Genomic DNA, 69,930 nt, shown 5'->3' on the forward strand with positions numbered 1-69,930 from the left:
ACTTGATGGACATGAGTTTGAGTAAGGGGAGTTGGTGATGGACAGGGAAGCCTGGCGTGCTGCAGTCCATGGGGTCGCAAAGTCCGACACGACTGAGCGACTGAACTGAACTGAACCCCTCCAATAAGCATCCTCCAGTTCCCTCATGGGAGAGGGGAACGCGGTAGTGGGGGGCGGGGGGGGTGCGGCGCGCAAAGCAGAAACACCGCTGACTGTGTTGCGAAGAGCTCAACCATGTCTACAGTCTGGCCGGCCCCCCAGGCCAAGACAGGGCGGGACCAGAGCAGACCCAACGTGGAGCCAGGACTGGGAGAAAAGCGTGGGGCTACAAACGAAGTTAAGCCAGAGTTGAGGTGAGGCTCGAGTGAGAGGAGGGGCTCAGGACAGCGCCGAGGGGGCGGGGCTAGAGTGGTGGCGGTGTTTAGAGTCAGACTCCGGCGGTGATTTAGCCCAGAGCAGCGGGGGCGGAGCTCAGTGAGGGGCGGAGCTGAGGGCACCTCCTGTGGGCCGGAGTCAGGCTCAAGGCTTTTCGGAGGGGCGGGGTTCAGGGTTGTGGTCGAGACCTAGTTAAGGTCTGCAAGGGTGGGGCTCAGAGAGGGCTGGGTTTAGAGCCCTAGCGTTGACAAAGACTAGACCCTGGATTCCCGGAAGGGCGGACCCAGCGAGGGGCGGGGCTAAGGGCTCAGCGGCGTCCGTCGCCCACGCGTTAGGAAGCTGGACTGTAGGGAAGGCTAGGGGTTTTAGACCCTGCCGCAGCGCCGCCGACGCCATGGGCGGGGCCTAGCGGGAAGGGGCGGGCTCAGTAAGGGCGGGGCTAAAGCTTAGCCGAGAGGATACCAGGGGCGGGGCCCACCGGGAAAAAGCGGGCCAGAGCGGGAGGCGGTCAACCGGGCCCACGGGCAACGCGCGGACGACCACACGGGCTGACAGCGGCAGGGAGACGGGTCGGGTCGGCCGAATGCACGGCGTGCCGCCGCCATGACAGGTGAGCGCGGTCCGGGGTCGTGCCTGCCATGCGGAGACAGGCACGCGGCTACGGTGGCGCGTAGGATCCGAGTGTCCCGATGCCACTCCTCGTTGCGACGGCGAGTGACCTTGCCCGTGATTGCGTGCCCTGTCGACAGGACGACGGCAGAGCGGCGCAAGGCCCAGGGCTGGGTTCTATGGGGGCGAGGCCAGGCCGGGTCTAGGAGGGTTCTTGGGGGCGGGGGCCATGGACAACCTCTGGAGAGTTCTGGTGGGCAAAGTCACGTCATGCCCTGGAGGCTTCTGAGCGGGCCGAGCCTTGGCGTGTTCTGTGCTGTGAGGCCCGGTCAAGCCATGGAAGGCATTAGTGGACGGGGACCAGGTCTTGGGTGATTCCAGGAGGGCAGGGGCCAACGTATGTCTGCAGGTGGGGAAGTGCTGGGGTGAGGATCTGTGGCCTGGCACTGGGAGGTGAAAGTAAAATTGGTGGTAAGGAATAATCTCTGGGGTTCTACTGTGCTTCTATCAGGAGATATAGAAACTCCTGACAGAAGGCTGTGTCTTCTATTAGGAGTCCCCTGAGGAGTCTGCCCAACAGGTGGTGCCTTCCCGGGCAGTGTGTGGTACCTGTGGAACTCTGGTATCTCCCAGGCTGCACCCCTTGTTCAGGGACAGGCCCGAGGGAATCTTGCACTCAGACTCTGTCTCCCAAGGCTTTGTGCCCCATCTGGACTGCCCCAGCCCCTCCAGCTTTTTTTCCCCCCAGAATGCAGTCCCCAGCCCAGCCATCCTCCAAGGGCCTCTCTTGAATGGGGACCGCCCACCACCTTCCTGATCCTGAGCAGAGTGACCCTACTCTGTGGACCTTTCCCTGTAGGAGAAGCTCCATGAGAGTAACAGGCTGATGAGAGTCCATGCCAGTGTAATCAGGGAGTGTGGTGTCTTCCAGAAGCCATACCTTATTTCAGGGAATGCTTCTGAGGTAAAAGTCACCTAGGGTGACCCACAGGGTCTGGGAGGCCCCTGAAGTCCCCATTCTCTCCGTAGCTGTCACTGGAGTCCCAGCCTAAGTCCCACATACAAGTAAGATTTGATGGGCAGGAACCTGGTGATTTCCAGGACACCAGTGTACCAGCCTAAGCCAGAAGAGACCCCAGGTACTACTCACTCCCCTGTCGTCTCTCTGAACTGGTTTTAATCTGTGGCTGCTATTTCTGAGTAAAGTTGATCCTCTGACCTAGGGTGTCAAATGTGATGGTTTCAAATACATGGATTTTTTTCAATGCATACATACTACTACCTGACCTGAGGTTGGCTGAATTCTCAGATGCAAAATTATGGATGCGGAGGACTGACTGTAAAGTAACGTGTGGGTTTCTGACTCCTCAGGGTCTGTTCCCCAACCCCCTACTGTTCAAAGGTCTACTGTACCTACTGTGCATCTGGCCCTGTATCAGGCCCTTGCTACTCAGGCCTGCTGTATGGGGAAGTATGGAATCTCTGTGTGATGAGGAAGCAAAGACTCAGCTTGGGCAGGTGCCCTAGACTGCTGGGGCAGTCAGTGGTGGATCCAGGACTAGACCTTGCCCATGCCCACCAGTCCCCCTTCTCCCTGCTGTCTCTGTGTCCTGGGCCTCTAGAGACCTCTTCCCTCAGAGCCCTTCATTTTGGGGATGGGGACCTAGGGCCCAGAGAGTACAGGCCTGGGAGGGCCAAATGAACAGGCCTGCAAGGCTGTAGGTCCCAAGTTCCTGGCTTACTGTGTCCATGCACCAATAGCAACCTGTCTCGTTCTGGGGCCTTTACAAAGGGTCGCAGAGTGAGCGTGTGGAGGACCAAGTATCACTGTAGCAATTACTGTTGCTGCAGAACCAGCCCCTTTCTTGTGGTGTGCTGGGGAGTGGGCTTCGCAGCTCCATGCCTGGTTGGACACTGGGACAGGAGGGGATTCTGGGAGATTCAGTTTGGGAGGGGAGGTTGAGGCCCAAGCATCTGGACTTTGTTGGGGGTGGTGGTGGGTGGGGAACTCAGGAAAGTCTCTTGAGGGGAGGACGGTGAGTGTGAGTTAGCCAGGTGGAAACCATAGGGAGAGGTGTTCTTGTCCCTGGGAATCCGAGGCAGAATGCTGCAGTTGGGCGTTGCTGTGCAGGCTTGGCTCAGGGGCTGGGAGACCTGGTCAGGGCAAGTGAGGCCAGCTCCCACAGGGCCTCCAGTGCCAGGTCAGGCTAACAGGTTGGCCAGCCTAACCATGCTTGTGGTGCCAGTAGGGCAAGATGATGGGGGAGGAGGACTTCCGTGGTCACACAGTGGATAAGAATCCACCTGCTGATGCAGGGGACACGGGTTTGATCTTTGGTCTGGGAGGATTCAGCATGCCACGGAGCTTCTAAGCCCGTGCACCACAACTACTGAGCCTGTGCTCTGGAGCCCGTTGATCCTCAACTACTGAGCCGTGTGCCGCAGCTGCTGAATCCACCTGCCCTAGAGCCCGCACACTGCAACTGCTGAGCCTGTGTGCCTAGAGCCTGTATTCTGCGACAAGAGAAGCCACTGCAAAGAAGAGTAGCCCCTGCTTGCCGCAACTACAGAAAGCCTGCGTGCAGCAGTGAAGACCCAGCGCAACCAAAGGAAAAAACAACGATGGGGGAGGTAGGGCTTAGCAAAGGCTGCTGGCGAAGGTCTGGTGAGTTTTTCTGCCAGAGCATTCCTCTTCCTCCTTCCTGTAAAACCTATCTGGGACTGTCACTTGGGACCACACTGGTTTCCTTTCTTGTGCTTTGTTATGCCTGTGAATGGCCGCCCGGGTGTGGTTTGTGTGCACAGCTGACAACGGCCAGAGGAAGCACAGGGCACGGCAGAGCCCAGAGCTGTGGTCCCCAGGCTATGCCATCATGCCAAGTGACTCACAGCTCCAGCCAGTGGAGGCACCCCTGGCTAGCAGCCTGCAGGGTGGGAAGAGCCACTGCAGAAGTGCTGGTCACTGTCCACTGACAGCCCTTGCCCTACACCTTGGACCTATGTCCATTCGTTCCCAACCTCTTTAGTGAGTGCTTAGTGTGTGCCAGCCCTATGCACAGGGCACACACTGGCAGCACTGGGCAGGACAGCCCATGGCTTGGTCAGAAGCAGACATGATGCAGCTAAATGGCATGATTAATTAGTAGATTGATCAGAGAGGCAGAAATGGGCCCCAACACTGTGCCTGGGTCGTGAACTCAATCCATCACTCTCCAGCTGATTAAGGTCTTAAGCAGGTACCTTATCTACTTATTGTGCCTCAGTTTCTCCTTCTGAAAATGAGGGTAGTGGTCATGCTTGTGTAGCAGAGCTGATGGAAGAATGGTGATGTACAGAGCTCCCAGAATGCCCAAGCATGGGTCCTAGTCCATGAACTATGGCCAATATTATTAACTCTTTAATCAGAGAGGCTACAGGTGATGAAGCCAAGTGGCCAGGAGGGTCCTGCCACATGCTGGTGACAGATGTCTCTGCATCCCTGTCCATGGCTTCTTTACCATGTTGGAGCTGCTGACAAGTCTGTCTTCAAAATATACTTTCAGAGACTGGGAGAATCAAAAGTTAGAAGTTCTTATTCTAGGGAGAATAGACCATCCAGGAGGAGGTAGCATCAGGAGAGAGAGATGAGAAGGTAAACGGTCTATTGAGTTGGGCCCATGGAAGAAATCGGGAGGAGGCCCCACTTGTTCCAACTCAGTGACCCTGTTTTTTAAAAATCAACTTGATTGAGGTATTGTTTACTTATAAATACACTCATTTTTAGTGAAAAAATTCTCTTAAGTTTTGACAAACGTATATACTCATGGAACAACTGGTCCAGGCCAAATCAAGATAGAATGTTTCTGTCACTCCAGAAAATCCTTCATGCTCCTTTCCAGTGAACACCACCCAATCCAAGAATTCATCTCCTTTCTGTGACTGTTTTTTTCGTCTTTAAAATTCAACAATGGAGGGTTTCCCTGGTTGCTTAGTGGTAAAGAATCTTCCTGTCAATGCAGGAGACATGGGTTTTATCCCAGATTTGGGAAGATCCCACAAACTGCAGAGCAGCTCAGCCCTTGTGCCACAGCTGTTGACCCTGTGCTCTAGAGCCTGGGAGCTGCAACAGCTGAGCCCCATGCACCCTAAAGCCCATGCTCTGCAACAGGAGAAGCTATTGCAGTGAGAAACCTGTGCACCGCAACTGGAGAGTCACCCCTGCTCACCACAACTGGAGGAAAGCCCGCACAGCAATGAAGACCTAGCACAGCCAAAAATAAAATAGATAAAATTTTAAAAGAAAAAAAAATTCAACAATGGAATTTCCAAATAGTATTTCTTATTAATTACTAGAATTTATTTTTGGAGCATTTTTAATTTATAGACAATCAAGCAGATAGCACAGAGGGCTCCCCCGACCCTATTTCCTCTATTATTAATAGCATTTATATGGTTGTTACCTTAATAAGCCAATAGTGATACAATATTATTAATTTCAGTTGTTAATATTATTATTAATATGATGGTTCATTCCTTGTATTGTACACTGTATGAGTTTTTTGAAAAATTCATGATGTCCTGTATCCACTATTACAGTATCATACAAGAAGTTTTACTGGGTTAAACATCTGTGCTCCATCTATTTATCCCTCCCTCTTCCATAACTCTTGGCAACCACTGATCTTTTTACTGTCTCCATTGTTTTGCATTTTCTAAAACATATACTTGGGATCATATAGTATATAGCCTTTTCAGATTGGCTTCTTTAACCTTTAACAAAATGAATTTGTTTTCTCAATGTCTTTTTGTAACTTTGTAGGTCTTTTTTATCACTGGGTTATATTCCATTGTAACTTATTAAACTGAACCACAGTTTCATATATTATCCACTTACCTTGATATGTATTTTATTCAGTCGCTGAGTCATGGCCGACTGCAAGCTTGCTCAGGCTCCTCTGTCCTCAGCTGTCTCTTGGAGTTTGCTCAGATTCATGTCCATTTATATGTATATGTGTGGTAAAATATACAGAACATAAAATTTACCATTTTAACCATTTCATTGGGATTAAATACATCCACAGTGCTGTGAAACTGTGCATTTCAAGAACTTTTTCATCATCCCAAAGAGAAACTGTGTACTCATTAAACAAAAACTCCCCTTTCACCCCTACCTGCAGCTCCTGTTAATCACTATGGTACTTTCTCTGTCTTTAGAATTTGCTCATTCTAGATAGTTCATATAGTGGAATAATACATTTGTCCTTTTGTATGTGCTTCCCTGGTGGCTCAAATGGTAAAGAGTCTGCCTGCAATGCAGGAGCCCCGGGTTTGATCCCTGGGTCAGGAAGATCCCCTGGAGAAGGAAATGGCAACCCACTCTGCTATTCTTGCCTGGAAGTTCCCAGGGACGGAGGAGCTTGTGGGTTACAGTCCATGGGCCGCAAAGAGTCGGACATGACTGAGCAGCTAAGATAACACTTCACTTCATTTGTCCTTTTGCGTCTAATTTATTTCACTTAGCATATTGTTTTCATGGTTCATCCATGTTTTTGAACCCATATATTAGAATTCCGTTCCTTCTTATGATTGTATAGTATTCCGTTGTATGTATACCACATTTTGTCTATCTGTTCATCTGTCTGTGGACACTTGGGTTGTTTTTACCTTTGGGCTTTGGTGAATAAACGCTACTCTGAACGTGACGTGCACATATCTGTTTGAGTCTCTGCTTTGAATTCTTTTGAGTGTATACCCAGGCATGGAATTGCGGATGTATTTAACTTTTTGAGGAATAGCCATACTCTTTTCCATAGTAGCTGCACCGTTTTACCTGCCCACCAGGAGTGCATGAGAGTTCCAGTTTCTCATCCTCATATTCATATCCCCCTCTCCATATATTTATTTTACCCTAATGAGTGTGAAATGATATCTTATTGTATTTTGACTTGCTTTTTGCTAATGACTAGTGATGTTGAGCATCTTTTCATGTACTTAGCAGTCATTTGTCCACCTTTGGAAAAATATCTGTTCAAGTCTTTTGCTCATCGTTGTATTGGTTATTTTGTAGGATTTTTTGTTGTGTTGAGTTGTAGGAGTTCTTTTTATATTCTCTCTCTTTCTATATCTATTAATCCCTAATCAGATACATGCTTTGCAAATATATTCTCCCATTCTATGGATTGTCTTTTCACTCTTTTTTTTTTTTTCCTCAAAATAGGGTTAATTTCTGGACTTTCTAGTCTATTACATTGGTCTATATGTCAGTACCGCAGTTTTGATTCCTGTAGCTTTGTAGTAAATTTTGAAATGAGGAAGTATGAATCATCCACTGTGTTCTTTTTTCAGGATTGTTTTGGCTGCACAAGTCCCTTGAGATCCCATATGAACATTAGGATGAAAAAAAGACAAAAAAAAGATTTACTGCAGTTTGGATAGGGGTTACATTGAATTCCTGGATCACTTTGGGTAATATTGTCATCTTCACAATATTAAGTCTTCCAAACCGTTGACATGGAATGTCTTTCCATTTATTTGTATCTTTTAGCATTTCTTTAAGTAGTGTTTTGTAGATCAGTGTACAAGTCTTCCATCTCCTTGGTTAAATTTATTTCTAAGTGTTTTATTCCTGTTTTAAGTTTTTTTTTAAGAGTTCAGCTTTTTATTGAATGTGTTACTGAAGAGGTTTAGTCAAAAAGACCAACGCCCATGTCATCATTAGACTTTTCAGATTCTTATTTCTTTGCCTCTGCTTTCTTCTCCTCAGCTAGGGCAGCAGTGGTGAAGAGGATTGGACCTACTGCTGGTGCTGCGCCAGCTGCCAGGGGCAGGTCCTCCAGCCTCCCATGTGGCAGATGAGGCTCCCAATGTTGACACTGGCCTGGCCAGAAAGGGTCAACACTTAAAGGGCTGCTTTAAGGAGGGCACTGATTTGTTGTTGTTCGCTGCACTGGATCTTCATGGCTGCATGTGGGCCTTCTCAATATGTTGTTGTTGTTCAGTTGCTAAGTCATGTCCAACTCTTTTCGACCTCATGGACTATAGCACGCCAAGCTCCCCTGTCCTCCATTCTCTCCCAGAGTTTGCTCAAATCCATGTGCATTGAGTCAATGATCCTGTCTAACCATCTCATCCTCTGCCAGCCCCTTCTCCTTTGCCTTCAGTCTTTCCCAGCATCAGTACCTTTTCCAGTGAGTCAGCTCTTTGCGTCAGGTGGGCAAAGTATTGGAGCTTAAGCATCAGTCCTTCCAATGAACTTTCAGGGTTTATTTCCTTTAGGATTGACTGGTTTAATCTCCTCGCAGTCCAAGGAACTCTCAAGAGTCTTCTCCAGTACCAAATTTGAAAGCATCAGATCAACACTTAGTGTTCTTTATGGTCCAATTCTCACATCCATACATGACTGCTGGAAAAACCATAGCTTTGACTAGGCGGACCTTTGTTGGCAAATGATGTCTCTGCTTTTTAATATGCTGTCTAGGTTTCTTATAGGAGAAGGCAATGGCAACCCACTCCAGTACTCTTGCCTGGATGAAGGAGCCTGGTGGACTGCAGTCCATGGGGTCGCTAAGAGTCAGACACGACTGAAGTGACTTAGCAGCAGCAGGTTTCTCATAGCTTTTCTTACAGGGAGTAAGGATTTTTAAATTTCACAGCTACAGTCACCATCCACAGTGATTTTAGAGCCCAAGAAAATTAAATCTGTCATTGCTCCCACTTTTTCCCCCTTCTGTTTGCTGTGAAGTGATGGACCAGGATCCCATGATCTTAGTTTTTTGAATGTTGAGTTTCAAGCCAGCTTTTTCACTCTCCTCTTTCACCCTCATCAAGAGGCTCTTTAGTTCCTCTTCACTGTCTGCCACTAGAGTGGTATTATTTTCATATCTGAGGTTGTTGATATCTCTCCCAGCAATCTTGATTCCAGCTTGTGATTCATCCAGCCCAGTATTTTACATTATGTACTCTGCATTTAAGTTAAATAAGGGTGACAATATACAGCCTTGTCACACTCCTTTCCCAGTTGTGAACCAGTCAGTTGTTCTATGTCCTGTCTTAATTGCTGTTTTTTAACTCACATATACAGGTTTCTCAGGAGACAGGTAAAGTGGTCTGATATTCCCATTTCTTTTAAGAATTTTCCACAGTGTGTTGTGATCCACACAGTCAAAGGCTTTAGCATAGTCAATGAAGCAGAAGTAGATGTTTTTCTGGAATTCCCTTGCTTTCTCTGTGAACCAGTGAATGTTGACAATTTGATCTCTGATTGCTCTGCTTTTTTCTAAACCCAGCTTGTACATCTGAAAGTTCTCAGTTCACATACTGCTGAAGCCTAGCTTCAAGGATTTTGAGCATAACCGTGCTAGCATGTGAAATGAGCACAATAGTACAGTAGATTACATGTTCTTTGGCCTTGCTCTTCTTTCGGATTGAATTGAAATCTGACCTTTTCCAGTCCCGTGGTCACTGCTGAGTTTTCCAAATTTGCTGACATATTGAATGCAGCACTTTAAAATCCTTTAGGATTTGAAATAACTCAGCTGGACGTCTGTCACCTCCACTAGCTTTGTTTGTAGTAATGCTTCTTCTTTTTTTTTTCTTTTACAATGTTTCCTCTGACAGGTTACAAGACAAACACCCAGTTTGCCCGAGTTTTAAAAAAGGTTATTTCCTTTGCCCCACTTGAATGACCAATAAAGACATAAATCCAATTGGCACAGTGAAAGGAGGTGTGTAGTAATGCTTCTTAAGGCCCACTTGACTTCACACTCCACAATGTCTGGCTCTAGATGAGTGACCATACCATCGTGATTATCTGGGTCATTAAAACCTTTTTTGTATAGTTCTTCTGTGTATTCTTGCCATTTCTTCTTAATTTCTTCTGCTTCTGTTAGGTCCTTGTACCGTTTCTGTCCCTTATCGTGTCCATCTTTGCATGAAATGCTCCCTTGATATATCCAATTTTCTTGAAGAAATCGCTAGTCTTCCCATTCTATTTGTTTTCCTCTGTTACTTTGCACTGTTCATTTAAGAAGGCCTTCTTATCTCTTCTTGCTATTCTCTGGCACCCTGCATTTCGCTTCTCTTCTTTTCTCAGCTATTTGTAAGGTCTCCTCAGACAACCACTTTGCCTTCTTGCATTTCTTTTCTCGATGCATATTTCTCAACACTTTTATTTCTGACACTTTGGGCTGCCAAATGTATGGGGGGTTTCCTCTGTCAAGCAACTTTCCAGTTCTTTGGTGGGCACCAACTGGGTGTCCTATAAATTTAACTCAACTCTTACACCATCCATCTGGAGAGTGTCAGACCCCATAGGTTCACTTTAGACTCAGTCCCACAAGATTGCCCCCACTTGAAATGCCAGTCACCAATCCAGGCTGCCACCTGTGCTTCTAACTGACTGGCTATAAATCAGAGTTCCCCTGACTGTCATTTGCTAGAGCAGTTCACAGAACTCAAGAAAACACTTACTATTCATAGTTTGTTACAAAGGATATTTCAAGAATACAAGTGAACATCCAGGTGGAAGAGATGCATAGGGCAAAACAAGTGAGAAGGGGCATGGAGCTTCCATGCTCCTCCCAGGCACCTCCATGCATTTAGTAACTGGGAGGTGCTCCAAACCCCGCTTTGATGAGGGGGAAGGTTATGGAGGCTTCCTTAGGTAGGCATGAGCTTCCCTGGTGGCTCAGCTGGTAAAGAATCTGCCTGCAATGCGGGAGACCTGGGTTTGATCCCTGGGTTGGGAGAAGGGAAAGGCTACCCACTCCAGTATCCTGGTCTGGAGAATTCCATGGACTGCATAGTCCATGGGTTGCAAAGAGTCAGACACGACTGAGTGAATATATCTTACTGTAAATCACAGTATCACAAATCTATTCTGTCAATCTGTGTCTTTTGATTAGAGAGTTTAATCCATTTACATTTAATTACTGATAAGGGACAACTTGTTTCTACCTTTTTGCTGTTTGTTTTCTGTATGTCTTGTAGCTTCTTTGTCCTTCATTTATTCCATTACTTCCTTTTGTGTTGATTTTCTCTAGTAACACATTTTGATGTTCTTTTGTGTATATTCCATGGACATTTTCTTTGTGGTTACCAGGGGGGTTATGTTTAATATTGTAAAGTTACAGCTATCTAATTTGGATTGATACCAGCTTAACTTCAGTCACATACAGAAACTCCTCCTATACAGCTCTGCCTGCCTGCACACCAACCCCCCCATCCCCTGGGTCCACCAGGAAAGAGGACAAGCTGCCTCACATAGATAAGCTGGTGCACTTTTTCAGGTAGCTAGGACTGCAGGGACTTGGGACCCTCCCTCAGAGATTCTTTGCCATCTGCCCACCAACTTCTCCCCATCCACTCCCTGCCTTTAAAGGCTTGTCATTCTAAGGGACATTCTTAATGGGAAAGATAGTGTAACAGTGATGTTTTAATGATGATTCTGAAAGAAAAAACAAAAGGAAAAGCATTTCCCAGCTTCCTGGGTAGCAGGCATGTTGGTCTGCTGTTTGCGGCAGCTTCCCAAGGCCTTGCAGATACTATGTCCGGTGGCCATGCCAGCTAAAAGTGACCAGGCCCCTCTAAACCCTGTGCTTCTGTCTGTGTGTCTCCTGTCCCCATGACAACAGTGGCTGTAGGAGCTTTGGAGTTGGGCCTTCTCTGTGCTGCTGTGTCCTTCCTCAGGCTGCTATTTCCAGAGAGCACTGGGGGACCCCACAGACAGCAGACTCTTCACCCTCCTGAGTTTTTTGGTGATAAGCTCTCAGGCATAGAAGAGAGGAGGAGCCGGAGGCTCTGCTCTGCTTTTGAGCTCTGTACCTTTATCACTGCACCCACCCACCCCACTGTTTTGCAAGGGGATTGGCATGACATGGGGGAATCCTGGGCTGTGCATGAGTTGGGATGTCAGCAGTTGTCCAGATGCTTACAGCTGGTACACCTCTTGGTGGGCACGGGACCTGACTGTGAGGAGTCCCTGCCATGGCTGTGTCATGGTGTGTGGGACTCGACAACCCCTCCTTGGGCTGTGCTGGCTCATGTCCTTCTGTGTTCTCTGCTTCTGTTTCAGAGCAAACCTACTGTGATCGCCTAGTCCAGGACACTCCTTTCCTCACCAGCCTCGGACGCCTGAGTGAGCAGCAGGTGGACAGGATCATCCTCCAGCTAAACCGCTACTATCCCCAGATCCTCAGCAACAAGGATGCGGAAAAGGTGCCAATGAACTTGAGGCTGCTTTCCCATCCCTTCCTCTCTGGGCTGGGAGAAGCTGGGGGCAGGATAGCTTGGAGGTGAAAACCTATCTCCTTGGGGTGACCTTGGGCCTAGAACATCATTTTTCTGAGCTTTAGTCTCTTTAGATGCCATCAGAACTTCTAGCCCCTTTCAGAAATGCTGGAGGCTCACAGGAGATGTGTGACAACATGAGACAGACCCGGGAGGGGAATGGGGGAGTACCAGGGTGGGAGGGGAGCAGGGACACCAGATTCACTCTACCTAGTGCTGCAGAACTCTTCACTCAGCATCTCCTAAAAGTTCCAAATGGGCAGTCATTTTGAGTGTGATCTGGCCCGTCCTGTTCAGGGACACTGGATGAGAGTGGGTGCTCCTTGCGCACCCCACCCACTTCTCTGGCTCCCTTGTGGCACTGGGGGTGGGTGCCAGAGACTAGCTGGGGCTCTGGGGCACATGGCCTGCCTCCCAGCTGGGTGACAGAGCGAGGCCTTCTCCTCTTGGGGCCACGGGCAGGGCTCTCTGGAGGGTTGAGGCCTCTCCAGGGGACAGATGATATTGATCCTCAACAGAGCTAGAATCCACCCACACCCTGCTACTGGCTCAGATGCTTGTTGTGTTATAAAAGTAGTCCAGTAAGTTAAAAATTAGGGGCTCAATTTTCTGTCTTGTAATTAAAAGTCAAATATGCATTCGCTATTTAAAAAAAAATTTTGAAAAGCTTCAGATGTTCACATGAGAAAAAGGAAACTCCACACACACACATACCCCCACGGTTCCATTCCTCATAGATACCCATGGTTTCTGCTGCACACCTGCCTTTGCTTTGCAGTTTCTGTCCTTTTGTGGGTCAACTCTAGTTTCTTGTAGAATGGTCCACCACCACCAGGTGGCAGCACCGGGCCATAGTCCCATGTTCTGGGAGTCAGTGCAGGTACCCTGTCCATTGACCTTTACAACCACATATTTCTCAATCAGCCACATCGAAAAAGCCACCTGTTTTTTCTCCTTAACCCTTGATATATTTTTTAAAACTCGAATCACATTCCTGTAGACTATGAACTACTAGAAGTTATCATTTATGCCATTACCTTGAAGGGTCCCTTTAATGATCGTATTGTGTGGGTTTATTATTATTTCCTTTTTTACACGTGGGAAGACCAAGTTAGCAAGCCGCTAAGTTTCCACACTTCGAATAATGTCACCACCATCTTTCTTGGTGACCTGTCTAGGCCTCAGTGGGAGTGCAAGGATTAGTGGCCGTATGGCACCCCACTCCAGTACTCTTGCATGGAAAATCCCATGGACAGAGGAGCCTGGTGGGCTGCAGTCCATGGGGTCTCTAGGAGTTGGACATGACTGAGCGACTTCACTTTCACTTTTCACTTTCATGCATTGGAGAAGGAAATGGCAACCCACTCCAGTGTTCTTGCCTGGAGAATCCCAGGGACAGGAGAGCCTGGTGGGCTGCCGTCTATGGGGTCACACAGAGTCGGATACAACTGAAGCGACTTAGCAGCAGGAGCAGCAGCAGCACAGTCTTGGGCACTGCATGGGAGTGGTTGAGTCTTTGGTAGCAATTGCTACCTCCCCATGGGTGTTCCAGCCACGAAGGTGGCATCACAGCCACTGAGAAGGCTGGGGCAGGGGGGTGAATCCAGAGTCCTCCAGCCTGATCTCTCTGTGCCCCTTCCTCCTCCAGTTCCGGAACCCCAAGGTGTCTCTACGAGTGCGTCTCTGCGACCTCTTGGGCCACCTGCAGCGGAGCGGTGAGCGGGATTGCCAGGAGTTCTACCGGGCCCTGTACATCCACGCCCAGCCCCTGCACAGCTGCTTGCCTAGCCGGCACGCCCTGCGTAAGTACATGTCCCAGCCCCCTAGCCTTGGCATCTCCTTGTTCAGCCCTTTGCCAGAGACCACCCTCTGGTTGTGTCTTGCGTGTCCCTCAGAGAGTGGAGAGAGTATTTCAGACAACACAGATATCTGTCTCCAAGGCTCCCTGTCTCTGTCTCTCCACGTCACTGTGTCTGTCTACTTCTCTCTGTCTCCCTTTTTCTTGTGCTGTTTATTTCTTACACGAAAGTATCTTGTGCGTGTAGTCCTGCCCTTTCCTCTATAATCTAATGAACCTGGGAATCCTTACCCTTCTGATCAGAACTAGCGCCCAGCTGTAGGCCATACCAGCCTTGAGTGAACTGCCTCCCACGACAGAGATTGTATCTACTTTCACCCAGGTAGATCCTCACGGTGTGGATGTTTCTGTACAACAGTCTCTGGCACAGATGGCTGGTCCAGGACAATGTGTTTGGGTTTAGAAGTGCCAGCCTGTGGCCCAGGAGGCTTAAGAGGGATCCTCTGAGCTGCCAGGATGGGTACAGGGAAGGCTCAGGTAGGGATGGCAGCTCAGTCTTGAGGCCTCTGTACCCAGGTCCCCAGGGGGAGTGGCTACTGTCCCTCAATCCTCACATGAAAGGCTGGAGGCTGTGAGGGAAGAGGTGGCTCACCTCAGGCCACTCAGCTGGACCGGGGGCCCCAAGGACAGGCTGGCAGGCCTGGGCCCTGAGCTGCAGCATGGAACGGTCCTGTCACCCCAGCTGTCAGGACCACACAGCCCTGCCTGGGGTCAGGGACCTTCCAGGGTGCCCTCAGGGTTATCAAGGAGCTGGTTGATTGGGGAGCCCCAGGGGGATCTGGGAAAAGAGAAGGGGTGCCCTGCCCTCACTCAGCACCATCAGACTTGGGACAGAAAGGTGTTTGCACTGTTGGGTGCCTTGTGGTTGCCAGGGAACAATGAAATCCCCATCCCATGGTCCTCAAGTTCCCATGAAGTGGACAAAAGGAGAAGACCCCAGACTGTGCAGGGGTCCTTGCCTGGTGCTGACTGCTCCCCTCCCCGCACCGCGCCAGACACAGCCTGGAGGGCTCAGCACTCACACAACCCAAGGGGCCTGGGTGGTCTGCGGGGAGGGGCCTTGGCGGCCCCCTTGGTTTCTCGATGGCAGGCGACCACCTTACTCTCCAGTTCCCCCGTGACTAACCACGCCCTGTGATTTTGTTTCCAGAGAACTCAGATTGCACAGAGCTAGACTCGGGCACCGCAAGCTGTGAGCTCAGTGACAGGGGTAACCGCCTACCACATCCCTTTTCTCTGTCCCCTGACCCAGGGCTCCACCTCTGTCTCGGGGGCTTCTCATTCCAAGTTGGGTTCCGGTCCTGGCTGCCCATTGGACAGACCCACTTAGGGTGCTCGCTAGGGGTATCCCTGCCTGGCTGACCCTAGCACAGGGTGTGAGCCTGTCCTCAAGGCCTCCGGACCCCTCCCTGCCCTTCAGGGCTCGGGGAGCTGCTCATGCGCATTTCTCCCCAGGACCTGTGGCCTTCCTGACCTGCCTCGGCCTGGCCGCAGGCCTGGCGCTTCTCATCTACTGCTGCCCTCCAGGTGGGTGCTGCCGGGCCAGGCCTTGGCCAGTCCTCCCTACGCCCTGGGGCTGAGCCCTGCCAGATGGACAGAGGCCTGCACCTGAGGCCCCCTCATGGCCCAGCGTGGCATGCCTGCCGTCGCTTTCCTGCCATGCTGACCTTGTCCAGGTCCTGGGTGGGAGCAGGGCGTGGGGACCCACATCACTTAGGTGTGGGCTGTGATGCTGCGAGGATGAGAGAAGGTACCTTTCTGAGGAGTTCTGAGACCCCCTTGTCTTCCAGACCCCAAGGTGCTTCCAGGGGCCCGGCGTGTCCTGGGCTTCTCCCCGGTCATCATTGACAGGCACGTCAGCCGCTTCCTGCTGGCCTTTCTCACAGATGACCTGGGGGGCCTCTGACCAACCCCAGCCCTGCCCGCCTGCGTGTTTGCTCTCCAGGGGCTTGCTTCTTTCCTAAGTGTTTATTTCTTGCTATTTATAATTTGTGTAATAAGCACTTTGCTTTCATTGTACAGAGGTGTTTAACAATATTAAATGTTTGAGTCTCATCCCTTCTCTCAGGAGTGTTTTCTAGATGATTGCAATTCAAGACATGACAGCGTCTCTAGCTAAGCTTGATCCTGTGGGTTCTTCACTTCCTGAGTCCAACCCAAGACCCAGGTCCTGCTCAGGCTGCCTTCCCAGACTCCTCTGAGCCTGGGTCTCACCCCTGCATGTGGACTACCCACCCCAAATGTCCCCGGCTGTCCCCCAGTGCCCACTTCCAGATGTAACCCTGCTGTGTGTCCTGTCCCTTCCTTCTGGGGCCTCCTTCCACTGCTTCTCTCCAGAACTCCCTACTTTGAGCCCTTCTTGCCATCCCCCACCTGGAGCACTGTTGGTCCCGATACCTGCCCCTGCCCATCTGCTCTCTGTCCCAGTCCTCAGCCGCGGGCCTGGAGGATGGATAGGCAGGCCCTCTGGACTCTTCTGTTACCCTCCCTCGGCTCACAGGGCCGCCAGGGCCAAAGGCGGAGCACCGAGCCCTCTTGGATGTGTACAGTCGCCCTTCTGTGTTCTCAGGGACGTTTCCATGACAAGATCCGGGGCCTGAGGCCAGGAGGTGAGACAAATGGGTACAAGCTCCCTGGCTGAGGGGACAGGCCCTTGCCCCCAAGGCAGTTCCAGGGCTCGGCTCAGAACAAGGGGCTTGCATGTGGCCAGACCCCAGGCCGTTGGTGGAGGGCCGCGGAGGGGCACCAGCCAAATGCCTTGTGACGCTCTACACTTGCATGTGTTGCCTTGACTCCTCCCAGCAGCCCCAGAAGGTGGGGGTTGCTGCCCTTGCTCTCCTGATGAAGAAGCTGAGACTGAAAGGAGAGGTCACTGAGCCAAGAAAGGACAACACGGCACATGAGGGGCTCGACCACCAATTTCGTTCCCTTCCTATGACATGTCCCAGGGAGATACCCCCCATCAGCCCTCTTGTCTCTGTCTAGTCACCAGAGCCAACACCTAGTTCCTGGGCTCTGTGCGGCTCCTCAGACCCCACTGTCTGGGAGATGGAGCCCCTCCCTTCTGGGGAAGCAATGACCTTGGCTTTGGGGGTCAGGGACGCATATATGGTCAGAGCCTAGAAATGAACATAAAATCTTATCCCTGAGCCCAGGTGGAGGGGAGGCTGAGACAGAAAGAGTCCACAGAACCCTCTAGGACTTTTAGAGATGAAAAGTGTAATTGTGCCATTTGAAGTCTTGGGCTCTGGCTCCTCATGCCCTCCCCTAACGGCCCGGGGGAGCCCCTTGTTGGCCCCACACAGCCCCTTGTTCTCAGAGCCGAGCCCTGTAATTGCCCTGGGGAGATGGGCCTGTCTCCTCAGCCAGGGAGTTTGTACCCATCTGTCTCACCTCCTGGCCTCAGGCTTAGGATCTTGTCATAGAAAAGTCCCTGTGGACACAGAAGGGTGAGTGTACACATCCAAGAGGGCTTGGTGCTCTACCTTTGGCCCTGGGGGCCCCATGAGCCGAGTCCCCACTGCTGGCCCATGGGTGCCCGCTGCCCTCCAGGCTATGGCTACATGGCCCCTGTCCTCTGTGGAGCCCTGTCACCACCCTCATTACCAGTGAGGGAGCCGAAGCTCAGCGCCCAGGACCACACAGCACCCGAGAGTGCCCTCCCCACATGTGTGAACACACACACATGCACACAGATGTGAGAAGTGTGCACAGTGCTCAGATTCACGTGTGTGCACGCACAAGGCATGGGCCGCTGGGGCCTGGGCCGGGCCCTGATGGATCCCTCTCCCCGTTGCCTCCCTCTGTCATCTCCTTCCCCTCCAGCCTCTTTCTGGGGGAACAGAAGTATGCCAACCCGAGAATCGTCATGTGCTTGCATTTTCCATAGGGGGTTTCCAGAGGCACCGCAGGCTGACACTAGGAATGATGCTGCCATTGGGCCGGCCCTCAGGGGGGCTCCACTCCCGTGTCTCTCAGTCTCTCGAAGCATGTGGGAGGGAAACAAGATGGGAAGCAGAGGGATTAGCTCCACGATGTGGTCTCTGGCCCTCATTCAGTCAGCCTGCGGGTTCATTCACTCATTTGCATGCCCAGTCATTAAAGTGAGGGCCAGGGCATGGGAGAGCCAGGCAGAGGAGCCCTCCCGCCCGCCCTGAAGCCCAGGACAGCACGGCTTACCATTAGCTCTGCCATCCCTGCCCTGCCGGTCCTGGGGGGCTGTCTCCAGACTCTGAGCCTTGGTTGACCCATCTATTCAAAGAGACAGGACCCTTCCTTGAGCATGGATATCTTGAGTGCTGTTTTTTGGAAACGGCTTCCTGAATTTACTGCTAAAGCTGTGCTAACGGTGCAGCCAGTGCATGTTTCTCTGGAACAGACCCTCATTGGGGGAAGTGAGTACCCTGAGCCATGTGAGCTGAACAGAACCCTCAAGGCTGGGCCCCACGGGAAGGTTCCTGACTCAGGGTCTAGGGGGAGCGATGCTGTGAACATATCCACTCCCCTCCCTCCCCAGAGCTGTAAACAGGCACTGCACTCCAGGTCTCTTGCAGACAGTGCCCCATGTAAACTGCTCTTACTGCTAGCAGAGAGTGGCCGCCGTACTGGCTAGCCATACAGACCAAGGAACTAGTTTCTGGATTCTGAGCTCAGAAGGTAGGAGGTCAGCAGAACCCTGGGGCCAGCCCAGCACATGCTGTCCAGTCTGCAGCCCTTCCACCTGCTAATCAGGTAAGATCCCGATTCCCAGGGGAAGTTGCTTCCTGGGCAGATGCCGAAGTATTACTGATGTTTGTCCTGCTCTCTGACAGACATGCTTGGGTGAAAGTGACACATGCCCAGTGGAAGTGACAGAACTAGGTAAAGGGCACTGCCGGGTACAGGCGCCAGATGCCTGGCTGCAGGTGACAGAGACATCTGGGTAAACGAGGCTGCTGTGTGTAGGGTGCAGGCAAAGCAGACACCAAGCCAGTGCCTTGTCCTCAGTCTTCCAGTCTCCTGAAATAAATGTGACTTACATACCCCCCGAAATACAGTCCTTTGCTATTAGCAATCCTGAACTATTAAGTAGAAGTGCCTTTGAGGGGACATCCCAGAAACAGGCTGTGGCAGGGAAGGTCCTCGTATTTACCTGTGAGGCCCTGTGGCAGGGTCCATCCTCGGAGCGAGGAGCAGCCAGTGCCGGTCCCAGGTCTCGGGAGCTGGTGAGCTGTGGTAGTCCAGGGCACCTATTCCCTTGGCTCCAACTGGGCTGCTTCTGGTGACTACTGACTTTCTCCTTCCAGCAATGACCCACCCAAGGCTTGCTCTTGTCCAAAGCAGCCCCTGAGTTCAGGCTGTTCTTGGACCCCCTCCGTGGATCCCAGCCTCAATGGCCTCTTCTCCAACTGTGCCTGGACCTAGTGCCCACAGCTGAAGTCTGTGGCAACAGCCCAGACCACCAGCCAGGCCCCTCTCCCATCTGCTTGCCCCTGGCTTGTGCCAGCCATACAATGACCACACTCCTAGGCTGGGACTGGGTGAGGTGGAACAATGGGGCATCCACGTCTAGGCACAGCCCCTCTCCCCACGAGGGCCCCCTGCCAACTACTTGCTCAGTCGGTAACCATGACCTGTAATGAATTAAGTCCATCCAGGTGTGAAAGATGCCAAGGGCCACAGTCTTACTTGCTGGCCCCCTGGGACAGGCCCTTCTGTCCCCTGTCCCTACCTCCATAGCTCAACTGGAACTGCTCATGATCCATACCCCCCACCTTTGCACATGCTATTCCCTCATCTGGAAGACTGCTAACCACTCCCCCCATCTACTGAACCTTCAGATCTTTGGTAAAATGCCACCTCAACTGGGAAAGTCCCCCCACCAAACTCTAGTAGGAATAGTTCCTCATCTATCACAGTACCTCAGCTTCCACAGTGCTGGGATGGCTGTCGTGTCTCCAGTCTGCCTGGGTGGGGAAGAGCACCCAGGCGTCGGGAGGGGAGTGAGGGGGGACGTGAGGAGGGTGGGAGGGACGGAAGTGATGGGGGCGTTCAGGAGAAGTGTGTCTGTGAAGGAGGTGTGTATGTGAAGAGCAGAGGTCCTGTGTTGGAGGCAGCCCTGGATGCTCTCAGGGATGTGGTTTCAGGCCCAGTGAAGTAACAGGCTGCTGCTTGTGGAGCCGGAAATGCAACTGCAGTTTGCACAAGGCAGGGTTCCCCTCTGGGAGAAGGCACAAGGTCTGGGTGGGGGTGCTGACACTGCTGGAATCTGGAGTTGTTATTTTCAACCCACCAGGTCAGTGCTCTGAGAGCTATCTCAGAGTGCCCTCCCCACACCCAGGAACCTCTGCACAAACCCCAGGCCTGACCAAGTTGCATGTCAGGTCCTTGCTGGATGGGCCGTGGGGCCCCAGTCTTGTAGACTGTGGGGCGGGGTGGGGGTGGGAGTGTGGAGCCGCTGCCCTTCCTCAGTGCTGGCTTGGTGGCAGCTGGCACCTCAATTCTTATCCCACTTGGAGGCAGGGCTGGAGCTCCATATCCCCTCAGAGGGCATTGAGGCCTAGGGTAGGGTCTGGTGGTCACTGCTGCCATGAGGCATCTTCCCTGGGCCACACGCAGATCCAGCAGCTTAGTTAGCTTAGTTTCCCCTTACTTGAGAGAGAGAAAAAAAATGTTAGAACATTCTGCTCGTGGATTCTTAAAAGTAATGTAGTGAGAAAAGAGGAATTAAATTCCATTAAAGGAAGGTGGGAGAAAAGGTGCCTGAGAGAGAGGGAAGTGGGTGGGTGGGTGTGGCAGGTGTGGAAGGAAGGAACCACTCAATCCTGCAGCGGAAGTCCACCTCGCTCCACGGGCCCCATCCCAGCCCATCTCATCCTGGCCTACCTTTCTCAGAGCTCCCTGCCTCACCCTGTCCTTCCCTCTCTCAGATCAAGTGGGCCTGGGCCTTGAAGGGTGGACACTGGGGATGGAGAGTCAGGGGAGGAGAACCCCAGGGTGACCTGGGATGACTCATCTATCCCTACCCCTATCTGTCATCTATCTATACGTCTTTCATCCATCTGTCCATCAATCTATAATCTTTTTGTCCTCCATCCGTCATCATCTCTCTATATCGTAAAACAAGGAAGTTAAGCGCAAAATCCTCCCGCTCCCTCAGTCGCCCCAATTCCTAGTTCTTTGTGACTTCCCCCTCTCCAACACTGACCATCCTACACTCCTTTAAGGCCAGCCCCAGCTCATGTGGCCTCAGGGCTCGTGCACCACAGGCTTGTCCTTCCACAGGGCTCCCTCCTGGTCCTGGGTCCCGGAGCATCGGCCTTGAGAGCTCCCTCAGTCTTCACTTCCCTGTGTGTATCCCTCTGTGGAGCACATACATTTCCTTGCTTCTTACTCCTCGAGCCCCTTGCTTACTCTCAGGGTCTCTGCCGTCCCCCGGGATGGCAGAGTAGGCTCCCCAGATGGGGCAGCTACACAGCAGGGCTTGGCCCTGACTGACTCTCTGGGCCCCAATTTTTTTTTTTTTTTTCTGTCCATCCTTTGGCCACTGTAACACATGTGCAGAGCTTGGAACTTGAGGAGTAGATCTATTGTAGACATTTACTAAGTACCTAGACTAAGTATGCCAGACACAGTGTTGAGCACAGGCTTTGAGTGGTTGCATCAAGTGGAAGGGCCAGGGCAGATCAAATAGAACTACAAGTATGATTAAAGGTCCACCTCCTTCCCCAGCTCAGGCAGAGCTCCCGTAGCCTTCAGGGAGATGGTGAGCAGGAGCCTCCTTCTCAGGCAACAGCCCTCATCATGGGCCAGATGACATGGGGGTAGTCAGAGCTCAGATGAGGGCCCCAGGGGGACACTGTGGGCAGTGACATGACCAATGACATCAAAGGCAGAGCAAACCCAAGTGGCCCACCGTGACAGTGACCAGAAGTAGGGGTCAGGAGGGCCAGCGGGGAAGACCTCCGGGCACAGCCCTGACCCTAGAGAGCTGCAGCTCAAGCCAAGGCCCTGACACAGGGGTACATCCAGAGTGAGGGTCAGGGGGCCAGGTCTGTTGACATGATCCTGGGTGCTGGTGGGTGGGGAGATCAGGGGCTGTCAGGTGTACCTGTAGGGGAGCAGCTGGGGCAGAGGCTGTCAGGGGCTGAATGCACACACCCACCCTCTGTCGTGCCCTGTTCCCAATGCCCCTAGTGCCTATAGAGGCCAGCCTGATTTGGTGACCTAGGACCCATCCAGCCATCTGGGGTTTACCCTGTCTGGTCAGGTCTGGGCAAACTTCCTGTCCTGGCCAAAGGAGGAACTCAGCCATCTGCTGGCCATGGCCATGGTCCACACAGGCTGGCATCGCCCCTGGTGTGGCTGTCAGCCCACACCACAGGCCACAGCTTCAGGCTACCCCAGGGCTATGGTGCTGGGCAGCCTCCACTTGTGCAGAGCCCTGAGTGGGGCTGGACCTGGGAGCATGGGCCCAGATACTACCTTGGATCCACCACGAGGGCCAGGTAGTTGGGCAGGTTCACAGCCAGGAGACTGACCCCTGCTGCTTCCTGGCAATGAGACAGCCAAGGTGCTTGCGGTGACCAGCCGCAGAGACTGGCCTCTCTACTGCTTGCTCCCAGGGCCCAGCCCCCTGACAGCTGTACATCTGCCCGCCTCTGACCAGGTTGGCCCCAGGCTCATCGGCTCCTCTGGGAACACGTGTCCACCCACTGCCCACCCGTTGGTCTTGCTTCTTCAGGGATCTCATCCCACGTGTGAATCACCTTTAGCAGCCTTCTTTATGGGACATTCAGACACTCAGAAGAGCAGAGAGCTGGCTCTGGGGCCCCAGCTCTGCAGCCCCCAGCACTTCCAATCTTGCTTCATCCATTTCCCTGTACCTTTTTCCTGAGTTATTCATTTTAAAGCAAAGCTCAGATTAGATCATCTCACCCATAAGCACTCTTGTTTATCAATCACTCTGTGCTTATCTTTCAGGCCCACAGAAGACTCTGTGGGGTCATCTGAATGTCTGTTGGAGCTGCCCCAGGCTGAGTGGGGAGGGCGAGAGAAGTGATGGGGGAGGGGCCTTGGGAGCTCCTGGGGGCTGCATCACCTCCCTGGGCTCCTTGCTTGGAGGGAGTTCTCAGGTATCCTACCTGGAGAGGCCCAGGTGAGGGCATTGCTGACCTGAGATGAAGGAATGGGGCCAGCAAGGGTCAGAAAGGAGATGACAAGGGGGCTGAGAGTGAGGGTTCAGGCCCTACTGGTCACAGGATGGACTGAGGGAGCTGGGGGTCCCAGCCAGGTGAGAGGTGGCTCCGTGAGCCCCCCGAGACAGCACCTGGCTCTCACTGGTGTCTCTGCAGGGTCGAGGCTGGCTTGGCATCAGCCCCACTCTCCTTGATCCAGTACTGTGGGTATAGAAGGGAGCTAGTTGGGCATGTAAACTGCAGGAAATGTGGGAGTGCTGGAACTTTTCACGAGGGTCTGCTCAGGGGTCATTGAGCTGACTGCCCCGAGGACATGCATGTGGGGGTGATGTCTGGAGATGCCAACAAAGGCTGCTTCTCCCATAGACCACAGGCTTAGAGGGAGGGACAGAGGAGGGCTGTATAGCCTGGGGACTCTGAGGGGCACAGTGCAGCACCCAGGCCTGGGTGGCAGGGAGGGTGGTGCTGGGAGCCGCACGAAGAGAAGAATCAGCTTTATTGCTTACTGACATATAGAAAAGTGGGGGCTCGGATCCCCAAGGAGGGGCTAAAGCCCTGCCCAGTCACTGCTGGTGGAAGGTGTGAGGTCTGAGTCAGTGGCCACGGTGGGGGGCCCACAGTGTCACTGATGATCTATAGTCCTGGGTCAGGAAGTGCAGAGGTCACAGGTCACCCAGGGTGGGCAGCGCACAAGGCCAGGATGCTGCTGCACTGGCATCGCCTTGTCTCTCTGGAAGTGTCCCTAGATGGGGCCAGCCCCTTGACCCCCATCCTTGGGCCTGCTGCATGTCCATGGCAGCGATAACCCTTGTTGAAGGCTCACCAGTTCCATCTTCTGGGCCCGGCTACTCCATGCTCCAGGAGGAGGAGCAGCGGAGGACGGGGCAGGCCCTGTGTGGCCAGAGTGGCCTGAGCACGTGTGGCTTATTTGGATGCAGTCTGGTGGGGCCAGCCTGGGCTCCGGCGGTTTAGGGGAATCTCGTGCACAGGAGGATGGGCCTCAAGGGCGAGGCGCCTTCTGCGTCTAGGCAGCTGCGGCCAGGCACGATCCAGGGGCACCTGCAGAGAAGAAGAGGAGAGGCATGGAGTCACCAATGCCGGAGGAGCCTCCAGCTCTGTTCTGGTGACCCTGCCTCAGCGTGGTGTCTGCTAACCAGCCCATAAATGTCGGGGCCACTCTGACTCCAGAGTCAGCCCAATTCTGACCTGGGAGAGCCACGGTGTCCCCCCGTGGGACACTGTCAGGGTCTAAAAGCCCGGCCCAGCACACTCGGGCAGGGGCTGGTGGGTGGGCAAGTGCCGTGGGGACCTTGAAGTCTCCTCACTAGGCTGATGCTTGGGGAACTCAAGACTGGGGCACATAGCAGGTGATTAATAAATGGCCCAGTTGTCATGCGATGAGGGAGGGAGCAGGCTGGCATCCAGAGGATTCCATGGGGGACAGACTGAACAACAATCTGGGGCCAGCAGCTGGGCAGTGAATTGATGTCAGGTGGGGCCAACAGTGATGGCGGGGGCAAGTAAAAGCCAGATGCTCACAATGGGGCCACACAAAGGCCCTGCTCCCAGCATCTTGCTTCATTGTCCACTTGGTCAATCTGGAAGGTTTCCTCCTGTGTCCCTGACACACAGGTGGGGGTAGATCGGGTCAGCAGATGAGGCTTGAAAGGGATGTGCTGGTTAACAGAACAATAGGCCCAGAGAAGAGACTGTACAGCCCTGCAATAGCACCCACCTTGCCTCTGTGGCAGGCCTGAGGACTGCTGGGTCCAGGGCCCCGTGGACCTGCGTTGTGTGACCCTGGCCAGGACACATGCCAGACCTGCCAGCTTTCTGTATCTGCCCTCATGACAATCCAGGTTGCCTACATCTGAGCCCCCACAACCTCCCTATAGGAGGGGATTGTTGAGTGTGTTACGAGGCTCACTTGACTTCCTTGTGGCTTCTGCTCCCAAGTAGGGTCACCTTGAGCAGGCACTGGGTCTCTCTGAGCAAGGACAATGGGCTGAGTATGGTGTAGGGGGTGCACATGCCCAGGGGCGCCCACCCTGCAAGGCCCAGGCAAGGACAGATGCAGTCACAGGAGGTCTGCACAAAAGACCCTGAGTTTCCCACGCTGAGTCAGCAGCCCAGTGGGGTGAGCGGGTGGGTTCGTGGAGGAATAGACCCTGCTGGGGACGGCCCTGCCAGCTCACCTGAGCCCCTACTGCCGGGGTGCCGTGTCCATGGTAGGCTTCTGGACGCCAAAGGCAGTGATGAAGATGTTGACCACGACGATGATGAAGACCAGACCAGTGGCCAGGTTGTTGAGGAAGTCCAGCTTCGCATGCTTGGCAGGGTTGTTGAGATCATACCTAACTGTGAGATGGAGCAGGCACTGTGAGATATCATGGGGCCTTCTTCTGCACCCCCCGAGAGAGACATGCCTGCTTTAAAACACTGCCGAAAATGGGGCCTGGCCCAGGCAGGCTGCTATCTCTGGCTTGACTGCTGCAGCCCCGCTTGCTCTGTGAAAAGAAACTCAGAGGGGCCTGGCACCTCATTACGAAGTGGAAGGCGTGGAGGCCCAAGGCCCAGGCTTGCATTCTAAGGCACAAGGGACTGCACACATAGGCAAGCACCATTCTGAGCGCTGGCACATGATAAGCCATTCCCACACGTACCCAAGGCTGTCCTTACGCCCACTTTCTAGGCAAGGAAACAGGCCCACCTGCCTGAGGTCACACAGCCAGGTGGAGGGGAACCCACCAAACTCTTGCTGCTTCTACACCTGACCCTCACCTGGGGGTGCAGGACCATCACCTGGTCCCTATAGACCACCTAAGGACTAGCGGGTACATAGTAGGTGCCCAATACACGTCAACTCTTTGGGTGGTTTTGATGTTTTCCTGTGTCCTCAGCTTGGGTGAGTGGAAGGATAGAGACGTGAGGGGCCCTCTGGGGGCCACAGTGGGAGCTGTTAATACACTTTGGACCACCTGGCCTAGCGAGGCGGGCTGGGCTCCCATGCAGCTCATGAGGGCCTGCAAAACATTGTGACCCATCCCAGAGTGTGTGCGGGCAGAATCAGCTGGCTGTAGGGCAGGGGTACCCCAGGGCCCTCCCACTGCTGCAGCCCCCTGCCCAGGCACGCACCGAGGAAGATGAGCAGCACGCCCACACCAATCTGCAGCACGAGGGAGATGGAGATGAGGACCACCAGGGGGATGAAGAAGGCGAAGCCAGTGCCCTGCTCAATGACAGCCTTCAGCTGGGAGGCGTTGGCCATCAGCAGTGCAATGTCCAGCATGCTCTCAGCTGCGCTCTTCTTGTTGGCATAATGGTTCATGTTGATGGGCTGGTTCCTGCCCCAGCGGCTAGGCTGCAGGGAGCGGGGTGGTCAGGCCAGGCTCTGCAGCAGGGGACTGTAGGCCCGGGCCCACCCTGGTGTCCCCTACTTTGAGCCTGGTCTCCTTCCTAGGTACTGGCAAGAAGGTGGGGGTAGATCGGGTCAGCAGATGAGGCTTGAAAGGGATGTGCTGGTTAACAGAACAATAGGCCCAGAGAAGAGACTGTACAGCCCTGCAAGACCCACCCTAGGAATCAAGTCCTGGAAGAGAAAGGAGACAAAACACAGCCTCAGCGCACACTCTGGTTTTAGACGGGAAAATGCTGCCAGCCATCTGCCTGCCATGGGTGGGGCCATCTGGCAGCCTCCCCTGCGTGCCCCTGCCCGCCCTTCCCTTCAGGAGGTGACTGGTGCCAGGGAGGTGACGTGACAGCAGCTGGATCCCAGATTTCCACACACTTGCCCACCTGTGAAATAAGCCTTCCTGGGACAGCTGATCCACCCAGGCCATCTCCCAGCTGTGCGGGCACACAGCAGGTGCTCAAGAGATGCCTCAGTATTCTAATCTACAGCTAAACTTAGCTTCTTCCTTACTTTTTTATTAAAAACAATTTTAAACCACTTTACTGAGTGAGATGTGATCGACACACAAAAAGCTGTACATAATAGACATGAGCAACCTGAGGAGTGTGGAGCTGTGTGCACTGTGACACCATCACCACACCCAGGCCACCACACGTCTGCGCCTCCAGAATCTCCTGACCCGTCATTACTAGTATTTGTGATAGGAAGCACGAGGTCACCCTTAGAGTGCCCTACTGGTCCTGACGTGTGGCGCTCGAGCTTATCCTGCTTCATGTTTGTGTTGATAAAATGCAACACAAGTTCGACTACCTCCTCCCTCACTTCTGCCTGAGAACGTCTCCAGTCCTCAAGGCCAGGCCCCTGTCACTCCCAAGCGCCCTCCGTGCCTCAAGGCCCCACCCAGAGCCGACCTTCTCTGCAGGCTAGGTTCTCTGCAGGGGCAGGAGCAGGGAGGGGAGTTAGGCGGAAGAAGGCTGGCCTCAGAAGCTGGAGTCCAGGCCACAAAGGCTCCTCCCGAGAGGCACTGGAATTTGCCTCTTGCAACGGCTGTTTCACTTGAAGGCAACTCGAGGCCACCTGGCCTCCTCTTGGTAGCCAGCCCATCCGCCTTCTTCAAGCTGCCCCAGCCAGGCCCCTCCCCAACCTCCCAGAACTAACCTGTACCCCTCAGCCCTGGCCACTTGTCCACAGGCCTCCCTGAGCCTAGGCCTCCTGGGGCCACTGGGGAGATCTTATTTCTAGACTCATGAAAGATGCAGGGATGGGAGGTGGGGGTTCTGGGGAGGGCAAACTTCTACTTTCTGCAGTTGGAGAAAACATGGAGATTACAGAACTATACAATGGAAATTACAGAAATACAGAAGTTTTACAGAAGTAAAACTACTTTTACATTATATCTTCTTTTTTAAATTGGAGTATAACTGCTTTACAATTTTGTGTTAGCTTTTGTGGTCCAACAAAGTGAACAGCTGTGTGTATACACACATCCCCTTCCTCTTGAACCTTCCTCCCAACCTCCCCACCCACCCCTCTAGGTCATCACTACATTGTATCTTTTAGAGTTTAAATTGAATCTAGAATAACAGGCACAGGAGGGTGAGCATGGGAACAGAGACTCCTGTGTCCTGTGTTCCTTCAGTGTCAGTTGTTCTTAAGCAGCAAATCCTCTTGGTTTAAAATTCTAGACCCAAGAGCTCGCTGGGAAAGCCTTCTCTGTCCAACCCAGCGCCCTGGCCCTGCTCTCCGGGAAATTTCATGTGCAGCCTCTTTCTTTCTTCAAGTGTTGTCTCTCCTTTGACTCTCCATGCCAGGCCTACAACTGCACTCACAGCTGGGTGGGCCACCCACCTAGGCCAAGAATACCCAGGGCACACCACTCCTCCCCAGGGTCTGTGCCCTGCCTCAAAAGCACCCAGGCTGTCTCCCAGCTCTGCTCCTGCAAAGTGGCCCAGCTGGCCATGCTCCATCATGTACGTGCTCCACTGGGTGCTGGCATCCTCGAGGCCCTGGCCTGCTGGCCATGTGCCCCTAAGTTTCATAAACCAGAAGTATCAAAACGTCCTCCCTTGAGGCCACCCCAGGGCTCATCCCAATCCCCAATCCCAGAGAAAAAGCCAGGCGCAGGTCTTCCAAGGAGCTTCCACCTTCTGGGGGCAGGGGAGCTATACACACACAAATACACACATTCATGAGCATATACACATATACGTGCCATACACACACATCTATACACACACAGAAGCACAATACATGTACGTAAGCACACACTAACATGTATACATGGTACACATGCACAAACATGTAGATACATGTACACATACATGTACACACATACATACAATGTATATGTATGTATGCATTAACAAACACACACATGGCTAACTGCGGAGGCTTCTGGGCAGGAGGGAGAATTCCTCTTTTACTTTGAACTCTCTTGAGCTGTATAAATATTTCACGCCTCTGCAACCACACACGCATTCAAATCCACAATGCCAGCAGCAGCAGCAGTGCCCCAGCACAGGGACCCCGTGCCCCACTGTCCTCCACCTTGGGTGCCCAGGGCACAGCCCATCATCCTATTCACCCTTCAGCTCAGTGCTTTCCTCCAGGGAGTCCCTGTTTTCACAACCATTTACCAGGGGTAAACTGAGGCTGTACGTGGAGGAAATGTCCAAAGTCAACAGGAATTGAGGGCTGCACTGGGATTTGAACCCAGGTCCCAGGGCTCAGAAGCTCTGAGAGCTGACACCACAGTCTCCTCTGGCCCTGCAGAGCGGCGCTGGGGTCACGGTCACCTGTGAGGCTGAGTGCTTGAAGTCCCCAGCCCCTTCTGCGGTTGAGCGCCTAGGTGTGCAACAGGGCCAGGGAGCAAACATGCCAGGAGGTTCTAGGGGGTCTGGTCACTGTCTCAGGGCCCCGGGTAGCAAGCAAGGGCCTCAGCCCATATATCCCTCCTAGCCAGGTCATTTCCTGTCCACAGAGCCATCTGCTTCCTATTCAACCCATGCAGTGATAAGAAGCACTGGCCAGAGGGTGCAGGCCAGACGGCTGGTGGGGAGGGGACTCTGGTCAAGCCCTAGCTGACTACAGGCTTGCAGTGTAGCCTTGACAACATGTTCCCTTCCCTGGGCTTCAGTTTTCCCATCTGTACACCTCAGGCCACAGTCTGGGAAGTTCTACCACCCACCAAGTACCCTAACAGTGAGAAAGAGCACTGTTCTCCCATTCTACAGAGTGGAAGACTAAAGCTCAAGGGGGCTTACTCAGGGCCACTGTGAGGGAGAGGCAGATCAGAATTTGAACCCAGCTTGTCCATCTTGAAGCTAAGGGCCACCCAGGACATGGCACAGCCTCATGTCTACACTGGGGAGGAGGCCCAGGAAGTTTTATGTGGTAGGGCCTTGGGTGGCGGGTGGATTTCAGGGTTGATTTATTTCCCTCATGCCTGACTTTGGTACCCCAGGCCTTCTGGGGAGGGGCTTTGAGCTGTGAGGAGAGCTCTGGGCCTGAGAGGTGACCCCTGTACAGGTGAATCCCAGGGAAGGCGCTATCCTGAGGAGGTCACCCAAGTTGTGGGGAAGTCAGAGCCCATCTTGCACAGGTGTGGAGCTTCACCTCCCCACCCAGCTGCCAGGAGCCATGCTTGGGACCCTCCCACTGAGACCTCTGCCCATGACTTGGGCAGTGCAGGGAACAAACGGCCAGTTTAATATGTCCCTGGGGCCAAAAGGAATTCACTGAAACCCCAGTGGCATCTCAGAAGCTGAGTGAGCTGAGGGCTGCCCTTTTTTTTTTTCTAAAAGCCAAGAAGGAGCCTGTAGAGGAGGAGCTGGTTTTGGCAGGGGTGCCCACAAGGCTGGCTCCTTGAGCTTACGTTCTGTGGACAGAGTGCGTCATCCCAGTCATTTGTACATAGGCAGCTCGCAGGGACCCAGGCCACCTGGCCCAGGGTCACACTGCACTGAGCAACCTCAGCTTGGACAGGGAGGCAAGTTGGAACAGAAGCGAGATTCAAAACAGGTCTGCGGTACTCAGAGTACCCAGTTTCAACACAGCGCATCCTCCAGTTCACCCTGGGCTTGGAGAGGCTGCCTATGGCCTCCAGCTGGGCCCACGAGGTCTGGCCCATCCTCAGCCTCTTGCCGGTAAACCCTCTGCTTCCTTGGGAGATGAGGGCAGGCCAGGGCCGTGGCTGACTGAATCTCCGCAGGACCTCAAGGTTTGGGTTATGGACTTCCTCCAATCCTGCCTGCCCACAATTCTGCCACTGACTCAAAATCCCAGGTACAAGCATGGAACAAGATGCCTACATGGGAATTCCTGCCCCCCTTCCCAGAGCCCAATTTCACATCTAAAGAATGAGAGTCCAAGGCCCTCATAGACCCAAAATCTATGAGGCTCATCAGCTGCTCTGGGAAGAGGTGGGATGTGGATGTGGGCCTTCCCTTTACCATCTCCACATCCTGCCACACCACAGACCAGCAGAGTGACTGGTCTGTGCTCAGTTTCCTCAGCTATAAAATGGGCAGGCGGGCATATGATGGGGAGTGAATGAAGCGCTCAGTGGCTGGTTAGAGCCCAGCTGGGGCAGGGCAGGACTGGATATTCCTCTTCCTCACCACCCAGCCTCATGGCTTTGAAAGGCTGCCTCCCAAATGAACTGTAACAATTTGTAACTAATTCTATTGTAGAAGTCCATAACAAGGAAGAGAGGACTAGCCCGAGAAACTGCATTAGCTGAGTGAAGCCCAGCTCCAGATGGGCCCTTCTGCCTAGGGCCCCTCCCCTCGGGCTCAGTGGGCAACAGTGGATGTGGGGGTTCTGGAGTCCTCACTTCTGGGCTGGGACCTGAGAACCGACCAAGTAGGATCTGCTGGGGCTGAGTAGGCTCTGTCTGGTCAATCAGTGTGAGGCATAAGCTGCTACTATGTCCACTGCCTGGGCTCAGCGTGAAGGCACCCACCCCAGGTCACACTAGCTCACTCCTGCACTGTCCCCACACAGTCTGTGCCCAGCCAGCCTCGGGAGGTCTCTTGCTCCACGTCTGAGTTCCTGGCAGGAAGTTTCCCGGGGTGGGGGTGGGAGGTCCTCGCAGCAGCTGAGCGGGGTTGGGCAGTCCTGCTTCCTGTGAGCTCACCACTGACCAGGAGTAACCGCGCGGCCACATCAGGGTTGCCTTTTGGAACATGGCCAAGACCCTGCCAGCCTCTGGATTTGCCAGGAGAGCAGAAATGAGAAAAAGAGCAAACTTGGAACTTCCCTGGTGATCCCATGATTAAGACTCCACAATTCCAAGGCAGGGGACACAGGCTCAATCCCTGATCAGGGAACTAAAATTCCACATGCCAGCTCAGCAAGGCCAAAAAGAGTTTAAGAGAAAAAGAGCAAACCTCTCCCAGCAGCTGAGGCTATGCAAGCAACTCTCCCTCCCAGGACTTGGTTTCCAAGCCCAAATGTTGCCGTACGAGCCTCACTGCACCCTGTCCTGCCAGAGCCCTGCTGTGTCCTCAGCTGGCTATAGCCCCAGAGTCTGCTGCAGTGTCCAAGGCAGCGGCCCCCTCAGATAAACCCTGGGCATGGCCACATTTATGTTCACAATATAACTAATGCTTCTTATTTCTTCTGCTGCCATCCAAAAGTGAGTGGACTAAAGACACCAACTCACTCCAGCAGGGGCCCTAAGCAGACTGGCCTTGCATGGAGGCCACAGGGGTAGGCAGCACGTGGAGGGGGACATCTGTGGAGGTGGACCTCTGTGGAGCTCCCTCACTGCCCTGGCCTGACAGATCATCTGCCCTTGGATTGCACATATAACTCTTCTCTGAGCCCAGTCACTTTGGGAGGTGAGTGATTCTTCCCCACTCTACAGAAGAGGAAATAGGTTCACAGAGAGAGTCCGTCCTTGCCCAAGGCCATGCAGCAGGGCATCTTGAGACCGATGGGGCTCTGGGCTTGGGCTCCCAGTCAGTCCTCCCCTTAGCCAGGGGCACATTGATGACATCGTGGTGACTCAGCCCACACATCCTGCTGTCTGGGGGCTCTTGCTCAAGTGGGGACATATCTGAAGATCCTGGGATTTTCCCCTCCTCCCAGCAAGCCTTTCTACCCCTCAAGCAGGACCTTGGGACTAGGATTCAGGCAGGGGCCACTGGGAGGGAAGGCTGTGGAAGAGCCAGGTGAGGTGCAGGGGGAGGGCTGTGCCTATGGTGGGGCAGGGGGAGAGCGGACTGCACCTGGGGAAAGGTGCTGCCCTTCCTAAACCCTGCCGGGATGTCATCTTTGAAAGAGGATCTAGTTTGGCAGGCAGGAATGTTAATACTATGTGTCCAGTTTACCCCAGCACCTCACACACATTAGCCCTTTTAGTCCTCACAAGCCTCTGAGGGCTTCCCTGGCGGTTCAGACAGTAAAGGATCTGCCTGCAGTGCAAGAGGTATGGGTTCAGTCCTTGGGTCGGGAAGATCCCCTGGAGAAGGGAATGGCCACTCGCTCCATTCTTGCCTGGAGAATCCCATGGACAGAGCAGCCTGGCGGAGGGGAGCCTGGCGGCCCACAGTCCAAGGGTCGCAAAGAGTCAGACACGACTGAGCGACTAGCACTTTTACTTTCTTTCATAACCCTCTGTTGGAGGTGCTGCTCTTACCCCATTTCACAAATAAGACACTGAGACACAGAGTGATGTGCTTAAGAGCACAGTGAGGCAGGTCCTGAGGGTGGGAAGCGGAAGGCAGAGGCTGGAGAGAGAGCAGTGTTGGGTGGGCCTGGACCCCAGGCTGGATGAGCAGAGCAGCTGTCAGTCCTGACTTTCTCTCCCAGAGCCTCCTTGCCTGTGACTGGAGCCCCCTGGGAGAATGTGTCCACTCTCACATGAGCGTCCAGAGCCTCCATGGCCTCTGCAGCTGGCAAGGTCTGACCTCCTATCCCCAGCCCCGATGTACTTGGTGGTCCAGCCCCTGGGCCCTTCTCCCACTGTTCTTCCTGCCTAGGATGCCCTTCCACACATACTCACACCCCAGGGTTCAGTGCCAAGGTCCCCACTGGTCAGGAAGTCTTCCTACCCACCTTTGTGTTCAGCACTCTGCCCATGGTTTCTCCGTGAGGACTGGTCTAGGCTCTCAGACTGAGTGGAACAGGGCTGTAGCACCTGCAACTGGTCCTAAAGCCAATGGCAGTGACCCCTGAGCACAGGGATCCCTGCCTGCTGAGGGACTGTTCCCCAGGCCAGGGCCTTGCTTGCCCCACATGTTTGCCTTCCACCCCCTAAATATGGCCTGTTACTACAGCATCACCTAAGACTGGTCACCCACACCTGAGCAGGGTCGGTCTCGGCCTTAGTCTGATGTACATGTCTGAGAGGCCACTGTCCTGTCCCTGCCCCCACCCCCAGGGGGTCAGAAACTGAAAGAATGTCCAATGTCAACAAGTTACCAAAGGGTGGTGCTCAGGCCTGCGCCACAAACAGAGGCCCAGGGGAAGTGCTGGTCCTGGGCAAGGCCGGTTACGAACCGCTACTCTGGCCCTGCTCCAACAGTGGGACAGGACCCCAGGGTGGAGGGTACTGGATCTAAATGGGACCACTGCCAGGGCCTGCCGCCATGCTCACAGCGCTCCAAGGCCAGCAAGGCGGGCTGAGGCGCAAGAACCCGAGGGTGGAGAGAGGGGAGGAGGCCACAGCGGCCCCGAGTTCTCCATCAGGGCATGCACAAGACTGTGCGGTCGCTGTGGACACCGTAAGTGACGTAACTGTCTGCCCGCTGCTGGCCTGGAGCCCAGAGGCCGGGATCCGTTCCGCGCCTACTCCCGGCGCGCAGCGAACCGGAGCAGAGGCAGAGCTGGAGCGCTGTGAGAGAGCCAGGAAGGCAGGGACCGCGGAAAGCGGAGTGAAGGTGGTGCCCAGGCCCCACGGCTGCGCAGCTCCGTGTGGGCGCTACCTGCCCCGGGCCACTTACGGCAGCCTGCCAACCGCCCGCGCCCCAGCCCAACCTTCCAGAGTGGCTTGAGCCCCGGGTCATCCCTGGGCTCCCCGCGACCACGCTGGCAAGGGGGCGGGACGCAGGGGGCATGGCGACCACCCCGACCCTCACTGCGGACGCGGCGCGCGGCGGGTCGGCGCCCGTAGGTGCCTGGGAGCCGTGGGAGCAGGGCTCAGAGAGGGCGGGCGTCGGACAAGGTCGCACAGCGGCACGGATGGAGGGGGTGCTTACCGAGGCGTCCGGGGATCCGGGCGAGCTCGGGCGCAGGTCGCCGTTGAGCTCGTACTCTTCGGGGCGCGAGTCCATGGTGAGGCACTGGGTCAGCTTTGCTCCGGGTCTCAGCGTGGCCCGCGCCCCAGCCGCGCACACAGACCCCGCGGCGGGCCCGCCCACTGCCCGCCTTCCTCCGGCCCGGCGCACGCAACCGCCCTCAGACTCCGCCCCCAACTCACTGGCGGAGGCCGGGGGCGGGGCTTAGGCTACCCGGGGCTGGCCCCGCGTGGACCGCTGTGGTAGGGGGAGCCAGCGCTGAATTTGGGTTCTGTTAGGTCCCCGCCCTCTAGTGTTCGTGGTAACGCACGTCGCCTTCTGTGTTCCTGTCGTGGACGCTTTTAATCCATAAAACGAGGGCAAGAACCGGCCTTTCCCTTGCCGCTTCGCTAACTGCCATGCTAGCGGGTACTGCAGCGGGTGTGGTTTTGTGTTTTCCCGGATGACGCTCACCCCTGGGGCCCCGGTGCAGCTCTCGCCAACACATCGCTCGCCCCGCACGCGAAACCTGAGAGTCGCCTGGGTCTCACACCCTCTGAACTTTGGCCTCCTCTAGGAAAAGGGGACATGAATGCCTCCCACTCACCCAGGAGGGGGCAGACAGCAGATCACCGCAGCTTGGGCCCTCTTTGTGCCTGCCGCCCATCATGGAGCAGCCTCTGTGTCTCCAGGCAGGGCCCCTTGTTTGGGGTGGCACCCCTTGTCTGTGCCGGTGCCAGCCGCTAGCGGTGGCAAAAGAATGTTGGTTCCTCCAGCCCTTGGCTCTTTCAGCCCTTGTTTCCCGGGACGCAGGCCTCTCCCAGAAGCCAGGCGGGTGCAGAGGCCAAGCATTATCTCCCCAGCCTGGTAGGCGAAGGTCTGAGTCTTTGTGTTCTGCCCTGACCCTGACCTGGCTCCCAGGACCAACAGCTTTTTACTCCTCCCAGTTGCGCTGTCCACTTCCACCCCCATTCCCGCCCCACCTTCTGCCTTCTCTCACAGTGTCTGCTAAATTCTGTTAGCACAAGGCATTTGACCTAGGCCATGTGGGCGAGACCTTACCCCTCCTGTTAAACCAGAGATCAGAGAGAGTAAGCAGCAGTGCCCAAGGTCGGGAGATAGTTACATTGGCCTAGAGCTCATTCATTCATCCTGTAACCAGCTGCTACTGCTGCTAAGTTGCTTCAGTCTGTCCGACTCTGTGCGACTCCATAGACGGCAGCCCACCAGGCTCCCCTGTCCCTGGGATTCTCCAGGCAGGAACACTGGAGTGGGTTGCCATTTCCTTCTCCAATGCATGAAAGTGAAAAGTGAAAGTGAAGTCGCTCAGTCATGTCCGACTCTTTGCGACCCCATGGACTGCAGCCCACCAGGCTCCTCCATCCATGGGATTTTCCAGGCAAGAGTACTGGAGTGGAGTGCCATTGCCTTCTCCTGTAACCAGAGTGCCTGCTTTATGCTAGGCCCTGTTCTGGGTGCTGTGGCCTGGAACAGGGCTATGGGTCAGGTGGGAGGTGATATGGGATAGCCTTGTGAAGCAGGGGTTACCCTCTCACTTGCCATGGGAGGAAACTGAGGCATAGATGGGAAGAGACCTGGGAGGGCCATGCTCACAACTGGGGGGATTGCGTGGATCTGCAAGTAGTGGACTTGTTGCTCTCTTGGCTGGTCTGCTGCTGCTGCTGCTGCTAAGTCGCTTCAGTCGTGTCCAACTCTGTGGGACCCCAGAGACGGCAGCCCACCAGGCTCCCCTGTCCCTGGGATTCTCCAGGCAAGAACACTGGAGTGGGTTGCCATTTCCTTTTCCAATGCAGGAAAGTGAAAAGTGAAAGTGAAGTCGCTCAGTCATGTCCGACTCTTCTCGACCCCATGGACTGCAGCCTACCAGGTTCCTCCATCCATGGGATTTTCCAGGCAAGAGTACTGGAGTGGGGTGCCATTGCCTTCTCCGCTTGACTGGTCTAGCCAGTGAGAAATGAAATAGTTCCTGCTGTGTCCATAAACAAGGATGCCACAGTCATCAGTGATTGCAGCCCTCCAATGTGAGCTAGTGAGCCCTAAGGGAATTCAGGAAGGCAAAGAATACCTGCTTATCTAGCAGCCAGCAGACTACAGCCATTTTCTATGGTGAGCCCGGAGGAAAGGAAGTTCAAGATGTGAAAACACGGGGTACTGGCCCCAGATAGCTGAGGTGCATGTGAAAGGAATGATTTCCGTGAGCGCAGACTCTTGCGTCTTCCTATAAATAGAAAAATGCTGATTTCCTTAACTAGGGATGTCTCATTTTCTTTAAATAGCAATAATCTTCTGATGATCAGACTACCTGCCCTTTGTTGCAAAACTTGGCTCCGCCCCTCGCCTCCTCGGGCCACTTCTCTCAGGGTTACTTGAGAAGCTGTCTCCCGGACTAGAAGTGGTAAAAGTTTCCACGGAATAAATTTAACTCTCAACTTTTAGGCTGTATTTTTTCAGTCAACACCAGCCAGCAGGTGGGCATCCATGAGCACTGTAACCTAGTGCCTGCCCCACCTGTGATTGCCCTCCACACCAAGACCTCCTTGTTTCCCCCTGCCTAATACCTTACCCTTCAGAGAAGGCAATGACAACCCACTCCAGTACTCTTGCCTGGAAAATCCCATGGACGGGGGAGCCTGGTGGGCTGCCATCTATGGGGTCCCACAGAGTTGGACACGACTGAAGCGACTTAGCAGCAGCAGCAGCAATGCCTTACCCTTACTGCTAGAAGTAGCTTTTTTTAAAAAACAATCTTATCTTTTAAAAAATTGATTGATTGATTTAATTATTTTTGGCTGTGCTGGGTCTTAGTTGTTTCATGAGGGGTTTCTCTAGTTGCGCCACGTGAGGGCTACTCTAGTTGTGGTGCGCAGGTTTCTCATTGCAATAGCTTTGTTACTGAGTCCAAGCTCGCTCTGCCCAATGCATGTTAGGCCAATGAGTCCAAAAGTCAAGGTGTTGTTGAGGCAAGGAATACGACTTTATTCTTATTCAGAAAGCTGGCAGACAGAGAAGATGGCAGACTAACGCCTCAAAATAATCATCTTGTTAGGGTCTGGATGCCAGGTTCTTTTATGAACCAGAGATGGGGGGAGGTGAGGAAACAAAGTAAAAAGGCCACTTAATCTTGCAAATATCTCCTAGATGGCAAGCCTCAAGCAGACTGATGTGTTAATTTCTTCCTTCTTGCCATCTAAACAAGGACAGGGTTCTGAACAAAGGCACTTTAGTTTAATAGTCAGGCAGAGGGGTAGGATTCTCTGAGGCAGGCCATTATGTGTAATTATAATAATAAAAGCAACGGAAAGCAAGTCAAAGAAACCATTTCAACGTGGAGTCAGAATTGACTTCTCCCTGCAACAGCTCCTTAGTTGTGGTGTGTGGGCTTAGCTGTCCCATGGCATGTGCAATCCTCCCAGGGAAGAATGGAATCCTTGTCCCCTGCATTGGCAGTCAGGCTTCCAACCACTGGACCACCAGGGAAATCCCTAGAAGGAGTTTTGAAAGTGAAGCTGAAACCATGGAAAATGTAAGTCACTTTGGAGATTTATCAGAAAAGGGAAACTTCCTCTAAATCCTCCTGACATGCTGGCACGTCTGCACCATTTGTGGTGGTGGACAGGCTGGGGGCCTTGGGGTTCCCACAGCCCTGGCTAAACCCAGCTGAGTATTTACCGACCGTATGATGTGACTGTATGATTTCCTCCTCTGTTCAGCAAGCTGTTTGGGCTTGATTCCTCAGGGCTGTGGCCGTGGTGGGACGCTAGGGTCTTGTATGGGCTAGGCTGCCTGGGAACTTGTCTTGACCACAGCCTTAAAGTCCTGCAGCCACAGCTCAGACCAACAGGCCTCCATTTTGTGCAGGTGTGGGCAGTCCCTGCCCACTTGCACCACTGCTAAGGACCCAGTGCATCTTAACGGGGCCTCAGTTCTGCCCACTCACAGCCCTCTGGTGAAGGAGGAACTGCTGTTGTCCCACTACTTCATAGCTGAGAAAACTGAGGTTCACAGAGATGGCTATTGCCTCAGTCCTAGTTGACAAGGCCAACATGAGTGGGGACACAGCAGTGCCTGGGGGTCTGGTCAGACCCAGGCGTGGTGACTGTTACAAGTAGCAATTACTGTTATTCTCACAAAACCCAAATGTAACTAAACACAAGCAGCTGGAAATCTCTGCTGCAGCAGCAGCCTGGCCCCTGGAGAGGCTTGGGAAAGGGCAGCCGGGAGAGAGGGCCCTGAGGGTGCAGGGGAGGCTCCAGGTGCAGGGGTGGGGCAGGTGGGGGGAGGTGGGAGGAGAGTGCTTGAGAGGGCTCTGTTCCTGCCTGTTTATTGGATGAGAGAGTTTCGGTGGGTGTCACCAGGGTCTATCACGTGGGCCCCATGGCAGCTCTGTGCTGAGGTTCATTATTCCCTCTGTCCAAAAGGAGGAAGCTAGGAGAGATCATGGTTGACTAAGTAATTGGCCGTTTAGACTTGGGTTTGTACCCATGCTCTGTACTGACCACCAGGGACCCAGGCAGGCACTTCACCTTCCTTGAGTAGAGCTGATGGGGGCATGGTCAGTCCTTGGCAGGGTCTCATCCTCCAGATGTGCTTGTCCTCAGGGAGGGACTTTCCCAGTCTGCTTTGTCATCCTCATTTGCCTGTGCTGTCTGTTTACCAGACTGTTCCCAGGACAGACTGAAAGGGGCAGTCCATACTTGGATGTCCTCACATCTACTTGGTTTCAGATTCTCCTGCTGGAGAGATCAGCATGGGTGTCTGAGGTTGGTTCCCAGATTCTGACTGTGAGGCTTCGGTCTATGGGGAAGTGACCACTGGGGAATGTCCCAGGAGAGAAGGTGGGCCGGGGAGGGACAGGGCCAGGCACTGTTCTACAGCAAAGAGACACACACGAGAGGGGCTCATGTGCAGTCAATACACACGTTCAGACACACACATGTAGCGTGATGTATAGTTCACCTGCCCATTCTGATCTGTGTCACTGGAAGTGCATTTCCTGTCTGTAAAATGGGGATGCTCTGAAGATGAAGTGACCCAGCCCGGGTGAAGCCCAGACCAGCTCCCAGTAATGGGGATGATGACAGTCTTGACCTCACTCCCTCCCCATGCTGCCACCTTGAGCAGGTGCCGAAATCCTGCTGGCCAATGATAGTCAAGAACCACATCACCCAGAATAGGCCTCAGAGTCAGGTGGCTGTTAGGGCGGTGGCTTCACGCTCTGGGTGAGACAGAGACCAGATGCCTGAGTGGCTTCACTCCTCATCAGGAGGGATAGGGGTCTCATGGCTGGAGGGGCCTGGGCCCCGCTCCACCCAACACAGCACCAGGAGGAGGATGAATATCGCCTGTGCCCCTGAATTACTGTGGGGAGAGCATGGCCGTGTCAGCTGGGATCTGGGGAGATGTGTATTCAGCTAGATCACGTGAAAGGGAACCTTCACAAATGGCTGAATCCCTGGCCCTTTTCCATCTCTGAAAGGCAAGGGGACAGGGAGGCCATTTCCATTTACAGAGAGAGAGAGGAGACCAAGTTTGGAAAGGTGCTGTGACATGCATGGGTGCCCCAGGCTCAGTGAGGCAGGCCTGTGCTCAATCCTGCTCTGGGAGGCAGGCTTTGCAACTGAAGCTCCTGCCTCTGCCAGGGCCCAGACCAGCCCACACATGCCCACTACCGGGGAGAGCGAGAGGAGGGCAACCAACTGGCAGTCAGCCTGGGGCAACTGGTGCTCCCTGGGAGCTGGCAGCCTGACTGCCTGCTACCCACTCAAGGGGAACCTTGTCATGGCTCTGGAGTGGGCCTAGGATTCTGCATTCCTATCAAGCACTTCCAGGCAGTACACTTCCCACCAGTTCAGTGCTCAGAGCCAGGCGGCAGGGCAGGGCTGCCACCCCATTTCCAGGACAGAGGAGGGAGGCCAGGCATGTGAAGAGGTTCTGTGTTATCACCCTCATTTTAAGGATGGGGTGGCACTGGCCAAGGGCATGCACGGTAATGGACTAGGTAGCATGAAATGGGCACCCAGCTAGGCATAGGCATCACCTCACTCAGTCCTCCTGCAAGACGTGACATGCCTAAGGCCACACTGTTAGGCCCTCACCCCCCAAACAAAGTGGGTTTCTCCCCCGAGGGTGTCGCTGAGTTACGCTCATCTTATTCTGGAATATCACCAACATGACAGTGTCTGGATGTTCTGTAGCCATCAACAGAGTGTGAGAGGCAGGTTGGGTGACTTGGAGGCACCCACCCAGTACTGTGGAGAGAGAGCAGTGAGATGCAGCTTCCTCCAAGGAGACTTGATCTGCCCATTTGTCCTGCCATCTTTGTATCGGTCTCTCTCCCCAGTCCCTACTGGGCCCAGCCAAGTCCTTGTTCCCACAGCATGTCAAAGGGCCAGGGATAACGGCCATCCCTGCTATTGCTTCGTCACTTCTCCTTCAGTCACAGGCTCCTGAATTTTAGCTCAGCCAATGGTTTCCCAGAAGAGGGGTCTCTCCTGCAATTCTGAACTTCTTTTGCACTGAAGTGTGGCTGTGTGGCTACAGTCTGGCAATGGAAGAGGTGTGCAACATTAGGAAAGGGACTGAGGAATACAATTTCTTCTTCTTCTTTTTTTTTATTTCTACCTTCCTATTGGCTGAAGCATGAATGTAATGACTGGAGCTCCACTAGCTATATTGGACCACGAGACTGGGCATTGGAGTCTCACACAGCAGAGCCAAAGATAGAAGGAGACTATGTCCCTTTGGAGCCCAGGCCTTCCCTAGCCTGCCCACTTCAATACTCCTTAAGTGTAAACAAACAAACAAACAAACAAAAAACTATCTTGTTTTAGGATATTGGAATTTTGTTTTATTTTTTTCCTGACCCAGCTGATCTTAATCCTAGTTTTTATATATGTTTATATTTTTCATTGATAAATAGGTTTTCCCCCACTTTAAACACAGGACATAAAACAGATTAAAACACTCACCCCTCCCCACAGTCCTCGTTTGAAAAAGTAAATCAGGTTATATCCCTAACCAGATTAAGTCCCTCTGAATTCTTATGAAAATCCTCACTCCTGGGACTTATAAATCTGACACCCCAGCCTCCTCCCCTCTCCTCACCTTCCTCATTGCCCCTCTGTTTGTGCCTTGGACTCATCGCTGTGTCTGGACTTTGCATTCCCCATATTCCCCACCTGAAGATCCTGTTCCCAGGTCTCCACGTGTCCAGCTTCTTCATGACATCTGATTGTACCCCATCTGTTTGTTTACCATCTGTCTGCAATAGCCCTTGGCCTCCCTCAGCTTGTGCCCTGGATCAGCCCCTGAAAACCCCATGCTTGTTGTTTGTGTGTTAACTGCCTCCTCCCCCGACTGGACACAAAGCCCCAGGTACTGTTGACCCTCAGCCCACGCATAGCGGCTGCCTCGGGCATGCCCTGGCCATGCCTACTTCATCCAGGCTTCGGGAGTCCCTCAGCCCAGCCAGCTCAGCCCAGCCTGTGCTTTGCAAACCACTAATGAGGGGCTCCATATTCTTGGCTCTGACAGTGAACCACTGACTCAAACTATGAAGCTACTGGGCCACAGGTGACTGTGGGAGTGAGAACAGGCGTCTGGAGCGCTGGTGGGGTAGGTGGCTTGTGGTTTGGCAAAGAGGTGTCCTCTGGGAACACATCAAGTCTAGTCTAGGTACCCCACTTCCTGTTCCGAAGGTTGATTGCTAGCCTGGCCCTGTTCAGGGAACCAGCTAAGCAGAAAGCCCAAACCCAGGCTATGACGAGGTCCTATGGACTGATGATGGCTCCTCCATAGTAAACTGGATCTCAAAGCTGCACACCGGGTGCTGAGAGACAAGTTGCTAAGGGACTGGTGGGGCCTGTGCACCTCCAGCCTGAAGACCACCCTGCCACTTCCTGCCTCCCCCTGCCAGGGTCAGTGTCCTCTTTATCCAAGCCTGGGGGCTGCCTCCTCTGGGAAACCCCAAGATGCCCCTGAGGGCATGCTTTCACACCCTCAGGTCTCTCCCACCGCCTTCCAAGACTCCTACCCACATTGAGGGTCTCAAGGCTCAGGCTGGGGGCTTGCTCCTGTCCCACAGGTTGTGGACAAGTGGAGACACCGCCACCAAGAGGTCAAGGATAGAACTAGCAAGTGTTGCTGAGGGACGCTGGTCTGGGGCTTTGGTGTGAACTCTCTCACTATGTGCCCATTCGGCTTGCTTGGAAACTAAGGCTCCCAGAGCTGAGGTTTGAACCCAGGTCTCCTGAGCCCACCCCACCTGCCCCAGATGGGGACTGGGAGCTACCACAAAACAGGTGAGTCTCACAGGCGCACTCAGCTGTCCCAGGCCCTTTCCGCTCTTCCCTGGGCTTCCCTCAGCTGTGGGCTGATCCACGGCTTCACTTTCCTTAGGGACCACAGCAGGGTGGGGAATTTGAGCCTCCCGCTCGGAGGTGGGGAGGGGACAGTGGCCGCTGTGTCTGTGGACATCATGCGGTGCCATCCACGTCGGTGTCCTTGTTCTGACCCTGGTTGGGCCAGCATCAGAACTGCCGAGGGACACTGCTCGCTACCCACTCCCTGCATTTCTACCCAGGTCCTGGGGAAGCTGGTGTGGCTGCTCTGGGGACCCCACTCTGAGCCCCAGCTTGGGAATTTGAATCAAGTGAATTTGACTGAGGGGTGCGGAGGGGAGGAGACCCCACTGCTGAGCACCAGCCTTGGCCCTGGTGCCTTTGTGCAGATGCTGTCATCAATGACCCCTCAGTACAGGGCACATGTATCCTGCTTTGGAAAAGCTAAGACTCCTCAGGGTAACATGTTAGAAATGCCTGTACTGCAAAGGCACCATTTTATTTCACTTGCATAAATCCATGAAGGAAAGAGTCCTAAGGAGGGATCCTGTTCAGATTTCAGGGTCTGCCGGCACAGTCTTCATGTTGGCTGGGTTCTTGATGACCTGTCATCGGTCATTTCTCATAGTTGATGGGCAAATTCGGTCCAACAGATAGCAAGGTTGCCTATGCCTATGCCGTCAAAAAGCAAGGGTGTCACAGGACTTTGTTTGCTAAGAATAACTGTGGGGCAGCCAGGTGAGGGAGCAAGATGGTTTCACTTTAACTTGCCCTTTGCCCTCTGGCTGCTGCCTGCCTGCTGTAACCCCTGGGCTGTGCTTCTCAGTCTGACAATGTTGGTCTCCACAGCCTCTTCTTTCAAGCTGCTCATGAATTCCATTTGCTTGGCTGGCCTCTGGTTCTTTCCTTGCTTCCAGCCTAGGCTAATTGGAAGAACTTGGAAGTTGAGATATGCCATTCAATTCCACAGCTGCTACCTCCCATCTAAGGGAGAGGGTATGAAGGTTTGGGGGGTGAATTGGCCTGCCCAGGAAAGGACCCTTGTCCCTTCAGGAGCAGGTTGGAGGCAGGTGTATCCTCCTGGTCCAACATGGAGTGGGATGGGGGCTGGGTAAACCCAGAGGCTGGTTCTGGGGTTACCACTGCTTGGGAGTCCAAACCACCAGACCATTGAGGCCTCCAGCTCCATATTCAAGGCATGTATAAGAGCTAGGCCCTGCATGGACCGTTTGTGGTCACTGGCCTTTTTGTGGGGCTAGCTGTGCATCTAGCCCATGGATGTTGCCTGCGCTGTGCAGAGGCTGAAATTTCCAGGGTGTCTCCCTCAAATGCCCTTCTGCTGTTGCTGGCTCTTCTGGTGTCCCAGCTGGCAGGACTTTTGCTGGGCAGAGGCCAGGGCAGGGTGCAACGAGCTCTCACTAAAGACATCTCGTAAGTTGATGGAAACCCATCTAGCACAAAGGGGCATTTACTGGACTGGATGGTATGTCTCCATCTGAATGCAGGGAGGACAGAAATAGCCTTTCACAGAGTGCCAGCAGGGCTGGGCTCTCCTGCTCTGAGGGTGTCAGTTTTCCAGCTCTTTCTCCAAGCTATGCAACTTGTCCCTTTTTCATGTGAGTTACTCACCCTGTCCTGGACAGAGGACTCACTGATCCCTCTCTTGCTAAAACTGAGAGAGAGGGGGGGAAAGGGGGAGAGAGAGGAGGGGGAGAAAGAGACTGCAAACATGAAAACACAGGTTGAGTTTCTGTTGAGATGCTGTGTCTCGGTGGTTCTCCATGATGGGAGTGACATGCATTAATGTCTTACCTGACACCCTCTCAGTAAGATGAGATTGGATGATGTCATGCTCCAGGAAGTGACTCTTGTGTTTCTGAAAATGGCTAGCATTTCCATGATAGCTTTGCTTGTGCTCCTCCTTCTGCCTATAATGTTCCTCCAAAAATGCCCAATTAAGCAGCAGTTAAGTCTTCTTTGACACCTATACATAATTTTTAAAAATTCAGTGTGCTAATGCCAATGCTCGTAATGTTTTGGAGAGGTTAAGAAGTAGCTTGGCTGCTACTTTATTGCTAAAAAAATGCTAACTATCATCTGATGCAGGGTTGCCACAAACCTTCAATTTGTGAAAAATGCAGTATCTACAAAGCGCAATAAAGCAAAGCACAATAGGAGAAGTTATGACTGTAACTTAAATTTCCAGCAGGGAAAACACATGATCATGCTATGTTATATTCACTTGGTGGGATATTCAGTCACCATAAATGTTACTCATGAAGGACATATAGTAACAAAAAGAGTTTTTACAATGTAACTTCAGAGAAAAGTCAGGATATCAAAATGTGCATTGCAGTTATTACTAGTTACTCTGCACCTGCAGAAGGCTGGGAACAGAAACACCGAGTGGCCTTAACGAAAGGTTTTCTTTGTAAACATCCCAAAAGCTTGTTTTATACATACATACACATTTCTTTATATAAAAAACTTATATAAATAATAACACATATAAACAATTAAAATGTATACAGTAAAATGTTATGCTTAATAAAATATAATATATAAATAATAAATAAAATGGAATAAATATATATATAATATATGGAATAAAAATATATACTTAGATTAATGTAATATTATGTTCATATCAGAAAATTTAGAAAATGAGGGTAAGGGGAAAAAAAGAAATTGATACTGTTATGCAGGAATAACAGTTTTTCCAACTTGGTATTGTGTAATCAGTCAGGAGGGATTGGGGGCAGAAGGAGAAGGGGACAACAGAGGATGAGATGGCTGGATGGCATCACCGACTCGATGGACGTGAGTCTGAGTGAACTCTGGGAGTTGGTGATGGGCAGGGAGGCCTGGCGTGCTGCGATTCATGGGGTCGTAAAGAGTCAGACACAACTGAGCGACTGAACTGAACTGAACTGAATCAGTCACAGCCATTGTGAACACTAGGAGGTGCTGGAGGGGAAGGGCAGGTCTTACTCTTGTACCTATGATTTGGCTAGGGCTCAGCTTCAGCTTCCAGTTTGGTCCAGGTCTGCTCCACAATTCTCCCATTCTCCTGGGACTGCCTGCTACTTGGATGCTCCTCTCCTGCTGAGAGTCTGGAATTCCCAGATTGGCAAGGAGAGCATGCAAGTCCTCTGAAGGTTTGGAACTGGAATCGGCTACTGATGCTGCTGCCAGAACAAACCACTGGGCCAAGCCCAAGATCAACGTGATGGGAAAGTGTCCTCAGCTTACAATTGAAGGGGAGGTGTGTGGATACATGCCCATCTATAATCCCAAATTACCCAGATGCTTTATTTAAAGACATGTTCTTTAGGGGGCTTCCCAGGTGGCACTGCTGGCCAATGTAGGGAACATAAAAGATGAGGGTTCTAACCCTGGGTTGGGAAGATCCCCTGGAGAAGGTCATGGCAACCTACTCCAGTATTCTTGCCTGGAGAATCCCATGGACAGAGGAGTCTGATTCATAGGCTGTCCTTAGGGCCACAAAGAATCGGACACAGCTGAAGCGACTTAGCACACACGCATGTACTTTAGGACTTTCCTCGTGGCACAGCGAATGGGAATCTGCCTGCCAGTGCAGGGAACACGGGTGTGATCCCTGGTCCAGGAAGATTCCACGTGTCGCATAGCAGCTAGGCCTGTGTGCCGCAGCTACTGAGCCTGTGTTCCACAACAAGAGAAGCCACTGCAATCAAAAGCCTGTGCACCGCAAGGAAGAGGAACCTCTCCTTGCCACAACTAGAGAGAGCCCACATGTAGCAATGAAAACCCAGTGCAATAAACAATAAAAGGCACATTCTTTACACAGCAGAATCATTCGACCTATGTTTTGTCACTTAATTATAAGTACATCTTTCTATGTCAGAAAATCATTCTGCAACATATGACTGCATACAATTCTATTTTAATGTCACACTATGCCTTATTCAACTTAATGGGCATTATATCCCTTCCCTTTTTTTCTGCTTCTAAAAGCAATACTTCAGTGACTATCCTCTCCTGGTACCTAAGTCTTTGTGTATATCCATGATTTTAAAATATTATTATTTTTTTACTTGTGTTTTTGGCTATGCTGGGTCTTTGTCACTGCGGGGGCTTTTCCCTAGTTGGGGGAGCAGGGGCTACTCTCTAGTGGTGTATGAGTGTTGCGGTGGCTTCTCCTGTCGTGAAGCATGGGCTCTAGGGTGCACGGGCTTCGGTAGTTGCGGCATGAGGGCTCAGTTGTGGCTCCCGGGCTCTAGAGCACAGGCGCAACAGTTGTGGCTCTAGGGTATGCTCCGAGGCATGTGACGTCTTCCTGGATCAGGGATCGAATCCGTGTCTCCTGGCAGGTTCTTTACCACTGAGCCACCAGGGAAGCACTATCTATGACATTTTTAAAGGATAAATTTCTAAAGTAGGTTTAGGGAGGGAGATAGTTGACCTCGAGATGGTCGCAATAATCTTTGCTTTCTTATTCACATCCTTCTATAGTGTCTTCTTATAGTAACTCAAGGCCAGACTCTACGGCCAATCAATTACAGCAGAGGTGATGGTGTGTGACTTCTGTGGCTGAGTCACAGAGGGCGCTGCGGCTTCTGACTTTCTCTTCTGGCTCAGAGCCACTCTGCAGAGTCACTCCTGAATTCTTGACCAACAGAAACCACTGGAGACATTAACTGATTATTTTTTAAAGCCACTTATTTGTTTTAAAGTGATAGATACGTAATAGTGTGAATATTTTGATCGAGAAGCCCAGTTCCACTTTGTTATCAGATAAACCCCAGCATCTTGGTGGCTAACAGAGTATGGTTTATTTCTCTCCCACACACCTAATGTGGGTAAGGGAGCTCCTCTGCTTTTCAACCAAGTGGTGCCCAGGGACCCAGCATATTTCATTCTAGTAGCAGATCACTGCCTCTCACATCCAGGTGGTGAGAATTAGGCAGGTGATCACACCCAGAGGTATGGGACCCAGAAAATAATTTGACTAACTCTTGATGTTGAAGCTGAAACTCCAATACTTTGGCCACCTGATGCGAAGAGCTGACTCATTTGAAAAAACCCTGATGCTGGGAAAGATTGAGGGCATGAGGAGAAGGGGACAACAAAGGATAAGATGGCATCACAAACTCAATGAACATGAGTCTGGGTAAACTCTGGGAGTTGGTGATGGACAGGGAGGCCTGGCGTGCTGTGGTTCATGGGGTTGCAAAGAGTCGGACACGACTGAGTGACTGAACTGAACTGAACTGAGCATTATCTCTGCTAATGAATCAAAAGAAACTATAAATGGTTACTATGTATTTTTAAAAGGTAGACTCAGAACTAAACATCTATATATTGAAATCATGATTCACAATGAACAACAAATCCTGAGGGTGCTCAAATTTCCAGAGTTGCTACGTGACAAACATGTACAAATACAGTGACTCTTCCATATATATAACAATCTGACAATCTATACCAAGGGCCTTTAGAATATTTATATCCTCCAACCCAAATAGGGGCTTCCCCGGTAACTCAGCTGGTAAAGAATCTGCCTAGAATATAGGAGACCCCAGTTCGATTCCTGGGTTGGAAGGATCCCCTGGAGAAGGAAATGGTTACCCATTCCAGTATTCTGGCCTGAAGAATTCCACGGACTGTATAGTCCATGGATCATAAAGAGTTAAACATGACTGAACAACTTTCACGCTGACCCAAATAATTGTGCTGCTGGAACTCTATTTTAAAAAGATGTTTAATATGACAAAATCATTATGAATAATTCACCATAACATTATAAGAAGTAATGAAAAATTGTAGGCAACTGAAATGTATGCCAGGGAAAGGGTAATTTGTCACCCCCTCCATGATAAAATATTACATAATCATTACAAGAGATGCCTGCTATGCAACCTGTCATAGCTGACACTATACTGTTATGGGGAGACATCGCAAAATTAAATTATTTCCATGATACAAACACAGGGAGAAAACACTACATTCTTTATAACCTACCTCATTTTATAACCAGAAAAAAGTTGGTAGAAGCAACTTAAAAAGCGTTGCTGGTCTTTCTGATCCCTAGTCAAAGTCACATCTATTGGCTTCACTGTCCCCTCCAGGTGACAGCTTCTCTAAGCTTCCCCAGGAATGGATGCAGGAGAGGGTGCAGGCCAGGTAGGAGCAGGGACGCTTCAAAGCGTATCAGAGTGCTGGTCCTGCATCCCCAGGGATGGGGCTGGGATAACCCACCTGGGCACCACCTTCTTAGGCTGAAGTGAGAGCCCAGCCTAAGGCTGGGGACATCTCCCACCTCACTGGCTCCAGAAGTTGGTGGCCTCCATGATGCTGATAGCCCCCCAAGAGGTCCATGTCCTCCCATTACGTCCATGATGTCCATGATGCCCCTGGCCCCCCTGCTGCCTATGGCTCCCATGGTATCTATGGTGTCTATAGCTCCATAGTACCTCTGACCCCCATGATGTCCATGACCCCCTGTAATGTACAAGGCCCCAGTGACGCTCATGGCCCCTGTGATGCTCATGACCTTCATGATATCCAAGGCCCTAGGAGACCCATAGACCCTCAGGGATACCAAGGGATCCCCCTCAAATGTGGCCTCTGCTCCCAGCCCACCACCTGCTGAGTGTACTGTCCTTCACAGACACCACAGGGTGTGGGCTGGGTGGACAGAGGAGTGGGTGCAGAAGTTAGTCACCAGGGTTTGGGCTGGGGAGGGCAGAGGGAACCCAGGGGACCCACTCATTTCAAGGCTGGCCTCAGGCCTCGGTCTTACTTCTCTGAACTGTGCTAGAGCTGTCTCTGCAGGCCTGCATGCTGAGGAACATCAACCTTTGATCCTGGTGAATGGTGTCCTGGAGGGAGGGGGACTGGCTTGCACACATTGCTCACAAGCCAAACTGTGGATACTATTATTCCATTTTATAGATGAGGAAACTGAGGCCCAGAGATGGCAGAGCTAATGAGGGGAGGAGAGGACTTGAAAGCCTGGAGGTCCAGCCAGAGCTCTCTCACATGATTGCTGTGAGGGGGCAGCTCCACCCTGGTGCAGGCCAGGTTCAAGCGGACAGGGACACAGAATGGGTCACAAGGCTCAGGACTTGGTCACAATAGGGGCCATCACCAAAACTCAGGCTGCAGAGTTGCTGTGTCAGGCCCAGGGGCTGCCTCCTAAGGAGGAACCTGAAAGCTGAAAGGGAGGAGAGCAGGAAGATGGCCAGTTTGTGGAGCGCCCCAAATCCCTTGAGGCTCTTGGCCTTGGCTCAGGGCCTACACGAGAGCAAGGCAAACCAGGCAGCTGGAGGATTAAAAGTGCCAGGGAGGACATGAGTCCAACGCTGTGATGTGATTATCACGAGCAGACTAAAGCCCAGACCTGTGGGCGCTTCGCAAAGTTCCGCATGTGACTGTCCATTTAGTTCTGTCTCACAAGCAGAACCTGAGGCAGAGGGGATGCTTGACTTAAGGTCACACGGCTGGTACAGCATGAGGATGGGAGACCCGCCTAATGTGGAACTCAGCTCTCAATCCGTCAATGTGAAGGAAGGGCACACAGTCACTGCCTTACCTCACCGCCTGCATTTATTGTCAAGGATGCTGAGAAAATGGAGATTTGAAAGTGCAGAGATGGACAGAAGCAAGAGGGAGCAGTGAGAAAGAGAGAAATATGGGAGTAGGAAGAGAGAGAGAACCTGGGAGAAAGGAAGGGAGGAAGGAAAAGGCAGGGAGTGGGGAAGGTGAGTCTGCCTCTTGCCCCCACCGGCTCCTGTTCTTGGTTTCGCAGCCCCTTGAAGTCACTGCCCACCTCCCTCTGACTTTGCTCAGGTGCGTGGTGGCTCTGATCTCCAGAGAGAGAGCCAGCCGCTTAGTGACTGACTGGGAAGGGGTGCGTAATGCAGTGAGGGCCTGAGTGACTCTTGCAGGTGGCCCTGTGACATTCCTTGGTCTGGGGTCTGCTCTCTTCCCCGTGTCCTCGGATCCTGGTGCCCAGCTCCCCACTGGGGTGGCAGTTCCTCTTCCAATACAGCACATACCATCACTAAGGCCAGCAATGGTGGCGTCACCCTGGGTCATCCCCTGATGGGTATGCCTCTGGCATGAGGCCCAACTTCACAGCAGTCAGTAGTGGGTCCTAACAGCTGCCCTCCCTCTCTGGGGCTCTGGTTCAGCTGGCAGCTCACCCCTGAGCTGTGGTGAGGGGCAGGAAGCAATTACTGCTGCTAGGCTACCTGTGGTGTCCACCCTTGGCCCTGTGTATCTAAAAGACAATTGGACTGAGAATTTCAGAAGCTCTTTTCCTGTTTAAAAGCATCAGCCATAATGGCAAATGACCGCGTTAATTTTTCTGCCTTTTTTCTTATGTTGCCCAGAAATTGCTTTTAAAACACATGCTGATTAGAGTGGGTTCAGGTAAGTGTTTCCTCCCCTCCACACTGGGCTCCTGACAGCCCAGCCAGGGATGGAAAGAGGCAGCAGACTGATCGGAGGTGGGTTCCAGGAACCACACAGGCCTGTGGTCATGGAAACACCAAAGTGGGTGCGGTGCTCACTCTTCACCTCGAAATTGGGGCATCAGGAGAAACGATTAAGGCAGTGTGAGTTAGTTTTTAGGCAGCTTCGCAAACTGTGCCACTAAATATGGGTCTTCCCTTCTGGTCTGCAGTCTGACCTGGGTGATAGCAGCTAGAGAACTCCTAGCACTCACCACATCCTCAGAACTCATCCCTGGGAGCAGCTGTCATGGCTGGCTTATAAGCTAAGCTTTGTCTATCCATTAGGGGTTTATGGGGTATCAATAATAGACATAGTTTTATCCCACCCCCACCTCCCAACACTAGATCAGACCCAAACAGCTGTTGCCTTGCTCAGAAGCTTGACGTTTTCTGGACAGTAACTGCAATGATCTTGGCCTTCTCCTTGGAGTTGTACCCTCATGGTCATAACTTAACTCCCACAGCTTCAGGTATCACGTCTGTGTGCAGACCAGGGAGAAGACCAACAGCCACATCTGTTCCCCTTCATGAGCAGAAGTTCTGCCTTTCTCCAGCAGACGGCCCTTTAAATCTTAGGGCCACCCCTCACTGCAAGGGAGGCTCGGAAATATGGAACAGAAATGGCCCAGTCACCTGTCACCTGGGCTGAAGATGCTGTCCCTGGGGCAGAGATTGCCATGCAGAATTCATTCTTTCCTTCTTGATTTTTAGTAACTGAACCCCCAAATTTTAATTGGATTAGCCCCAAATAGATACCACCTCCTCCTGTCTTCTTAACAGCCAGATGCGCCTGAGTTCCAAACCGTCATCTCAACTCACTGGAGTTTTGTTCACAAGAAAGAAGGGAACAGTGGCTGTTTGGGAGGTGTCAGTACAGTAAGCCCACTGCCCTGGTGTTTGCTCGGTGGAGTGAAATATCATTTCATAGCTTGATCCTTGGCTGATTCATCACGTGGAGCTGCTTCTCCTCTTCAGACAGAAACTTCTCACCATCTTCAGCCTTTCTCTTCTGCATGGTTGGGTCTCCCTCTAAGAAGGGGCCCACTGGGATATGGCATCCTGTGGGATGGACAGAGCTAGACAGGGTGAGACATGTTTTAGATTTCAGCAATGGATTATTACTCACATTGGAGAAGGAAATGGCAACCCACTCCAGTACTCTTGCCTGGAAAATCTCGTGAACGGGAAGAGCCTGGTGGGCTACAGTCCATGGGGTTGCAAAGAGTTGGACACGACTGTGTGACTCAACTTTCACTTTCACTCTCTTACTCACATATACCAAGAAAGCACCCATCTTGGAGGTCCAGAGTGATGTGTTTTGAGAACCATACAGGCTGACCATCATGAATATCAAGTCTAGAACACTGCTACCCCCGAGAAAGCTTCCCCAGGCCCCTGTGCAGTCAAGCCCTCTTACCCTGCTACAGTGGCTACCCCTGTTCTCATCCGCTTTGCCTGTTCTGAATCAACAAATAAATGGATTAATTTATTACATGTCTGGCTTCTTTCACTCACAACATGCTTCTGAGATTCATCAGGGCTGTTCGTGTATCGGCAGCCCATCCCTCTTCCCTCTTGAGCCCATCCCAATGCGGGGGCACCCAGCATGTTTTCACAGTCACCTGTAGACAGTCATCAAGGTGGCCTTTGTTTGCGGCTGTTATGAATGAAACTACTCTTAGTGCAGTGTGTAAGGACTTGTGCAAGCATGTTTTCACTTCTCTTGGCCCACCAGAGAGGAATCTCTTGTGTATATTTATAAGAAACCACCAGACCATTTTCAAAGTGGCTGTACTATTTCTTACCAGCAAAACATGAGTCCCAGTTGCTCCGTGCCTCCCTAACACTGGTTATTTTCTATCTTTTAAATTTTTAGATGTTAAAATGATTGGTGGAGGTACTTCATTGATGACACTTAGCACACTTTCAGGGGCCCAGCCATTCATATATCATCTTTTGTGAAGTGTCTGTTAAAGTCTTCGGCACATTTAAAATGTTAGGTTATTCATCTTTTTAGCCTTGATTTTTAAAGGAGTTCTTTACACACTATGGCCACATGTGTTTTTTTCAAATACAGGTATTTTTTTCCAAATCTGTGTCTTGTCTATTATTTCTTAGTCGTGTCATTTGATAAGCAGAAGTTTTCAATTTTATAAAGTCCAATCTACCAGATTTTATTCAGATAAGTAAATTCAGATAAAACAATTTTATATTTTTTGATTAGGTATTTTTTTTAGCATCCTGTCCTGGAGGCCCCTTTACCCGCAAGGCCAGCATACCGGTTCATTGCCTCTGAGCTCTGAATACTCTTGGACATTTCTCCTTCCTGGTGAGCAAAATGTCAGGCTCCCCCAGTTCAGAGAACTGGAAGGGTGGAAAGAGGATGGAGCTCTGATACCTGGGGGTCTGAAGTGTGAGATTCAGGCTGTTTGGTGCCCATGCACCCCAAATGACATTCTTGTGACCTTGCAGCCCTGTCCTGGTGGTTACCTTCAAAAGGCCTCTAGATTCAGATTCCCCATTCTTGGCCTCCAGCTCCTTCTTGATGCCCCGAATTTGCTAGCACCCAGGCCAGTAGGCACAGCGCCTGGGCTGTGGTGGTTGCAGACCAGCCTGGCCCACACAGGCTAGCAGATTTCCCTGCCAACTAGCGGGTTCAGGCATGCTTTCTCCATTGAGGCCCAGCTCTCTCCAAGCTGACCTCCTCAAGTTCCCTCCCTCATCCCTGGGGTTTCCTAGGGCTTTCTTTTAGGTCTCATCAGTGCTTACTAATTGGGCCTATTAGACATCCTGTTCAGGTCACTGTGTGGTCCCTACCATCTGATTGGACACAGATTAATACAGTGATAGAGATACTCTCCAAGGTCTGTGATCAATGAGACATGAGATCCATCAATATAGATACAGGTAATTGTTTTTTAACCACTAAATCATTTTTAAATTTGCAGTTCAGCAGTGTTAAATGATTTCACCTTGTTGTACAAAAGATCTAGAACTTTTTCATCATTCTAAACAGAAACCGTCCCCATTAAACACTAATTCTCCATTCTCTTTCCCCCGGTCCCTGGCACCTCCCATCGTACTTTTTGTTTTTATAATTTGATAACTGTAGGTGCTTTATACACGTAGAATCGTACAGTATCTGTCCTTTTATGACCAGCTTATTTCAGTTAGCACAATGTCCTCAAGGTTCAACTATGTGTCACGTGTCAAAATTTCCTTCTTTTGAACTGAATTATGTTACCAGTGTCCAGAGCAGGAAGGACTCTGGACCCAGGCTCAGATTCAGAGCTGGCAGTCCCTGAGTGCGGCGTGGCTGTGGGGGCCTCCCTGGGAGCCCGCCATCAGTCCCTCTGCTCCTGGGGTGTTCCTGGAGCACGTTCAATCTGGGCTGCTTCTCCTTTGGCACTCAGAGGACTTTCCTGCCACCCAAACAGCAGATGGTCAGGAAATGAAGGCTCACTCCAAAATCAACCAGGGGAAAATCTAATTCAATTGGCAAAACATAGAGTCAGAAAAGCATGTGGCTTAACACATGTCATCTTGTTAGGTGGCGTTGGCTTTCAGAGACTAAGGACCAACAGCTGGGCCAGGGCTGGGACAGGGCAGCGGAGTTTCGTGGTTTCCTCGGTGTCAGCTTCCCTCCCAGGCTCACAGGCCTGGGTGCACTTCTCCTGCACCCCTGTCATACATGTGTGGCTGGGCTGGGTCCTCAGCTGGGATACCTATAACTGGCCAGATGCTCATCAGGTGCTTTATGTGATGTGCCACTCAGGGCAAGTGCAACTGCGATGGCACAAACCCCAAAATATCAGTTACTTAATCAAGAAAAACATTCTTTCTTATTACACAGAAGACGTCCTAAGGCAAGCAGGATGGGGCTGGTATGGCAGTTCCATGCTGTTAAAAGCCCAGGTTCCTCCTAATTTCCTGTTCTGCTGTTCTTAATATGTAGTCTCTACCTTGTGGCCCAAGATGGCTGCTTAAATTCCAGCTATCCTCGCATCCCAGCTAGGAGGAAGGAGGAAGAGAGAAAGGAATATGCATCCTACATTGTAAGACTTTTTTTTTTTTTTTTTTGGCCACACTGTGCAACTTGCAGGATCTTAGTTCCCTGACCAGGAATTGAACCATGGCAATGAGAGCACTGAGTCCTAATCTCTGGACCACCAGGGAACTCTCTAAGACACTTCTTAGAAGTTTCTGCACAGTTCCACTCACATCTTTGGTTAGAACTTAGCCATGTGGCTATACTTAGATGGAAGGCAAGCAGGGAGATGTACTTTATGTTTCAGGCATCCATATTCCTAACTGAAAGTTCAGGATTTCTGTGATAGAGGTAGAGAATGGATGGTGGAGAGCACTTAGCCATCTCTGTTGAGTGAGTGAAGTGAGTGAAGTCGCTCAGTCGTGTCCAGCTCTTTGCGACCCCATGGACTGTAGCCCACCAGGCTCCTCCGTCCATGGGATTCTCCAGGCAAGAATACTGGAGTGGGTTGCCATTTCCTTCTCCAGGGGATCTTCCCAACCCAGGGATCGAACCCAGGTCTCTCGCATTGCAGACAGATGCTTTAACCTCTGAGCCACCATTCTGATAAGTTCTAATCATTGTTTAAGTTTAAATCTTATTTATATCTACATTTTTGTTAAATAGGCTGACCACACAGTATGAAATTCAAAACAGTGTGTTGTTGAAACCTCTTCCTCTCGCTCCTGCCCCTTTCTTGCTCCTGCACTGTTCCTTTACTTTTCTATCAGATGATGGGCCTCCTGGCCAGCTCTCGGGGGACTTGAGTGCTCCATGGGCAAAGGGTTCCACTCACAGGAGACCAGTGAGGTCTCTGACATCTCCCTCCCAGGGTTTCTTCAGTCAGCAATCAGGGGGGCCTGGGGGCCTGGCCTGTACTTTCCTATGGAATTAAGGCTGTTTAGTCTGTCCTTGCTGAGTTGGCCAGTGTTCAGCTAGTGTCTGTGTGAGGAGGCATCCTCACAAATGTTTGTTGAGTGAATAAGTGAAGGGTCAGCTCACCCCTGCAGCTCCATCTCCCAAGTGGCGCTAGTGGTAAAGAACACACTTGCAGATGCAGAGGACACAAGAGATGCGGGTTTGATCCCTGCATCAGGAAGGTCCCCTGGAGGAGGGCATGGCAATTCACTCCAGAATTCTTGCCTGGAGAATCCCATGGACAGAAGAGCCTGGCAGGTGAGAGTCCATCTTAAAGAGTTGAACATGAATGAAGCAACTTAGCATGCAGCATCTCCATCAGTAACCCTGGACCTTGGACACTTACTGCACTTACCTAAACCTCAGCTTCCTCCCCTATTAGAAAGGGAACTGGAATCCTCACCTCACAGTGTAGTAGGCAGAGTACAAAGAGAGATGGCCAGTGGTCGGCTGTGTCTGGGATTGGGAAGCAGCAATGTTTTCCTCTTTCTTTCTTCCCAGAGAAAGAAGGTTTCCTTGAGTACAGATGCTTTGTCAAATCTAACATCGATGCCCCTGGCGCCTGATTGTGCCTCCCTGCCTGAGTTGCACACCCATCCTGAATGGCCAAGCGCCACCAGGGGGCGCAGCACACCAGAGTCTAAGAAAGGACCTGCTGTCCAGGGGAGTGAGCAGGGAAGAGAGGGCACAGGCCTTGGTCTGAGGAGTGTGGGGAGTTTAGTCAAAGATTTTGTTGGGCACAGACACATTAAGGGAAAAATAAGGAAACAAAATAAGACACATTAAGGAAAAATCAACTTCATCAAAATTAAACACTTTTGGAATCAAAGGACACTATCGAAGTAGTGAAAAGACCATTCACAGACTGGGAGAAAATACTGGCAAGTCACAGATCTCACAAGGATCCAGTGTCTAGAATATGTAGAGATGTCATTAAAGTCAACCACAAAAAGACAAACAACACAATTCAAGAACTGGCAAAGGTCTTGAAAAGACATTTCTCCCAGGAAGATATATAAGTGGCCAATAAACACGTTTTGATGCGCAACATCACAAATGTTAATCAAAACCACAGTAAGGTGCCCCTCACACCCACTGGGATGGATAGGATAGAAAAATATGGAAATTAAATGTTGGTGAGGAGTCAGAGAAATTGGAGCTCTCATACACTGCTAGTGGAAAAGCAAAATGATATAGCCACTGTGGAAAACAGTCTGGTGGTTCCTCAAACAGTGAACATAGAATTACCTTAGGATCCAGCAAGGCCTCTTCAGTTCAGTTCAGTCGCTCAGTCGTGTCCGACTCTTTGCAACCCCATGAATCGCAGCACGCCAGGCCTCCCTGTCCATCACCAACTCCAGGAGTTCACTCAGACTCATGTCCATCGAGTCGGTGATGCCATCCAGCCATCTCATCCTCAGTCGTCCCCTTCTCCTTCTGCCCCCAATCCCTCCCAGCATCAGAGTCTTTGCCAATGAGTCAACTCTTCGCATGAGGTGGCCAAAGGACTGGAGTTTCAGCTGTAGCATCATTCCTTCCAAAGAAATCCCAGGGCTGATCTCCTTCAGAATGGACTGGTTGGATCTCCTTGCAGTCCAAGGGACTCTCAAGAGTCTTCTCCAACACCACAGTTCAAAAGCATCAATTCTTCGGCGCTCAGCCTTCTTCACAGTCCAACTCTCACATCCATACATGACCACAGGAAAAAACACAAGCTGGAGTAATGTCTCTGCTTTTGAATATACTGTCTAGGTTGGTCATAACTTTCCTTCCAAGGAGTAAGTGTCTTTTAATTTCATGGCTGCAGTCACCATCTGCAGTGATTTTGGAGCCCCCAAAAATAAAGTCTGACACTGTTTCCACTGTTTCCCCATCTATTTCCCATGAAATGATGGGACCGGATGCCATGATCTTCGTTTTCTGAATGGTGAGCTTTAAGCCAACTTTTTCACTCTCCTCTTTCACTTTCATCAATAGGCTTTTTAGTTCCTCTTCACTTTCTGCCATAAGGGTGGTGTCATCTGCATATCTGAGGTTATTGATATTTCTCCCGGCAATCTTGATTCCAGCTTGTGTTTCTTCCAGCCCAGCATTTCTCATGATGTACTCTGCATAGAAGTTAAATAAGCAGGGTGACAATATACAGCCTTGATGTACTCCTTTTCCTATTTGGAACCAGTCTGTTGTTCCATGTCCAGTTCTAACTGTTGCTTCCTCACCTGCATACAGATTTCTCGAGAGGCAGGTCAGGTGGTCTGGTATTCCCATAGACCACTTAGGTATATACAAAAACGTGTACATGATTGTTCATATGGTCAAAACCCAGAAACAACCCAAGTGTACACCATTGGATGATAGATTAAACAAAATGTGGTGTATTCAAACAATGGAATATTAATCAGCTATAGAAGGGTGAAGTGGTGTGCGTGCTACAGTGTGAATAAACCTAGAAAACACGCTGAGTGCAGGAAGCCAGACACAAAAGGTCACATATGTTATGATTCTATTCATATGAAATGTCCTGAATAGGCAGATTCAGAGTCAGATTCATGGTTGTCAGGGTGCGGGGGCCCTGAGTGGGGGCTGATTGCCTGTTGGGTACAGGATCTATTTTTTGTTTTCTTCTTTCCCAAACTTTATTAAAGAAAAAGCAACAGTGGTTGCTTTCTAGAACATAGTCAAATCTCTGGGAGTTTTCCATTGAAAATGTAGCGTTTGCTTCCATATATATGCCAGTGTGTACTAGGTAGGGGAGATGCTAAAATTCTAATTTTAGATGAACTTTCTAATATTCATCTTCCACCCAGTCTGTGATCTGTCTTTAGATCAGCAGTAATCATCTGAACAGTCACTATGGCTGCATTAATTTTTGTCTGCAGCTCTCTGAGCTCTTCTATATGCACCAAGTGCAGAATTTGAGCAGCTTCATTAAGAACCTCAGCTCCTGTGTTAAAACCGAGAATACGCTTGTCTTAAGCAGCAGGCAAGCTCTCTTCTGTTGGGTTTGTGTTAGCAACTGCATGCCATGTTAGGGTTCCTGGACCAAAATGTTAATTGCTTGAAGCACTGCCAGGTAATCACCGTGTTTGACTCTGAAAGGTAGCCTGGGCCAGGACACCTGCCCTAAAATTAGGATTATTTATGGCCAAATTGATCATGGGCTCTGCATTTTTAGTTGTGCTGTCAGCATTTTTTGCATTATCAGTTGCCAAGTAATTGTATTTTTCAGCATTATCTCCATATCCAAGTTTAACAGCTAAACCAAGAATCCAGCCAATTGCTTCTTGTCCATCTAGAATCTTGAAAGAACAGTGAAATCTCTGAGAAACTTTTCAAAGAACTTGGGTTGGTCACTGTCATGGATTACCTCTGTCTTCAGTCTTACAGTGTCTGATTTTCTGGTCTTCAAGGCAAAAATCAAGTTTCTAAATTTTGTTTTATCTGTTCAGTTGAAGAGGTAGGTTGTGGCAGAGAAAGGCCATCATGCTTCCTGCTTCAGCTGGGAGGGCCAGATCTTCTTTGTGACCATGAGAACGTTCTGGATTTAGTGATGATGATTGCCTAAGTCCGTGAATGTGCTAACAATCCCTGAATTGTACACTTTAAAAGGGGGGTTTTATGGCATGCAAATTATGTCTCAATTTTTAAAAAAGGGTTTTCTTGGTCAGAGTGAAATGTGGTGGCTGAGTATTGGTCATGTCCTTGCAACTCTGGCCTCCTCCTATCTTGCCGCCTGGGGGCGGGGAAGGCAGGCAACCTGGGGACGCGGCGGGGGGGTGGGGGTGGGGGTGGGGGTGGAGAGGGGCGGTTTCCAGACAATTTCAGCTCTCTGTCAAATTCATATCCTCATTCATTTCACCCTGTGATTCTGTGATTCTTTCTCTAGGGCACAGTCGGGAGATGTGATGGAAAACTGCAGTGTGGCAGAGAGAAGCACAGCTGGGGGCCAGGCTGTACCGGTGGGCTGGGGGTATTCATCGTCCCCGGGACCCTGCTTGGCTGTCCCAGGGCAGTTGCAGCATAGGAGCTTCAGGTCTGTGGTCCATCTGGGCATCTTGAAGGCCATGTGCTCCCATCCTGAAGAGATGCCAGCAGAGCTGGCTGACACCCCTCAGGTCCTGGAGGGGCTTCCTGTCCCAGCTCGGGGCTAGACCAGATGATGTTGATTTTCTGTGTTATTCACAACATGCATGCATTTAAAAAAGAGTTCCAGAGTTACAAACAGTACCTCAGAGGAGACTAATTTATTTAACTAACAAATAAACACTGTTTTACAATTGGCTCCCCTATTTGCTCAGATGGTAAAGAATCTGCCTCCTGTGCAGGAGACTCCAGTTCAGTCCCTGGGTTGGGAAGATCCCCTGGAGAAGAGGATGACAACCCACTCCAGTATTCTTGCCTGGGAAATCCCATGGACAGAGGAGCCTGTGGGCCACAGTCCATGGGGTCACAGGGAGTTGGACATGACTGAGCGACTTTTTACTTTCAGCTACTATCAGCTGCGAAAAAAACTGCTGAAAGGTACATCCTTGTCATGACTTCAGAATTTTGCCTAGTTGCCTGTGATGACATCTTACCTCTGGCACCTGCGGTGAGGTTAGGGTGAAGTCAGACAGAGGCAGCACCTCCCAACCCTGAGAAACCCAGTGCAGCAGAGTGTTCATCATGAGCTGACCGTGAGCGCGTGCTGAACATCATGGTGTGCTTCTAAAAGTGCAGAGCCAAGAAAAGTACCAGAACAACATAGGGTGTGGGAGCTCCAGGTGTTGGGGAGGCAGGAAAAGCTATCTTCACCTCTATTATTATGGTTTCCATCCTGCAGGTCAACAAGGAAAGCTCAGCTGTTGCTGCCGCTGCTAAGTAGCTTCAGTTGTGTCTGACTCTGTGCGACCCCATAGACGGCAGCCCACCAGGCTTCCCCGTCCCTGGGATTCTCCAGGCAAGAACACTGGAGTGGGTTGTCATTTCCTTCTCCAATGCATGAAAGTGAAAAGTGAAAGTAAAGTTGCTCAGTCATGTCTGACTCTTAGTGACCCCATGGACTGCAGCCTACCAGGCTCCTCTGTCCATGGATTTTCCAGGCAAGAGTACTGGAGTGGGTAGCTCAGAGAGATCAGCAAATCTGTCCAGGGTTTCCCAGATGACCATATGGGGGCAACTTTCTAGTTTATCCTTAGCAGATTGTGATCCTGTCTTTTTGCCTATTTATCTTTCCTCCCTTCCTTCCCTCCTTTCTTCCCCCTTCTCCCTTCCCTCCTTCTCTGTATCCCTACCTTCTTCCCTCCTTCCCTTATTTCCATCCTCCAATCCTTTGAGCAGATTCATTCACTCATGAATGAATGAGCATGAATGAGCATGTTCATTCACTATCTGGCTGTCCTCCTCTCCTTGCAAGTGGAGAAACCAAGGCTGGAGAGAGGCACCACCACCTGCTTAAGGCCACTGAGCCTCCTGGCTGCCTCCATCTGTGTCTGCAGGGCCTCACGCCATTTGTGTTAAATTCTTGTGAAAGAAGATGAGGGTGTGAGGCTACAGGCTTGGTCCTCCCAGGCAAACTACTGACCCTGTCCTTGGGCCCCCGTGAATGAATGCTGGTGCTTTGTGAACAGAGGTACCCGTGCAGCCCTGGGTCATGCTGGCCCTTCCCCAGGTGCCACTCTGAGAACACCCTGGACTCCAGTTAACACTGTCCACCACCCTTGGTCCATGTGGTATGGGGGGCACTGGCCTCTACCATCAGAATCAGGCATGGGCTGCAGGCAAGCGTGGGGACCCCAGGGTCAGGGATCTGGCTGGCAGGGACCAGGCATGCACTAATCGATCAGTCCAACAGCCTCCACCCCAGCTGTGGCACAGGCAAAGTGGGCCCTGGGAATGGAGATGCTGATCCAGCCCAGCATTATCTGGAGAAGGATGGAGAGCTCAGGGCACGTGCCCTCAGCTTCCTAGAGCTGCAGTGACCACTCCTCCTGTGCCCGGGCCTAGGCTGCCCACTGGAAGCACTGCAGATGTGTGCTCTGTCACCCTGACGGTGACCTTGCTGGTTGGCAGATAGGAAACTAAGGCCCAGGGAACGAGCTTATTGCAGTACCCACCCCCCTGCCCCACCCCAGCCTAGGCGTCTCTCCCTCAGGCTGGTGTGGCCTAGGGTGGCCAAGGGGCTGGACTTGAGTCCAAGCCACACTTCTGATGGCCACTGTAGGGGCCTTCATCTTGAGGCCAAAGGCCTTGCTCCCTGGGGAGCCCAGAGGAGTGAGATGGGTCACTTAGCACAGACTCATCTCCAACTGGCTCAGGCCCTGCTGGGGCGAGGGGGCTGCCAGGCTGCGCCGATGGTGGCCCCACGTCAGGCAGGGCTGTGGGCCCCTCAGGGACCTCACCCCTCCGCGGAGGTGACTTCTGAGCCTAGGGCTGACAAAGGAGATGGAACCAGTCACTCAGAAGCTGAGCGAAGGTGGTCTGGAGGTCAGCAGGGCAGGGAGATGTCAGCCTCTATGAGGACAGTTCGAAGGAAAGAAAGCTGGTTTGAACCCATGGGCAGAGGCTGAGCTCACAAGTGACCGGAGACATGGAAATTAAATCCCTGGGGGGGATATAGCGTTTCTCCTAATGCAAAAGTCAATTAATGTGCTCTGTGGGCAAGCCTACAACACTGGTGGGAGTGTAAATTGGTACAACCTCTCCTGTGAACAGTTTGCCAAAATCTGTCACAATTACAAATGCATGAACTTCTGACCAAGCAGCTGGTTCAGGGTTGGCCAAGCAGGTGAGTGCATGGTACAAGCTGTAGGACAGCCATGACTGCCATTTGAAAATACTAGAAAAGCATGAAAACAAAAAATGGAATTCACCCAGATAGAAATAAAAGTGAAAATGAAGGTCACTCAGCCGTGTCCCACCCTTTGCGGCCCCATGGACTATAGAGTCCAAGGAATTCTCCAGGCCAGAATACTGGAGTGGGTAGCTGTTTCCTTCTCCAAGGGGACCTTCCCAACCTGGGGATCAAACCCAGGTCTCCCACATTGCAGGCGAATTCTTTGCCAGGTGAGTCACCGGGGAAGCCCAGATAGAAATAACCACTGCTGATATCTGGTGTATTTTCTTTGAGAGTATTCCTTTATTGGCTGCTTTAACGATTGTTCCTTGAGCTTCCAGAATACATCAAGCTTTCTTGTGCCAGGAATACAGTGTGGAGTGTATCAGTCCACATTGCTGCAGTAACAAATTATCACAAACTCCTTGGTTTAGGATAACAAAGGGTTACCCAGGCCTCCCCTGGAACCTTGTCATTTCCAATCTTTTGGTATATATAGTAACTCTGAGATAAACTACTCTAGTTCTAAATCTCTGCTTTCCTCAGGGTAGATGCCAAAAGTGAATCAGAGTAAGAAATAAGTGTGAGGCTTTTCCAAGCTGCTTTCCTGAAAGGCTGGGACTAACTACTTGCTCACAGCTTGCCTGTCTGCTCCCCTCTGCCAGCACCAGGCCTTATTATTAAACCAGGACTGCTAATCTCCACATGAAGATGCCAGTTTGTTTTACTTGCCTTCTAACAGTTCCTGGTGAGACAAAACTGTGGTTCTATACATTCCGAGACTTTCTGTGCTTGTTGGCATGACTTTCATCCTCTTTTCTTTGGGGGAATTTGGCTTTTTTCTGCTAATACTGAACCCATATTGACTCATGTGAATTTCTGTATATTAATGATAACTCTCCTCGCCCTTTGTATCTGCTGTGAATCTTTTTCCTCAAGGGAATGGCTACCTTTAGATCTTGTTTCTTAATATTTAAAAATTTGATCAATGTTATCTTTCTTTTTTAAATCTCTGATCTCTCCTCCCTGCCCTGCCCCCTTTTGCTTTTGTGTCTGGAAGGCCCCCCTACAACCAATACACACACGCAAACACACACATCCAATAAATGATAACTTAAAGCTCCCTCCAGCAAGAGACAGGGCCTCTTTTGACCCTGGAGGTCTAGTTCTATAGCCTGATCACCACATGCTCTTGGGCAGCTCCCTCTTCTTCTTCTAGCCTTGGTGTCTCCTCCTGTTAAAAGCCCTACTTTGCTCTTGCTGGTGTCTGTGTTGGCCTCTGCTCCTCAGCATCAGAACCAAGGCACCCTGCCCCCTAGCCCTCCTACCACTCACATCCTCACAGAGAGACCAGAACCATGTCAAGCCCCATGCAGCACACTATACCCCACATCCTTACCCCATGGCATCCAGGGCTCAGCTCCTGCCTATCTGTGCCTGTGATGCTGATGTAGAAACCGCCGCAGGGCCTGAAGCTGCCTGCAGTATCCTACTAATGCCAGTTATAGTTCAGGTCTTTATTCAAAGTGGAGTATGATTCTGGCTGTTGGGGCCTGCCCAGTTACCTTGTAAAATGGCAATTCTGTCTCTAAGACCAATAAGTATTGGAGTCACTGCTGTGGTTTATTGATCAGTGACTTCATTCCTGGATGTGTAGTTCACATGAAACCTTATAGAAAAACATGTTGCAGCTCAATGGCCTCAGAGGTTGTGACTCACTCCCTTGGCAGGTGTGTGCAGAGTGTTGAGCCTAGGAGGGTGGCATTAATGTTTAATGAGCACCTACTGTGTGCCAGGTTGTTGAGGACCCTCCCATTCTCCCTTGCATGGTCTGATGAGGTGAGCCATTCAGCAGATGAGCAAATTGAAACCACAAGTGTAAGAAGAATGCATGGGGGTTGGTGCAGACATTCAAAGAGGAGCCATGCCTCCTTCCCCAAGGTCAAGGTCAGGGTGTAAGTGGGATGCTTCCTCCTTATTTTGGAACAAGCCCCCTTCCCACATCCAGTCTTTGGACCAATGGGGGACATGTGCCCAGTCTGGCACGTCAGAACATCACAGCCCTGTCCCCAGGGGTGGTTCAGGGATGAACACGTGACCTCTCAGCTAAAGACATCCATCTCCAAGGCTTTTCCTAGAGCTGTGGAGGGAAACCCTGGGAATGTCAATGTGGAGCTACTGGTGGGCATGGGTGCTCCTCCAGGAAGTCAGACTGTAGGTGAAGCCAACAGAGAAGGAAGCATAGCTGAAAGACAGGCAGGGACTCTTCTTACGATGTGGTCATTTTCCAAAGTGTGCACTAGGCCTGGCCACCAGTGAATCCATTTGGACAGCAGGATGAAAGAGAGTCAGTAGGTCCTCAGCAAGCAAGGGCTGGCATGCGCCAGCATGACTAGTGGGAGAAAGGCCAGAACTCAGGGCCTCACTGGGATGCAACTTCTCTAGAGGGCTCAACAAGGTTTGGTGATAATATATTATATGACCCGGACACCTTTTCATTCTGAATGAACAGGCATTCCCAGGGGCAGGGATTGCAATTTAAACTGGGTCTGCTGGAAAACCCCAAGTCAAGTAGGCCAAGTTTCCAGCCAGTGGAAAAAGCCTCTTCGGCATCACATGGAGAATTATGTGTCTCCCCTGAGAGCTCGTGGGGGCTGATGGGGCCCACTGAATGTAAAGAGGAAACTCTGGGTGGGTGCGACCCCTGTGAAGCATGGCGGCATAGCCCACCTCGGCCACTTGTCAGAACCTGTCCTAGACGGTGGCCTGGCTCTGCTCTGAGGTCTCCAGCCAAGGCCTTGTGGCACCTGGCTCTCCACGCTCCTTCTCTCTGCTCTGTCCAAGTAAGCCTATATGTCTGCCCTCCCTCCTCACTAGCTCTGTGGTCCTAAGCAAATTGCTAAGACATCCAGCCTCCACGTCCCCCTGGGGAAGTGGGGATTCAGTGGCTCTCTTGAATCAGGGGCCATTTTTCTCTGTCAGGTCCCACCAGCAAGGAGACAGGTGGCAAGGTAGGAGGTGGTCAGAGTCCAGGATGGCTACCACGTTTCAGACCTACTGGCCTGCTAGAAGCCCTGGGGATTCACTTAGTGATTCTGTCACAACCCCAGGAACTGGGTGCTGCCACCACCCTGTGACTAATCAGGAAACTGGAGTTCAGAGACATTAATTAATGAATTGCAGTTCATGGCCAACAGATGGTGCCAGGATTCGAATCAGATCCAGGCTTCCAGACCTTTGCTGAATCAGTGCGCCCCCTTTTCCAAAGACATGGGCCACACATTAAGTGAAGCTGCCTCTTGTCCAAAGTGCAGAAAAACACACAAAAGCAAAACCATCTACTGCTGACATTTTGGTGTGTTCTCTTCTGGTTTTTCTCCAGTACATTGTCACTTCAAATTATCTCTAATCACTTCCTGCCTCATTATAAAACTCCAAGAGCATTTAAATGGCTTCGTCATGTTTGATTATGTCAGAATAGCACAGTTTACTGAGCCATTTTCCAATTGCTGAAAATTTGCATTATCCCTAATCCTTATTATAAATAACCCTTCAGTGAACATCTTTATGCACCACTATCTGCATAGCTGGTCACTTCATTTGCATAAATTCCCCAAAAGGGAATTACTGACTTAAAGGGTGTAAACATTTTTTTACATTCTTGCTCCAACTATGAATTGCTTTCCAGGAAGCTTGTGCTAGCCTGCTCAGTGGATCCATTTGGGCAATAGGATAAGAGAGGCAGTGGGGCCATGGTAAGCAAGGGCTGGCATGAGCCATCAGGACTAATAGAACACAGCCCAGAATTTGGGGCCTTAACTGGGATTTGGCATCCCAAATCCCAGGCAGAGGGCAGTAGATAGATGTGGTTGGGGTCAAGCTAGAGTTGAGGGAGGGTCAGCTCAGTCAGTAAAGAATCTGACTGCAATGCAGGAGACCAGAATTTGATCCCTGGGTCAGGAAGATCCCCTGAGAAGGAAATGGTAATCCATTCCAGTATTCTTGCCTGGAAAAATCCCAGGGATAGTGGAGCCTGGCAGGCTACAGTCCATAGGGTTGCAAGTGTTGGACATGATTTAGTGACTAAACCACCACCTCTCACTCCTCAGCCCGCCCATTAAGACAGATCCCCCAAGAGTTGAGAGTTGAGGAGAGAGCTGAGGCTGAGACTGGGCAGAGCATCCATTCAATCCTAGGGCTTAGATACCAGGTGTTGACAGGCTGATTGAGCACACTGAGGACTCTGCTCCCACTGAAACCCAGACAGCAGTGCATACTCCGAGTATGGACAGAAGGAGGCTGTGGAGCTTGGATGGGTGGCCACCTCAGGGGATGCTCAGCCTCGGGGACTGGGAGTGTGGAAGGGGGCTCTGCTGTGCTCTGGCTGCTCCCTAGGAGAGGAGTGGAGCCATGTGACCGGCTCTGGGGACCAAAAGAAGTCTGATGGAGAGTACTGTTTACCCCCTGTTCAGTGGATGGGGACAGGAGCTCCTTTCAATCTGCTGCTGCCAGCAGTTCCTCTGACAATGCCTTTCTGAAGCCGCTGGAGGCTGGGAGAGATGGAGCACAGATTCCCAGCCCCAGTGCTGTATGGGGTGGAGCTGGAGGTGGGATGGATCATGGGCATGTGACGAAGAGCCAGCAGAGTTAGAGCTCCAGGGGCCACATGGGCAGAGGTGTTAAGAGAGGATGCGAGAGAGCTGGCGTGATGAGGCATGTACCAGCTTGCCGAAGACCAGCCCCTCGAACTAGCAAAAAGTCAACGGGGAGGGACTAGCCACAAAGTTCTGAAAAGGGTAGAAGGCAGCAGTTTCAGGCTGAGAGGCAGCTCACAGTGAGGTGTGAGCTGGTTCACCTCCAGGTCAACTGCCGGCAATCAACAAACTAAGGCAAGACTCTGCCTCTCTTGTGCTTCCCATCTGATAACAGGGCCCTCTAGGACAGTGTGGGGCAAGACAAGAGAACTCTTGCAAACTTAGCTCAGCACTAGGGATCATCATCATTATCATTATTTCAGCAGCATGACTTACTTTAGGCCCCACCACCCACTGGGCTCAGTGACTCACCCCTATTTTTGATGGCTATCGGGTACTCTATTCATGCTATGGCAGAAAGTGAAGAGGAACTAAAGAGCCTCTTGATGAGAGTGGAAAAGAAGAGTGAAAAAGCTGGCTTAAAACTCAACATTCAAAAAACTAAGATCATGGCATCTGGTCCCGTCACTTCATGGCAAACAGATGGGGAAAAATGGAAACAGTGACAGACTTTGTTTTCTTGGGCTCCAAAATCACTGTGGATGGTGACTGAAGCCATGAGAGTAGAAGATGCTTGCTTCTTGGGAGGAAAGCTATGACAAACCTAGGGAATGTATTAAAAAGCAAAGACATCATTTTGCCAACAAAGGTCCATATAGTCAAAGCTATGGTTTTTCCAGTAGTCAAGTACAGATGTGAGAGTTAGACCATAAAGAAGACTGAGCATGGAGGAATTGATGCTTTCAAACTGTGGTGCTGGAGAAGAAACTCTTGAGAACCCCTTGGACTGCAAGGAGATCAAACCAGTCAATCCTAAAGGAAATCAACCCTGAATATTCATTGGAAGGACTGAAGCTGAAGCTCTAATACTTTGGCCACCTGATGCAAAGAACTGACTCATTAGAAAAGACTCTGAAGCTGCGAAAGATTGAAGGCAAAAGGAGAAGAGGGCAGCAGAGGATAAGGTGGTTGGATGGCATCACTGACTCGATGGACATGAGTTTGAGCAAATTCAGGGAGATAGTGAAGGACAGGGAAGCCTGGCACACTGCAGTTCATGGGGTCACAAAAAGCCAAACATGACTCAGCAACTGAACAACAACAATGTTACTCAAGACCCCTGGTTCAAATTCCTGGGGCTTTAGGAGAGATGAAAACATGGAAAATAGCCTGTGTTTTCTTCTGCCCATTTCCCTATTTCATGATCCATGCAGGTCTCTAGAGCCATGAGGACCCCCTCTTTACAAACCAAAGTCAATCCTGCTCTGAGACACGAAAAGAGTGCTCATTCAGTGGGTCTCAGGTGGTGGACACAAGCATCATCTCTTTTGTGCAACCAGGAGTTGTGCCACACTCCATCTATTTCCACCAGAGACAGAGAATGAAGGGCAGGCTGTGACCAAGGATGATGGTTGGGGTGAATGCACTGCTTCAGCTCCGGAATTTACCATGACTCCTGCCGAGGGTGAAGGCTGGTCTGAAAGTGTGCAGGTTCCTTCTGTGCCCACCTAGTAGTGCCCACTGAGACTGATCTGCACACAGCTCAGGCCACTGAATGGGTAGGAATGATCATTGAATGGTCTTAGCTGTTCTTCTTGAGACTCAATCACAAAATGGAAATAAATTGTTTCTAAACGTT

At 51.6% G+C, this 69,930-nt stretch overlaps 2 protein-coding genes, 1 non-coding gene and 1 pseudogene across 10 annotated transcripts; 1 reads left to right on the forward strand and 3 right to left on the reverse strand.

Annotated features, from left to right (window-relative positions):
- Window positions 1–551: 551 nt before the first annotated feature.
- On the forward strand, window positions 552–16,162 carry CARD19 (caspase recruitment domain family member 19). Of its 8 annotated transcripts, none has more exons than XM_040245943.1 (6): window positions 559–985; window positions 12,035–12,177; window positions 13,898–14,051; window positions 15,258–15,317; window positions 15,563–15,634; window positions 15,898–16,162. In XM_040245943.1, exons 1-6 carry the CDS (start codon window positions 979–981, stop codon window positions 16,011–16,013), a joined length of 552 nt encoding a protein of 183 aa, XP_040101877.1. In that variant the 5' UTR covers window positions 559–978; the 3' UTR covers window positions 16,014–16,162. The 8 variants fall into 8 exon arrangements, 5 of the variants coding, with proteins under 5 accessions (XP_040101877.1, XP_040101879.1, XP_040101873.1 ...); XM_040245939.1 differs by lacking the exon at window positions 559–985 and adding an exon at window positions 3,571–3,649; XM_040245945.1 differs by lacking the exon at window positions 15,258–15,317.
- On the reverse strand, window positions 9,562–9,690 carry LOC120867830. Its single transcript, XR_005722033.1, has one exon. It is a non-coding gene; the product is annotated as a small nucleolar RNA SNORA27 (small nucleolar RNA).
- Window positions 16,163–23,761: 7,599 nt separating the features above from the next.
- NINJ1 (ninjurin 1) lies at window positions 23,762–35,283 on the reverse strand. Its single transcript, XM_040245947.1, has 4 exons — window positions 34,900–35,283; window positions 26,419–26,644; window positions 25,479–25,641; window positions 23,762–24,342 (listed from the first exon to the last, which is right to left on the reverse strand). Exons 1-3 carry the CDS (start codon window positions 34,972–34,974, stop codon window positions 25,487–25,489), a joined length of 456 nt encoding a protein of 151 aa, XP_040101881.1. The 5' UTR covers window positions 34,975–35,283; the 3' UTR covers window positions 23,762–24,342; window positions 25,479–25,486.
- Window positions 35,284–59,515: 24,232 nt separating this feature from the next.
- LOC120856337 lies at window positions 59,516–60,789 on the reverse strand (annotated as a pseudogene).
- Between the last annotated feature and the right edge of the window lie 9,141 nt (window positions 60,790–69,930).

This window comes from Oryx dammah, unplaced genomic scaffold (genome assembly GCF_014754425.2).
Source record: "Oryx dammah isolate SB20612 unplaced genomic scaffold, SCBI_Odam_1.1 HiC_scaffold_1, whole genome shotgun sequence".
In the NCBI taxonomy this organism is placed as follows: domain Eukaryota; kingdom Metazoa; phylum Chordata; class Mammalia; order Artiodactyla; family Bovidae; genus Oryx; species Oryx dammah.

Excerpts from the sequence above, each read along its gene's own strand:
- NINJ1 (XM_040245947.1), bottom strand. The coding sequence starts at position 34,974 with ATGGACTCGCGCCCCGAAGAGTACGAGCTCAACGGCGACCTGCGCCCG. Across the intron at positions 26,645-34,899 it reads CCGGATCCCCGGACGCCTCG|CCTAGCCGCTGGGGCAGGAA; the intron begins GTAAGCACCCCC and ends CGCTCCCTGCAG. Across the intron at positions 25,642-26,418 it reads CGTGCTGCTCATCTTCCTCG|TTAGGTATGATCTCAACAAC; the intron begins GTGCGTGCCTGG and ends TCCATCTCACAG.
- CARD19 (XM_040245939.1), top strand. The coding sequence starts at position 3,607 with ATGGGGGAGGTAGGGCTTAGCAAAGGCTGCTGGCGAAGGTCTG. Across the intron at positions 12,178-13,897 it reads GCAACAAGGATGCGGAAAAG|TTCCGGAACCCCAAGGTGTC; the intron begins GTGCCAATGAAC and ends TTCCTCCTCCAG. Across the intron at positions 14,052-15,257 it reads GCCTAGCCGGCACGCCCTGC|AGAACTCAGATTGCACAGAG; the intron begins GTAAGTACATGT and ends TTTTGTTTCCAG.